The sequence below is a fragment of the Chinchilla lanigera genome, unplaced genomic scaffold, assembly GCF_000276665.1.
Source record: "Chinchilla lanigera isolate Chin_1 unplaced genomic scaffold, ChiLan1.0 scaffold00118, whole genome shotgun sequence".
NCBI classification, from domain to species: domain Eukaryota; kingdom Metazoa; phylum Chordata; class Mammalia; order Rodentia; family Chinchillidae; genus Chinchilla; species Chinchilla lanigera.
Window position 1 is genome coordinate 4,096,770 of NW_004955519.1, and position 72,089 is coordinate 4,168,858.

Consider the following 72,089-nt stretch of genomic DNA (forward strand, 5'->3'; position numbering starts at 1 on the left):
AGTACCTAAGGCAGATACTAAACAAGCAGCCCCAAGCACCCTCAAGAAAGACAAGAGAAGGACTCCTTCAACACTTACATTCATACCACTAGCACCAAGTGCACATACTGAACCTGGAGGCCCAAGCACCCTTGTGAGGAAAGAGACAAGGGCCCCTTCACCACCTAAATTCAAGTGCAAAGTGAATAGATTATCCAAGCTCCTCCCCGTTTCCCCTTGACACTCCCCGAGACTCCTACCTTCTCCTCAGAGTATACCCCTTCTGCTGAAAGCCCTGTTCCCATCCCTCATCTACCTTCTCCAAATCAATTCACTCCTGTGATTTTCATGTCCTTCCAGATGCCCAAGAAAACAAGGAAGGCACAAAGACCCCTTCAAGGGAATTCAAAGAGAAAAAGATCCTCCAGAATGCCAACCAACTCTGATTCCACCACCTCTGGCAATGATCTGGGAAGCCACTGACCAGAGGCCAGAAACCTCAAGACTACTCACGGTCTCCAGCAATATCCGCTGGGGTAATTGGGAAAAATTACATCAACCATTTTAAGTGATGGTGGAAATAAAATCAACCTCTTGGGAAGTGTGTGTGTGTGTGTGTGTCTCTATGTGCTCCCTGATGGGGGGAAGAATTGAGGAAGGAAGGGAACAGGAAGGTGTGTGAGAAGGGAGGAGGTGTCTCAGAGACAGGAGAGCTGCCTAATACACACCATAAGACCAGAGCCCACAGCAACTAACACAGCCTGTGGGAGGCCCAAGGCCCACACAGCTAAGGGCTGCCCAGTGCTGCCGTGGACTTGTGGGCCAGGGCTGCTGCATCCAGCCACGGGGGATGCTGGCTAGAATAGTTTGACAGAGTGGGGTAGCACCACTTCTCCTGACACCAGTGTTATGCCAGAGCTGTGTCTGCAGGTGCTGGCCTAAAGATAGAGGCCACTAGGATCTGCCTTGCATTAAGTTTTGCCAGCCTGGCACTGAGTTCTAAGGCAAAGTCCTGTGCTAAGTACCCTTGCTCAGCCTCAGCGGAAGGAGTCTTGTTCCATGCTGTGCTTCCTGAGTTGGAGGTAGTGTTGGAGAGAGCAGTTCCTTGGTCACCAAGTCTGACACTAAGCTGGGTCATTCTTGAGTCTCACAGGTACAAGTTACACTGACCAACACCACAGTTGACGCTGATACAGGCCACAGCACAGGGCCATTTCCCAGCGGGCAAGCATCTGTGCCTGGTGCTGGAACAGGTCCAGAGGTTGCACCTGTGAGCACTAGCCCAGGGACAGCTATGCTAGCTGAGGTAGGTGCACATGTCCTTCACCACCAAGGCTGATGCTAACCACAGTCCCACCTGAAACTCACCGCTGCAGGGACCTGTGCAGTCTGCAACTGTGAGGGATACCACAGGTCCATGCCAAGACTGGCAAGAATTCAGGCAGAAACTCAACTCTCCCCACTGGTGTGCAGTTCTCCACTCAGTGCCAGGAAAGGTTTAGGGGCTCAGTCTCTCAGGTCTGGTCTACACACAGGGCCTTTGGTCTCTGCCTGGCATTGACTCTTGCTGCAGTAGGACCTGAACTGAGCTCCTAGACAAATTCGTGTGCTGGCCTCAGTGTCCTGCTAACCAGCGGGTGGAGTTCAGCTCCCCCAGTGCTACCTCAGCCTGGGGGAGGTAGGGTGGAGGCAGTGAGCTCTTGGCTAATGTTCACCCAGCAGTTCAGTCTGTGGATGTTGGTGTGGGGCTGGGAGTGGTAGGGCTACACTTGGGACAGGAGTTCATCTTGGCAGGACCTCCACTGGGTTTGATGTGTAAGGCCTGAACTTAATTTCCTCTCTCTTCTCCAGGTAGGAAGCCTCTCTCTTTGCACTGCTTGAAGTTGGGGGAGAAGTAACAGCAGCAACTCTTTCCTTCCTGCCTTCTTCAATTCACCTTTTTGTGATCATTATTATACTAAAATTTGACATTATACTCTGTTACCTGGCTTCCTTAACTCCCGCGTAGGTAGTTTGGTTGATCTGTAGGAAGTCTAGGATCATTAGAGGCTCTTACCTTGCTCATCTTACCATCTTGCTCTATCTCCTCTACAGATGAGTTTCTTTACTTCTTGAAATTATTCCCTAATCAGTGGAATAGAAAGGTCATTGCTATCCATGAAGTAGTCATTAAGAATAATTGAGTTGTATGAATATGATATAAATTATTATGAAAAGGTAATGTTTTATTAGTGTTATTGTTGTTGTTACTTATCCTGGAATTATGATGATGTTAAGTTTCATGAAAATAATATGATTTCACCATTGCTTATCTGGCTACTAAAAATGATGAAAGGACCTAATACAAGTTTCAGAAGAAAGCAAATAAAACTTAGGGCCAAAAAGGAGGAACTGGATTTGTGGAGTGGCATTTAATATATACTGCCTTATAGAGATGAGTTAGAGCACTCAATAAAGGCTTGATGAGTGGTTGATTTGATTTAGAAGAGCAAAATCTGTGAAAATAAACATGACCCCTCTATTCTGGACAGGCTCTAAGGCTCAAACAGCTCTCAGTCAATAGGCTTCATAACAATATGAAAAAGACAACCACTCCACGTGTATTTTTGTATATTAGGTTAGACTATTGTGACTTTTGTGGCAATCTGTGGCAGAAATCACGTGGCTTAGCTCTAAGTTGAAAGTATATGGCAGTTTAATTTGCAAGGAAATATAAGAGGTATCACTGTTTATAAATATGATTAAGGATAAAAGAGTACATATGGATGAGTAATAATGAAACCAAAACACATTTATTCTGATAAAATTATCTGAAAACTATCTGTGAGTCTCTTTTTAAAATGTGGCAACTTCTAGAACTCCTATAGTACAATTTTAAAAAGTGGTCAATAATCATTGGGCAGAAAACCTGAACAGATACTTCACTGAAAATCCTACAGGAGTGGTCAGTACACATATAAAACAATTTTCAATATCATAACTCATCAGGAAAATGGAAATTAAAATTACAATATAGTACCATTACAAACCCACCAGAATGATTAAAAGTTAGGCACTGAGAAGCCAGGCCTAGTGGTAGGTACGTGCCTATAATTCCAGCTCTCAGAGAGGCTGCATTTCAAGTTTGAGCCCAGCTTGGGCAACTTAGAAAATTAGCAAGACCCTTTCTCCAAATAAAAAATAAAAAGCCTAAGTATAATTGAGCTATATCCCCATTATAGCTCAGAGAGAAGGCCCCAGATTCAATCCTCAGTATTGGTGGAAAAAAGCAATGAGCAGACCGTGTGTTGAGATGGAGAGGAACTGAATCGTACACACATGTAGCAGTGGAAATATGAAATGGTACAACCACTGCTGAAAAGTTTGTCTTTCTTATGAAGTTAATGATACATCTACATTGGACCCACAAGTTCCACTTCTTGGTATTTATTACAAAGACTGAAAATGTATATTCAATCAAGTGGAGCTGAACACGTTCTAGCTCAGAGGTGCTATGTTCACACCTTAACTCTAGGAGGGTTTTCAGTGGGTTCTGTGATATCTCTGAGATCCACTCTGTCATTTTACAAGGACTGCTGGAATTAGGTAATTTTCCCACACCTCTACTTGCTAAGATCCTCTGAAAGATTGCCTTGTTTTTGGTTTTTGGTTTTTTTCCGGTATTGGGAATGGAACTCACGACCTTGCACTTGCCTGGCAGGCGCTGTGCCGCTGAGCTAAATCCCCAGCCCAAGATTGCCTTGTGATATGACCTTATTTCAGAAACCCTAAAAGCTGTGCCCACTTGCCACTAGTGGGACTAAGGGCTCAGATTACAAGTAGCACAAAATATTTAGCAGCTCCTCAGGAATCCTCTTTTCAAAAGAAACCTCTTCACTCTGCCATCCCCCTGGGTCTCGAAGGAAGCAAGGACAGAGGTGTGTTAATGGGCAAATTACAAAGCTTCTCTGATTGTGTGTCTGAATGCATTAATAAATCCACTTAGCAACAGGTATTTATTGAACACTTGCTCCACTTTATTGACATTAGATGAACACACAGCTATTGGTGAGACACATTTTCTGCTCTCATAGAGATGACCATCTGTGGTGGATTGACAGCTGGAGGTCAGCTTGTAACAACACCCAGTAGAACTGAACCAGAATGGTGCTGGGTGTGGGAGGACTGTTGCCAGCAGCACAAGAGGCAGAACAGAAGAAGAAGAGAGGCTGTTAGGTGGTAGGAGCTGTTGGGAGCCTGTTGGAAGCTGTTGAGAGGTATAAGGGGCTGTTGGTTTTCCTGGAGGAGTTTGTCATGCTGGCTTTCCTGAGGAACTCAGCTGTTCTCACTGCAAGGGGAGCTTGGGACCTCATTGTCGCTGAGAATGACTTCAGTTCACTTTGGGGGAGCTCTGGTCCTCACTCTGAGCATTGCTTCCTGGCTCTGGAGGGGAAGATGGTGCACTGCCGGTCTCCTGGAGAAGCTTGTCGCATTGGCTTTCCTGATGGGAACTCAGCTTTCCTCATCATGGGAGGAGCTTGGGACCTCGCTGTTGCTGAGGATGGCTGTGGTACCTTTCAGGGGAGCTCTGGTTCTTACTTTCAGCATCACTTCCTGGCTCCATTGTAGTTCCCTCAGCCTACTAGCACAGATCCTTCTTTCTGCTGGCATGGGCATCCTAGCTTCCACCAGTGACCTTTTGGGCCTCCTAGGGCAGATCTGTGAAACAGGCCTGCATGACACAACGTCATGAGCTCTAGGCCTCCATCTCAGCTCATGGAAGGTATTGTTATGGGCTCTAGGTCTTCAGCTGAACTCATGCAGGACATTACCTTGGGATCCAGACTCTCTGCTGGATACTTTGGTCTTTAGTGTGTGGACAGATTTCCTGCACTCTTTGTATATGATTCTTTGAGTGATGATTATACATCTTATAAACTTTGTGTCCTGTATTATATTATTTCTCCTTGCAAACGCCCCAAACCAAAACACCATCTGATAAAAATGTAGATAGAAGTACTAAGGATACATCACATTAATATACATATATGTCACAGGTGAAGTACACTTGGTTGAATTAAATTTGATGACTTTTAAAGTTCCTATACCTGATTATTTCTGTTCTATTCTAGGTTTGAGGAATGTTCTACTGTTTCTTCTTTCTACCTCTTTGACATTCTCAAATCTCTTTTGAACCCTAATAATCTGAATATTTGCTTTATTGGTTCTCTTCAAGATCCTGTGGATTTTCTTCATTCCTCTTCAATCTTTTTCTCTTTTTTCTCCTCCAATTGTGTGTTTTCAAATAGCCTGTCTTCAGGTTCATTAATTCTTTCTTCTGTTTGATTTAGTCTGCTATTGATGGCTTGTATTACATTATTCATTTTTCTTAGGATATTTCTCAGTTCAGAGATTTCTGTTAGATTTTTTAAATTGCTACTATCTCTCTGTTAATTTTCTCTGTTAGAATATTGAATTATTTCTCTGTGTTTTCTTGGAGCTCATTGAGTTTGCTTAAAGCTGCTATTTTAAATTCTCATTTGGGAGCTCAATCATACTGGTTATTATCAGGTCAGTTATGGGGACCTGATTTTGACTTTTAGGTGAGGTCCTAGTTTCCTTGAAGCTACTGATTCTTGATGTGGAATATTATGTGGGCACAGAAGGATCAGTTATTTATTCCAATCTTCACAGTCAGATTTTGTTTGTACCTGTATTTCCAGTAATTCTAAGCAGACTACTTATTTTCTTTGAGCCTGCAGTTACTTCTGCCATTTCAGCACTAGATAGTATCCAAAGTCCAGATTTGCTATGAGTCCAGTGTTGGTGTGTTGTCACCATTTCAGCACTACAGGGTTATCCAAGCCCAAATTTATCCCAAATCTAACTGGTCTGTTGTTCAACATAAACCAGGGGAGTGCACAGAAAAATTATTACAGCCCTTTCAGTATTTCCCTGCAATTGGGGTTTGCCCTGATACATCATCCATAGTCACCAACCTCTGGTGGGACACTGCGTGGTTCTTCCCTGCTATGGGAGAATCACTATGGAGGAAACAGCCCTAAGCTCCTATGTCGCTCCTGTGGCTAGCAACAACATAAAAGTATGTCATATCCTCTGATGGTTAAAGTGAATTAGCATCTTGATTGGCTTCAGACCCACCCAGGGGATTAATAAAGCACACTTCTGGATGTACCTGGGTGGGTTATGGAGGTATCACCCTGGTACTACATGTGGTCCCTGGTTCCTTCCTTTCTGGCATTGTTCCCCTACTGATTCCTGGCTGTCATGAACTGAGCTGATTTCTTCGGCCATGCCTTTCTGTCATGATGTTTCTGCCAATGGAGTCAGCTGATCATGGACTTAATCCTCTGAAATCAGGAGCCATATTAAACTTCTATCTCCTAAGTTGTGGCTGTCAGGTATTTTGTCCAGAAATTTGAATGTGACTAATACCCTATTTTTATACTCATTCTGAGATAGAATTGCACCAAAATGATTGAAATCCATGGTTTCAGGTACACACATTTGAAGGAAATTGCTCAGTATCTATTCCAAGACTCTTAGCATGACCAAGCTTCCTAATCTACTTCTTCCATCCCCAGAGCCATAGTGACATGATGACTTCCATAGTGTCTATGACAGTCCCATATTCATTTAAGTGCCCCAGTTCTCTGTTGCTCAAAGAATCATTGTAGAACAGCAGAATCGGCCTTACTTGGAGTGTGATGAAAAATAAAGAATCTGATCCCCTACTCCACAGCTGCTGAATCAAAATCTGCATTTTTACAAGACGCCCAGGTTATTTGTGAGCATATTAAAGTTTGAGAAGTGCTGGCTTAGAGTATAGACTCTGAAGCCAGGCAGACTAGATGTGTGGCTACGCACGAAAATAAAACCTGACATTTGCTAAGGACTTAGTGGGGCCAGTACTGTGCCAAGTCATCCTCATTAAACAACACTTCTGAGCCTCTGTTCTTTTTTCATAGCACAAAAGAGAAAAGAAAAAAGAATAATAAATACACTTAACTCCTATGGCAAATAGTACCACCAATCTAGTTTATCTTCAAACCGGGGATCATTCTTGAGCCTTCCCTTTCCCCTACCTTTATACAATCTCCTAACTGCTGCGCCAACAAGGTCTCTTTAATCCATTTGCTTTTTTCCAGTATTCAGGTAACAGCACTGTCTAATTCATCATTATCTTTACCACTTACTTCATTCTACCTGGACAGCCAACAACCTAACCATCATTGCCCATGCTTGGGCCATTTTAATAGCATCTTGACTGATCTTTATTAACTACTCCTCTTGACTTCATCTAGTCCTCAAACAATGTTAAAATACATACAAGTTAAAACCTTATACATGAAATGCCATCGGAGCAACCTAACATAAAAACTGATTTGTGAGGTGTAATAATTCTCAAGTATAATCAAAGGAACTTTGGAAAGCCATATTTGATAAAGTTCTCTTGGATTCTAGGAAAGGGAACTCAAGCTGGAAGAATCTGTACATTTGACTCCAGCCTCCCAGGAGGGTGGTAGTTGATAGACTCTCTCTCTCTCCCTCGCTCTATCTCTCTCTCTCTCTCTCTCTCTCTCTCTCTCTCTCTCTCTCTTTCTCTCTCTCTCTTTCTCTCTCTCTGTCTCCCTCTTCTCTCACTCTCCTTCTCTCTCCCTCTCTCCCTCTCTCTCTTCTCCCCTTTCACCATCCCTTCCCCTCTCTCTCTCTCCCTTTCTGCCTCTCTGTGTATGTGTTCTCCCTCTGCCCAAACCTTCTATACTGTGAAAGTGACATAGATACAGCAAGTTAGTGCTAAAACCAAGCAATCACATCCCTCAAAAGCAATACAAAATTTCAAAGCAAGATGATAGGAAATCAACAATGGTGTTGTATTACTTACTGTTATCTTCAAACCTAGGCTGATTTTTGAGTACAATTTAGCTTCCAATAAATATCATCCTAAAGGAGAAAATTCACAGATAATAACCTTTGCTACCTATCAGACTTGCTCTTGAGAGTGTTGATAATTTGTATGCTTTTATTCATCTGTCCTTCACGAGGTCATTCCTACTAACTGTAAAGAATCCTGAATAAACTGACTAAATCATGTTCTTGGCATTTGTATTCATTCAGCTGAATAAGAAACCACTGCAAACGTGGAGTAGCTTAAAGCCACAGATCCTTATAGCATTCATAGCTCTGTGGGTCATCTGTTTAGGTTAAACTAATCTGGCTATTTCTGCTGATTTGATCAAGTTTGCTTTACTTCTGCTGGGGTTCATGCATATACTTGCAGTCTGCTCCCAGGTTGACTGGAGAGAGGGTGATTGTCATGAGGCCATCTCAGTTCTCTACATGGTATCTCATCCTCCAGCATGGTAGCTCAGCTTGTTAACAAGATTTTAGGAACAATAAGAGGGCAAGACACAATCTATAAGCACATGTGAAGTCTCTGTGGAGCATAAGCTATGCTATGGACCCACTGACCAAAACAGTCAGAAGTTCGGACTACGGTTTGGATGCGGTTTGGGTGTGCCCCCTAAAGACTCACGTGTTTGAAGCTTAGTGCTCAGAGTGACAGTACTGAGATGGGGCCTTTAAGAGAGAATGAAATTATAATGGTACCACCTTCAACAGGAATTAATATAGTTCTTACAAGACAAGGTTAATTCCTACAAAAGTGCGTTGCTGTGTAGAAGTGAGCCTGATTCCATCCTCTCTTACTTCCTGCTCTCTCGCCGTTTGATTGCTCATAGCCTGTTTTGCATGCACTCCCGTCATGTGATATCATTCTTCATGTTGTGGGGCCAACCAGCCAGCTGATCTTGCTCTTTCAGGCTCCAAACCTGTGGTGGATTGACAGCTGGTGGTCAACTTATAACCCCCAGCTGAACTGAGTAAGCGTGGTGCTGTGTGTGGGAGGCCCAGCTGGGGACTGTTGCCAGCAGCATAACAGGCAGAACTGGAGAAGAAGAGAGGCTGTTGGGAGCTGAGAAAGGCAGTTGGGAGCCGGTAGAAGCTGTAAGGAGCTGTTGGTTCTTTTGGAGGAGCTTGTCACACTGGCTTTCCTGATGAACTTGGCTGTTTTCATCCTCCGAGGAGCTCAGCACATCGTTAGCACTGAGAATAGCTTTGGTTCACTTTGGGGGAGCTCTGGTCCTCACTGTGAGCATCGCTTCCTGGCTCTGGAGGGGAAGATGGTGCACTGCCAGTCTTCTGGAGAAGCTTACTGCATTGGCTTTCTTGATGGGAACTCAGCTGTCTTCAACATCAGAGGAGCTTCAGACCTCACTATTGCTGAGGACGGCTGTGGTACTTTTGGGGGGAGCTCTGGTTCTTACTTTGGGTATCGCTTCCTGGCTCCAGTGCAGATCCCTCAGGCTGCTAGCACAGATCCTTCATCCTGCTGGCACAGACTTTCTAGATTCCACCACTGATCTTTGGGCCTTCCCAATATAGATCCGTGAAACAGGGCTGCATGAGATGTTGTCATGGGCACTGGACCTCCAGTTGGATTTGTGGGAGTCATTGTTATGGGCTCTAGGTCTTCAGCTGGACTCATGCAGGACATTATCATGGGACCCAGGCCCTCAGCTGGATTCTTGCTCTATAGTGTGTGGACAGATGTCCTGCATTCTCTTGTATATCATTCTGTGGGTGACTATTATAAGTAATCCTATAAAATATGTGTCCCGTGTTATACTGTTCCCCTTGCAAAATAGGCACCAAACACACAATGAAAACTGGGCTAAATAAATTCCTTTTCTTTACCTACTACCCAGAAGTAGGCTTTTTATTATAGCAGTACGAAATGGGCCGGGACACGAGGCTGAACCCAGAGTAAGTGTGGGAGAGTTATACAAAAGGGCATGGACACTGAAAACCATGAAAACCAATCATCCTTGCAATCAATCCACCAAGCATTTAAAGTTGAGATTTGGGGAGATTCGGGACACAATTGATGACACCAAGGGACTACTATTCTGAAAACCAAGCAGCTTTAAGACACACTTGGGTCGTTGTCAATCTTCAGTATACTAAACAACTGCAATATTCTACTCCACTTCTTTAAAGTCAAGTCAGTCTCTGTGTGTAAGATGAACTCAAGTGAAGCATCCCTTAAACGACAGGACGCATGGCCACCTCTGTCTGCCTTATATTTGGGTGTAGCTACTGTGAACACAAAATGTTAATGGCATGGCTCACATCTATGCTGTACTATCAGAAATAGATACAGGCAATAGTATTACACCCCTTGGCATATAAGGAATCACAAGTTTCAGCATCCAGAGGAGATGTCAAAATTTTCTGTCCTTTTGTAAAATTTTATTCATTATATTGTAGTGCCAGAGCAAAAAGATAAAAAAACATGTACATGTTTCCAGAATGCAATTGATAAAGAGAACACTTTGTTCTAGCAAAGCTAAATTAAAAGCTGTCTAAAGAAGTTATATCAGAACTTCATAGCAGATTTCAAAAAATTTAATTCAATAAAACTAGTTTATCTTCTGGAACATTCTTTGAGGGTCAGGAGCACATGGAGACACCTTGTAAGGTTTCTTTCTGGAGTCCCAGGTATGGATAGGATATGAGACCCCTCCTTTGGGCACCACCAATCAAACTACATGGACTTTTTTTACAAATCCATCTTTAGCCCTTAGCATGAGAAGCAAGGACACTGGTGACTAACTTTTTAAAACTCTTTCTCTTTCCTTTGTTCTTTCTCTCAGCATGCAGAGAACTTCCTTTATCAAGGGAGCAAAAGCATTTCTCTATTTCCTCTTTCCTTGTGTATCATCTTTGATTCTTTTCATTCATAAACTTTATAACACACAAGAGGATGAAGGGGAACACCACTTATAGGGAAATAAAAAATATGTGGAGTTATTATTTTAAAATACTACCTCCATCTACTTGTTTTCACAATGATGTCTTTGCTTTAGCAGTAATGGGAACAGTTTCCAAGCCACAACATAAAAGAAATGGTGTCTGCATTATGACATGAATATCACAAAACTTGGCAGGAAGATAAGCCAGGGAAGAATTTTTGTTTGTTACACCCTCAGTCTTACATTTTTTCTCTCTTCATCTGTCCTTCCTCATCATTCCTTCCTAGACATCAAGATAGAAGAGGTATCATGGCAATAGAATGGTTGGAATTTGCTTTTGAATCCTAGAGTCTTCACTTGTTAATTCTATGAGGTGCAGAAAGTGCAGTGCAATACTTATCTGGCAGGGAAGATACCCTGATCATGAAGAAAATGCAGTGCATTTCCTTGAGTTTCACTTCCTGCTTCCATAATATGGGGATTAAAAAGCCTTTCCTCATGGTAATGTGATAAAAATGGGATAAAAAAGGAATAGAAGCAGATGTCTAGTTCACCTGTTATAGGTACTCAGCAAGTGGGAATATTATTATATTGTCTTCTCTCTCACTGCTGAGACAAAATACTCGACACCCAAAGTTAAAGGACCAAAAGTTTATTTGTAGGGGTTGGTAGGGGTTTTAGTCCATTGTCGGCTGGCTCCAAGGCAGGGTGGCATGGCAGAGGGGCATCGCAGAAGATAAATAGTTCATGGCAGAAGGAGGTAGCAAAAAAAAACAAAAAAGCAAAGGATGACCACAGCTTTTTCTGCCCCTTATATCTAACCCAGGTTGCTTATCGTGGGTAGCACTCACACCCTTAATCCTAGTGCCCTTGATCCTAGCATTGCACCATGAGTCAATTCCAGCATCACACACTCTGGATTCAGTCACCTCTGAAAAAGCCCTGTCTATGACTGCATGAGGCTTTGGGAGACATCTAGACATGAGCCATAACATATATCCTCAACTGACTGATTTTTCAACTCAAAGTATAACATCTAAAATCTCAGTCCAGCTCACCCCATCACACTCCCTCCAGGCTGCAGGTATTACCAGTTTATGTTATCAGCTCTACTCTTTTAACAGCTCGGCCTTTCTCTGTAAAGTCTTTCCAGCAGATCTGCACTCAAATTTTTCCCAAGGCTGGAGCAGGTAGCAGGGAACAGGAAATTTCTCACCACCTGCCTGAGATGTGGATGCTATTTTGTTTGCATCATCTCTTTGTGCAGTGTTTCAGATCCAAATAGCTTAGAAGGCACTTTATAAACTTCAGTGACTCTACAAAGCATGTGGAAGAAAGTTCCAGGCCCACCTCTGAGATGGTACCCAACCCCCTAGGGTATGGAGAAGAGGTTGTAAAACCAGGCACAGTAGTTCTGAGCAATTTGAAAGGCAAGTAAGGAAAAATGCTCTGATTTAACCTCAGGGCACCAGGGAGATAGACTCCTAGGAGGAAATGACCCTGGTTGGAAGTGTAATAAGAAAAGAGATGCCCAGCTTTCATAACCACGGTTAGCTGAGAAATAGATTTGTGATGCACCTAGAGATTAAATTTTGTTTCTTCACACCAGCATAATGCCTGGGAAGGAACAGATCAGGGCTTCTCACAATGTGGTTGGAGAGAGCTACAAGAACCATCTGAGGGATTTTTAAATGCAGATTCTTGCAATCTAGGCTGAGGTCTCAGAAGCTGCATTATAAAGCCACTTCAGGTGGCTCTTGTGTCCCATTTTGTCCTATGTTCGGTTTTCATCTTCTCCTACTATTCTCTGGAAAATAGAGAAGGAACAGAGGAGCCAAACAAACTCAAATGCCCCAAGAAACAACACTGAATTGCTAAGCTCAACATGGGCCACAGAAATAAAGAAAATTTCTTCCTCCCTCCACTCTCCTTGCCTTCAGGACAATGAAAATGTTAAAGAATACAACCTACGTCCCTCTCATAAATTAGGAGATTTCCATGGAACTCTGCCATGGTTATCTCTGTTAGCCTTTTTCCATATCTACATTTCCAAATTTCTTGACCCTTACGTTTCTCAAGTCACACATTACTTGAAACAAATGGAAGCTATAAATCAATTTGCTATTTGTTTGTGTCCTCCAAAAGTTCATGTACTGGATTCTCAATGCTTCACTGTAGCAGTCTTGGCAAGTGAGCAGGCTCATGGGAGGTGTTTGGGTCATGGAAGCAGAGCCCTCATGAATGGATCAATGCCTGCTATGCTTTAGATGTAATTTGTCCTCCAATATGCATGTACAGAAGGCTTGGTCCTCAATATAGTAATGTGAGTGCTGGTATGGAGACTTTAAGAGGCACAGTATGGCCTGGTGGGAGATCCTTAAGTCAGTGTGGTTACCACTCTCTAAAGGAATTAAAGAACTTTTCATAGGACCCTGGTTAGTTCTCCCAAGAGCAGGCTGTTATGAAAGTAAGTCTGACTCTTGACTCCGTCTCTCTGGCCTTTAAGCTGGCTAAGTGATCTCTTCCTCACTCATGTGTTCCCACCTTTACGATGCACATATGTCAATCCAGCACTGCACGTTGGAACATTAGAATGTGAGGGTACCTAACACTTTTTTATTAACATACTTTGAGACATCAGCAAAAAAAAAATTAAAATAAGATTGATAGAATACCATCTCAAGCACTGGAAGTCAATATGCTTTGGTTTCCAGTTACCTTGGAAACTGCCTTGTAATTTCTAGTCATGAGAAATTTAAGAGAAACCATCATTTGCTAAGCAGCTAAGGTTCTCTTGTTAATTGCCTAAGTCAAATGGAAATGAAATGTTGTCCAGAAAACATCAGAACTCACGCTCCCATGAGTCTCTGTGAAAATGACTGCATCCACTGAACTCATAACTGTGTACTAGTTAAAAAGCAGCCTTTATTTTTAATTCCAAGGAATAAAGAAGAAAAAAGAATTTCCCAAAATGTGCACAGGTAATTTACAGATTTTGGATATGTTGTGCTTTGAGACATTATTTGTAAGGATTTTAAAATTTAGAACATATTTTCTAAAAACATTATGTCCAAAAAGTGGTTATTTTTAAGATTAACATGCAAAACAATGCAATTCGGTTGCATTTATTTTGGTGCGAGAAATGTATCTTGTGCCACAACTTTGTACCAGGAACCAAGCTAACATTAGGGTTGCAGCAGTTGCCATTAAGGCCCCACCAGCGTTAAGTTCAGCCCACCGCTGTGTCCGCTGCTGCCGCTTCCCACACAAAGCACCTAAATCCCCCACTCTTCTGCCTGAAAATTCACTCCAGAGCATCAAAGCTCCCTTATCCACTGTGTAGTGCATGAAGCTACCAGGGTTTTCTTTTTCATAATTTTTATTTTTATTACTATGTTTACAGTACACAACTACGTTCATCACAGGGAGTTGGTACGTGTACATAGTACATCTTAATTCTTTTTGCATCCCCTTCTCCTCCCATCCCCCCTCCCTCCATCGCTTGGTCCCCTTTCCATTTACAAAAGACCTAGATCCCAGTATCACACGTTACTGTATCTTAGATTTTGGTCTTTAACTTACTTATTTTGGGTTTCTCATATAAGAGAAACTGTGCAATATTTCAGCTTATGTGTCTGATTTATTATGACCTCAAGGTGCATCCATTTTCCTACAAATGACTCGAGTTTATCCTTCTTTATGGCACAGTAGCGCTCCATTGTGTGTAATACTACATTTTTTTATCCATTCATCTGTTGATGGGCATACAGGCTGCTTCCAAGATTTTAGCTACTATGAGTTGTGCTGCTCTAAACATGGTAAGGATCCCTGGGATGTCCTTCATCGAGTGAGAGAAGGGAGTTGGTAGGTAAATGTTTCAGCTTCCCATTCCTTGACAGGGCCAATTCTGAGGTGTGTTACATACATTATTAAGACAACACCCAGCTGAAAAGGGCTCCAGTAGCAGTGGCTACTTATGGGACACAGAAAATTTCCTTATTATCACAGAAAGTTTTCTTAGGTAATGCTGCACTAGACAGGCGGCTTTTCAAGGCATGACCAAGGTACGGCCATTTTTGCACCACTAGCACCAAATGCAATGCCTGACACCCACCAAATGCTCAATCAGTGCCTCACACATAGAAATATTAATGAGTAAATAAATTAATTAATCTTGGTGGAAGAGGCAAGGATTTTCAGCCTGATAGACCCAGATTTGAACGGCGGGTCCATCTTTTCACTGTTTTCCTATACGGGAAAAGGCACTTAATCTCCATGAACCTCGTTTTGCTTATGTGTGAGTGAAAGTAATAAAATAATCTGAGGACCAAATGAGACACAGCATGTACAGCACCAGATAAAATGCCTTGCACATGGATATCCAATAATGTTAGTATCATGGTACTCCTCTTCCAGATCAGAATGTCATTTAATCACAAAATAGCTCTCTTTGTTCTCTAAACCAGTGTTTCTCGGCTGTGGGGATTTTGCAATATCTGAAAACAAAATTTTGAGTTGTTACAGTTGGTGGGGAGGTGTTACCACTGCATCTGATAGTAGAAGTTAGAGATGCTGCTCAGCTTCATGGAGTATACAGAAAAGCCCCATAGGGGCTGGGGATTTAGCTCAGCGGCAAAAGCGCCTGCCTGGCAAGCGCAAGGTCGTGAGTTCGGTTCCCGGTACCGGAGAAAAACAAAAAAAAAAAAAAACAAAAAAAGAAAAGAAAAACCCCACAATTTAAAAAAAATCATTCAGTCCCAAATTCAATAGTATCACTGTTGACAAAACTTGCTGTGCAAGTACAGGACAAACAACGTGGTGCACACCCGTTCCTTCTGTCTGACTCCAGCCACTTCCTTGCTCCTCTCCACTTCGAGCATCCTTAGAATCATGGATTCTTAGCATTGAGACTACTCAGTTGAGCTCCACCCCTAGAAGCCAGTGAGATAAGGTGTGCGTGTCAGTCATTTGGGAAGTAGAGCAAATAACAGAGTTGGGGGGAAAGTGAGCAGGAGGTTAGGGAGCAAGAGGAAGACAATAAAAGAAGGTGAAAAGCTAGCTGGTGTGGCAGCCCCACTGGAGGCAGGAGGCAGGAAGGATGTGCCTCACACTTACCTCACCTGGGGACAAGGGAGTGGAGGTATTGATCCATGGACTTGTAGTGATAATGACTTGAGGGCTGCTCAGGGTATGTGGATTCCACTTAAGCAGTAAAGTAGGATTTAGAGACCAGAGAGAGCCCTCAAGTAACAAAATGCAGGTTCTGGGAGTTGGAAACCTGGCCAATATATCAGGAGGGGGTAAGAGTTGAGTAGTGGGTAGAGCAGCAGCAGCAGCAGCATATGCTACACGGCTTTGTCTCCATGGCTTTACTCATGAGCATGGGTTCTGGAGCATAAATGCTTGGATGCAGTTCTGGGTCCATCATTGACCTGCTGTGTGACCTTGAATAATTTATTATTCTCACTTCAGCCTCATCCACCGTAGTACAAAATGAATGGGTGCTGACATCATAGGGTTGCTGTGACAATTAAATAAGAAAACACAAATGAATCGTGTAAAATGTCCGCTTGGACAGCCTTAGCTATTACGTTGATGGGGGTCATAATAATAACTAACCATGGTAGAGAATTTACTTCATGTCAGGCACTCTTTTAAGTATGCAGCATGCTGTTACTTTTAATCTTTCCCAAGACTGGAGTAGAAGTCATGTTATCCCTGTTTTACAGGTAAACACACATGGTACTAGGAGGTCAGCAAGGAAAAGTATTGTATTGTCTGAGATAAGATGTGAAGATTGAGAGGCATCCGTTACAAAGGAGAAAAGGACATTCCAGAAGTAGGAAGTGTGCGTGTTCATGCATGCTAAATCAGCGTCCTCTTTAAAGGTTTTCTTTCTTTCTGTTGTGACAAAGTCAAACACTGTGAAATATGACCAAATATTTCCTGATGATCCAAGTGCCAGGTACAATCATTCACTCGAATTGCATGGTGACATTTTCCCCAAACCCTGCGCTCTCCAAAGCAAGCATTGGGTGGCAGCTTGATGCTAAGGAATGTGGTCTTTTTTTTTTTTTCACCATAGCCTGCAATTACAATGAAACCTGACCTTTGCAGTTTCAGTTTCTGCAATGAAGGCTTTTGAAATGAAGATGTCGGGATTGAAAATTGGGCAACGTTGTCAGCAGGGAGACTCCTGGAAGCAGAAGAATATTTATGGTAATAAAAAACTTGAGCTCTCAAAGGACCAGCTAAATTACAGTTGGCACAAGGCATATTAGAGCTTGTCCAGATTTACTGTCAGTCCTCTGAATTCATAGCCTTAAAAGGCAATAAATTGTTGGAGGAATATACTGCTTAAGCAGATCAAAGGTAAAAATGAAAATGGAGGACTTATAAAATGAAAACTATTGAATCCCAAATTTTCTCCTAAATTCTATCAAAAGATGAGACTTCTGGACATGAACTGTGGTGTTAAGAATCAACAATTCTTCTTGCCATCCTATCACTCAACCTGACCTTCAGCACCACTTTATCCTTATGTAGATGGCCGGGGTGGGGCTCAAGCTGCTTGAGGGAGAACAAAGATTGAGCAGGATCCAGAAAATGAGTTAAGATCAGTTTGCTCATTTTTCCTGTTCTATTTTTGCCCTTCAGTGCCATAAAATTTTGAATACTAAATCTAGAAATTGAGAAATCTTTTTTTAAATAAAAGAGGAAGGCTGAACATAAGTATCTCATAAGACGTTATCGTATTAAGCAAAGACCTTACTCCCTCATGACACATCCATCTGTAATATGAATATCCCTAATTTACACGTAAATTTAACACATTCATCAAGTTAAAAAATATTACACCAGTTTTGTAAGCAATATAATGAGATGATAAACATTTATTCACACCATCCTTAATAAGTGAAGTATTTCTCCTAAGAAAACTGTGAAGAAGTAAAGGAACAAAACAGTAATACTAATAATAAGTGAACATAAAAGAATACAGAACAAGGTATCACCAGTGGTGGGAATCTATATCATAATCCTCCTTAGTAGAGTGACAGTTTTATACTGCATCAGCCTACATATCTGCCTATGAAGGTACAAGTCACCCAACTTGACCCCTCTTGTCCCCCCTGACCACACAGCATGCAGGTCTCCGGTAATGGCACAAGGAGAGACACAATGTACAAGGCATTATGAACAGCCTTAAAACATACTCACCTAGAATAGACAAGCCTTACAAAGTCAGAGGTGATGAAATTCTATCCCACCTAAGGAATGTAACAGTAAAAAACCTTCTTTCATATAAGCTCGTAGGAAATGAGACTCCACACTGACCCATTATGAGCCAGTCTAATTAATAAGCAGGATCATGAAAAAAAGATCTCCCTTATGTCTAAATTACATCCTTAATCCTGCACCTTAAACCACATTTCCCTTTGATTGTCTTCACTAGAAATAGGAAGACTTTCATTTACCTAATTGTCTGTTCTCTTACTTCCCCTTTATCTTCCCTGAGCCACTCAATGTCACTAACATTCGTATTTTCCTACCAGCCAGGCATTTTCTGGGCCGCATGTGAACTCTCCAAGGTTCTTAAGTTTCCCGGAGATTGGGGAGTTCAGAATTACATCAGTTATTTAGAAGAGGTATTCAGCAAGACCCTATATAAGTTCTTTTCAGGTAAAAGCTATTTATTACAGATACAAACATATTCTTCTTGTAATAATAAAATCAAACCATATAGAAAGACATGAGTGCCATTTTATCTCAAACTACTCACCTTCCTGGAAGTAACTACGTATAAAATTTAACATGTGTCTTCTTGGACTACTGTCTTTGCAATTACAAACCCATGTGTACACATAAATGCATATATATGTGGAATTTTATATAAGTTATTTGACCTTTTGTATCATTTATACCTGTTTGTATGCTTCCTGGCAATTTTATTGGTACACAGAATGGACCTGTTCAATACTAAAATTGATGCAGCTGCATAAATTAGGAAATTCATTCAGTGCCTGAGAAGAAAGGCTAGAAATAGCGATGTATCAAACACATGAGAAGGTCATTTCTCTCTCACCACGGCAAAGTGTTCGTTCTCCAAACCATATTCTTTTTCCAAACAGTGACACAGTTAAACTGCCTTCCAGATTTCTTTCACACTGGGCACATCCATGTGACCAAGGTTCCCCAATGACCAATGAGTGGAAGGAACATGTGCCAGCCTCAGGACTAGACGATGAAACTCTCCCATGGGGACCCTCCACTCTCTGTCTGAATAGAGGGGGCTTTAGGACCTAGAAGATGAAGGGAAGGGGGTTCTCACAAGATGAAACCACCTTCAGAGAAGCTGCCAGGAGAATCATTCAACCCAAACATCCAATTTGGACATTCCCATGAGTGAAAATAAATTTTTCATAGTGTGAAGCATTAAAATTGAGGTTATTTGTGATAGCAGTTTGCTCACTTTGATGAATGCACTCACTAGAATAAACCCAAGTTGAGTGGTTAGGCTCAGTAAGGGGCTGTAGAATCATCAGAAATCTATCTCACCATGTTTAAGTGGTATGGCAGACCTCAGCACTGTCTGCTGTGCTTAGTCCCTGGATCTTGTGAGAAACTCAATGCAGGGGGTTTGCAGGCTACCATGCCTCCTAGAGATTTAAATGTGGTATGCCTTGTGCCTGCTCATCATCACATAACATGTGAACACGGGGGCTGGGGATTTAGCTCAGTGGCAAAGCGCCTGCCTGGCAAGCGCAAGGTCGTGAGTTCGGTTCCCGGTACCGGAGAAAAACCAAAAAAAAACCCAAACAAACAAACATAACATGTGAACAGTGCAGCAAGGGGATGTTTGTGGCATGGTGCAAAAATGTAATTAAGTCTCATAATCTCAAAAACTATCTGGACATGTGCAGTAACATTATTGGAGAGTAGTAGAAGTTTGGTGGAAAATGTGGCTACCAATATAAGCCCACACATCATGAGACATTGAGGAGACATAAAAAGGCAGGCTTATGAAAATCACTGAATTTTATAATAGTAGTTGATAATATATCTTGTGCAGTAAACTTTAGCTTGTATACAACTTATGTTAATACATTCATTTTTACCAAGCCACCAAATGCATCCTTAACTTCTTCTATGAAGATTGTCTCATGGCCCTAAAAGGCAACTAGAGCTCCAGCCATAATATCTAAGTTCTAGGAGACAGAAGTAAAGATGGGTTCATAATCTGATGAAACAGGTTATGGGACATCTTATTTAAACTCTTAGAAATATTAAGTTCCAAATATATCTCAAAGTCACAACAACACACCTATAAACTTCCCACATAAGTAAAAGGAAAAAAGTTTAATAGAGTAAATACAGAGAGGACTTGACTCCCCCCACTATTCACAGTGGATAATGGTGAAGAATTTCAAAAAATCCACAGAAGAAAGAAATTTCAAGTTATGCTGATGACACGGAAGAGTACTGCACTGGAGAAAATTCCCCATCACCTTCTAGCACGCTAGGAGATAAGCCCTTCCCCAGAGCATTTATGTTCTTCGGTATCACACCTTCAATCAAGAAACAATGATATCTACCTTCCCCACGCTGCCAAGATGCTTTATTGGTGAAACTACCTAAATGTTTTTAACTTTTAAAATCAATATGCTGAATATCAAACTCTGAGGCTTCACTCTTTGTGGGTAAACTTGCACTGCTATCGAAGCAAACACATTTCGAAGTCAGGTACTCGCAACTGTTACTTAGCCTTGGTGATTTTTTTATTGGATTTACTTAATACTACCAAAGCATCAAAATTCTGTCCTAGAATCTCAACAGAGAAATATACTCCCTTTTTTTCTGAGGCAATGTGAAGGATAAATATTTCATCTGTTTGTTCTAGTTACACTCACAAAGAACATAAATACCAAATCATCATTCATCAAACATTCTATCATCTACGCTGTCTTAGTTTAAATAATACCTCATGTATTATAAGGTTATTGTTGCAAGAACTATGACTAAGATTTTACCCTGCTTTCAAGCTATCCTGTTAACTCACCACAGTTTCGTAGTGGCAGACAGAAGACAAGAGACTCCTGAATGAGACAAAGGGGACTTTATTACTCATAACGCAGCAGGCAGCCTGAGTTTCGTGTCTGCATGAAACTTGTCCCTTAGTTCCCACAGGGGCCGTGCAGAGCTGAGCCCAAGCAAATGTTACACGTACAGTGAGTCTGTGCCACAGACGAACAAATTCCAATCTTTCTAAAGGGCCTCCAAGCAAACCTTCCCAACATCTATGGGTATGATTTTCTCCAATATTTTGTCACTGCAATGAAAAGCTGAATAACACAATGATGCTATAAATACTAATCCCTGAGACACTTAACTAAACGTTTGTTCCAAAGGGAAACATTCTGTTTGTTATTCTGGACAGCAAGCAAATCCCCCCTCCGTTTCAGAGGGAGCTGCTGTTCTACCTTTCAAGGCTATTTTCAATACATGTACCCTTGAAAAGATAGGCTGAAACAAAGACAAATCAGTGCTTCTGCCTATACATGCAAAAATGCTAAAAGCCATGGGAACTGTCTCCCAGCAGTTGTGAAAATGAAGAAATTCAGCATAGGTGAAGCATTCAGCACAGTTTATAAGGCACAGTAAGCACAAATAAATGTTAGCTATTATTATTATCCCAGAAATAGAAAATTCTTTCAGTGGTTTGAGGTTCCTATTGGTAGTACATTATCATGGAATCTTTCAGGGCCTAGGAACTCTTGCACTTCTGAAGCTTCCCTCTGAACCTTTCCAGTGAACACTACTGAGATCTTAAAGCTCCAGAATAATTCACATATCCATTTCCTTATACTTTTGGAGCCTCATACTCTTGCCATCTCTTCCCAGAGCGCTGGCAGCTTAACAACAGGGAAGTGTGGTTTTTGTGCTTTGAGGGTTTAGTGTTCTCTACTCTAAAACCATGTCCCATATGGGGCTGACTTGCGTTAGTATGGCTCTTCGAGACCTTAGTGTCTAGTTCTGATTGCTTGATTTCTATCAGCAGCATAAACTGAGCCTTCTATGAAGTTGGTCTCTTTCTGTTCTTAGTGATTGTAGCAAAAATTGGTAAGGTGTTCACCGAACCCAAAATGCTTCTTCTTTCTTGGCTAAGCTCCCTTGCAAGCAAGTGTGGTGAAATCCTTAGTGCAGGTGCACAGATTGTGCAGAAGTAATGAACATTTTCACTACTTTCAGCAGTGCACGCTTTCTCCTCTCTTTCCTCATGTTCTAGCTGGATGCAGAGGTTTTGGTCAGAGACTGTGAGACCCTAGGGAATAGTGGGGCCACTAGAAGGTGGAAGCTGGAGTTCCTGACTGACTGTGTGAAGCAGACTCTTCCCTGTAAGCCATCCCCACTGGTGCTTTATTATGTCATGTTGCTGAGACACTGAGATTTAAGAGGTTGCTTAATGTAATTGCTATAGTGCCCGGGATATTAGACAACTTACCCTGAGCCTGTGGCTCTCTATACCCAAGCTAGATCCCAGGTGGTTACCACAAATACTCTTAGCAGAGAAAAGCAGCTCATATCCCTCAGAAATACATTATTTTTCTAATAGGGGATTCATCCAGAACCTAAATGTGACCCAGCAGAATATTCTTCTGCTTCTTCCTTCCAAGATCTGACCACTTTCTACCTACTTCATCCACAAAACCATATTCCTTGGATGTCAAAACTTTGAGCCACATCTTATTTGAAAAAAATTCTCTTACTGTGTCAGACCATATTTTTTTACAACCTACTCCTATGTTAAACCTATTCTTGGAATAGCCACTTTAGGTAAAAGGTCTGGGCATGATCTTCATTTAGCTTTCAATATCAAACTTCTCCACTCAGCCAAACTGTCCTTCCTATAGGGCACCTTTGAGTCTAATTCAGAGCTTAGACAATGAGGTATGCAGGATAAGTCCTGCGATACAGTGCAAAATGTGAGTCAACCACCACTGCTGCTATCACTCACTCTCTCCTCTGTTCCTCGCCCACAGGCCTACATTCCCTCTGTCATTTCCTGTTTGGACATGGCCCCACTTGACTGTAACAAATGCAGACAGACTGTCAATACCCAGATAAGTATAAAGTTGTGAATTAAGAGTGAGAGAAGCAAAGAAGATATTTCAGAGGGGGGAGAGGAAATAATATGAGAGGATAACATTTTTAAATAAAGAAAGAAGACAGAACAAATGTTCATACAAAGACTGTTCAAAAACTACAGTGTGTGATTAAATAAAAGAAATTATTACATTAAAGGATACATTGCCATTAACCCCCCTCAAAATACTCTCTTTAGCTTCAAATGCATTTACCCCATCATTTTTGCCACTATCTGAAGCAGTCCTGGAAGTTCCCTTTCATGAGTGTCTTTATGAGGTTTGATCAAGAATACAGTGAATGCTACTGCCAAGTGCCATCGAACAGAAGGTCAGGCTTGCGACAACATTCTGCATCTACCTGTTCACCAGATCTGGTGATGTGTGGCTTCTAGCTCTTCCTTGAAGACAAAATGACAATAAAAAGTAATTGTTTTGAATAGATTCAGGACATCAGGGAAGCCATGGCAGCCCAATGAAAAATACTCATAAAAGAGGATTTCCAGAACTGCTTCAGAAAGTAGCAAGATTGATGGGAAAAGTGCGTTCAAAGTGACTGGAAGTGTTTTGAGGGGGATTAATGGCAATGTTATTTTACTGTAATAATTTTTAAAAATTTAAACATTCACTGTACTTTTTCATCATACCACGTTATATATCCAAAAGAGATACCTGAAAAAAGCTCTCTTAGGACTAGACAGGTTGCTGAAATCATATACAAAGTCACATCCTAGCTACTGTATTTTGGATGTGGTTTGTCTGCCGAAGGTTCCAGTGAGGGATTCTTGGTCCCCAGTGTAATGGTGAGACCTTGAAGACGTGGGGCCTAGTAGGAGGTGCTTAGATCACTGGGGGCAGTGCTCTTAGAAGGGGTTAAGGGAACACTTTGATAGTTCTCTTGAGAGAAAACTATTATAAAAGCCAGCCCAACCTTAGAGTCACTCTCTGGTTTTGTGTCTCATAATGAGATAGTTCACTCCTAAGTGTACTTCTGCCATGATGCCATCTGTCATTGGGCCTTCACCAGAGGCAAAATTGATAGGGCCGCCTAATCCTGGATTTTCAACCTCTAAAACTGTGAGCAAAATAAACCTCCTTTCCTTATAAATTAGCCTGTCTCCAGTATTTTGCCATAGTAATAAAAAAGATTAATACACTTAAGGTAAACCACGATATCTTATGAAATTCTAAGCTGAACAAACAGGTATAAAGTCTTATGAGAAGTCCATAGTGTGATTCAACAGTACATACCTTGATTAGTGCCTTTGGAGATAGATAAACATGGGTTTTGCATTCCTATTCTGCCAGTTATTAATTGAGTGACTTTGGATTAATCTTTAGCTACTCCAACCCTCAGTTTCATCCATTAAATGAAGATTAAAGTATTATTTATCACTTCATTATACATATAATGAAATGATGCATATAAAGTGCTTAGAACAATGACATGCACCTAATTACTCCTTATTAAATAAACAATTTGTGGCAGAGACATTTGTCACCCTCTGAATACATGTGTTTCTCAGCCCCTTTGAAGTTGGAGATACCTTGTACCTTTTCTGCCCAACAGACTGTGAATATGTTATGTGTGTCACTTCTGCATAAAAGAATCGAAAAACCATTGTATGACCTTTCAGCTCTCTCTGCCTCTAGAGAATTGATCACACAGGCTACAAGCTAAGACAGCAAAGGCACAGATGGAAACAGTCTGTATTGCTGAGTTTCCACTTAGAGCGCGACTGCCTTGAGGATTCACTATCACCCATCTGATCACTTGTGAGTGGAAAACGTGCCTTTGTTAGGTTAAGTCAATAAGGTGGCTACATTACGGGGACTTCAAGATCAGCTTGCTCTATAGCATCCTCTAGCTTACCCTAAATAATGCACCATAATAATGCAGTCACATCACATGTGCAACTAAACAAATTCAATTATATGATCTCAGCAAAAAGAAGGAATGAAATATTATTCTGCTCCTTTTTTACTCAGTAAGTGCACGACAGGGAATGAGTGCACGATAATCAGCATCAGTGTGGAGCTGCATCCTCATTTGGCCCCTGATGTGGTTTGGATTTTAAATGTTCCCCAAAGGCCCAGGGGTTGAAGGCTTGCGTCCCAGCCCATGGTACTGTAGGGAGGCGGCAGAACCTTTAGCAGATGGGGTATAGTGAAAAGAAGTTAGGACATTGGGTGCATGGCCTTGAAGGAGATACTGGACCCTGTCCCCTTTCTCTCTTTCTCTGCTTCCCAGCTGGCACTACATCTCCCCATCAAAGTATTCTGCCTCATTGAATGCCCACAGCAAGAGTGCCCAGTAACTATGGATGGAAGCCTCTGAAATTATCAACCAATATAAGTCTTTCTTCCTTATAAATTGATTATCTCAGTTATTTTGTCACAGTGATGCAAAGCTGATTAGCACAACCCACATTTTTCCTACTTCTTATAGTGCAAGTGTCTCATTAAGCTAAAAATAGCACTAGTTTTTAAATAAAAAATATAAGGATAGGAAAGGAAGAAGTAAACCTATCACTATTTGCAGATGACATGATACTTTACATGGAAGATCCCAAAAACTCCACAAGAAGACTCTTTGAATTAATCAACTAATTCAGCAGTGTAGCTGGATACAAAATCAACACCCAAAAATCGATAGCATCCCTACACACAAACAACAAACTGACTGAGAGAGAAATGAAGGAAACCACACCTTTCACAATAACATCCAAGAAATTGAAATATTTAGGAATCCATCTAACAAAAGAAGTAAAGGATCTATTTAATGAAAACTACGGTACTCTGAAAAAAGAGATCGAAGAAGATTTCAGTAAATGGAAAAAATATTCTTTGCTCATGGCTACGAAGAAACAACGTTGTGAAAATGGCCATACTCCCAAAACTGCTGTACAGATTCAATGCAATTCCCATTAAACTACCGTTACCATACCTCACAGATCTCGAGAAAACATGCCTTAAATTCATCTGGAACCAGAAGAGACCCAAAATAGCAAAAGCAATCCTGGGCAACAAGGATAATTCAGGTGGAATCACAATCGCTGACCTGAAATTATACTATAAAGCTACTGTCATAAAATCAACCTGGTACTGGCTAAAAAACAGACCTGAGGATCAAATGAACACACTGGAACAAACAGCCACAACCCAAAACACAGTCAACCACTAATCTTTGATAAAGGGGCCAATCAAACTCACTGGAAGAACGATAGCCTCTTTAATAAATGGTGCTGCAAAAATTGGCTTGCTACCTGCCAAAGACTGAAAATAGACCTAAGCCTATCACCATGCACCAAACTCAAGTCAAAATGGTTCACAGATCTCAATATTAAAACAGAAACACTAAATCTATTGGAAGAGAAAGTAAGTAAAAACCTTGAAGACATAGGAGTAGGCAGAGCATTCACGAACAAAAACCAAATTGCACGTGAAACACTGGAAAGAATCAACAACTGGGATCTCATCCTACTGAAAAGTTTCTGTACATCTAAAGAAATCACCAGCAGAGTAAAAAGAAAACACACAAACTTGGAAAAAATTTTGGCTGAGTGTCCCTCAGACAAAGGGCTTCTATCTAGAACACATAAAGAATTAAAAAATATTAGCCTCCCCAAATTCAAAGACCCAATCCAAAAATGGGCAGCTGAGATGAATACACACTTCTCAGATAAGGAAATACAAATGGCAAATAAATACATGAGAAAATGTTCAACATCATTAGTCATTCAAGAAATGCAAATTAAAACAACACTAAGATTCCACCTTACCCCAGTAAGAATGGCTAGCATTAAGAAATCAACCAATAACAAATGCTGGTGAGGTCGTGGAGAAATAGGAACCCTTCTCCACTACTGCTGGGAATGCAGACTGGTGAAACCACTGTGGAAATCAGTTTGGAGACTCCTCAGAAAACTAGGTCTAGAGGTGCCATTCAACCCAGCTATCCCCCTGCTGGGTATTTTCCCAGAAGATCTAAAAACATCATATCACAGCAATATATGTGCACCTATGTTCATAGCAGCACAATTTGTAATTGCTAAAATGTGGAAGCAACTCAAATGTCCATCCACTGAGGATTGGATAAGAAAATTGTGGTACTTTTATATAATGGAATATTACTCAGCTCTAAAGATAGATAAACTCGAGACCTTTATAGGTAAATGGTCACAACTAGAGACCATACTCATAAGTGAAATAAATCAGAGCTGCATGTGCAAGCACCGCATTGTCTCACTAGTGTAAAACCTGAAAGAGTTAATTTAAACTCGGAGGTATGATAGACATTGTGAAATGATATGAAAGTACTCAAGGGTAAAGGGCAACTGGGATGTGGGAAAAGAGAAGGGAAAGAAGGAAAAATTTTGTATGTATGTATATACAGGATAGTTAACATAGTTGTTCTACTGTCTTCTATTTCTTTGCTGAAAGAAACTGTTAATGAGTCCTTGATTGATCAATATTGCATGTCTCTATCTGTTTTCATGAGAAACCACTTTGAAGATATCAATATGTAATATAAGGAGCACTGTTAATTTCCTACCACTTTGTAACTCTGTATTGTCTGTACTGTTCTTTTGCTACTTTGTAAAAGGTTGTCTGTTAATGTTTTCCTACTCTTATTTTTAAAATAAAAAAAATAACTCTAGTTTTTAAAGACAACTATTTTTATATACAACATATTCTCTAAACAGAAAACTATTTTATCTCACATTCAACTGGAAAGCAAAAATCAGAATTCTGTTCCAAAGATGAAGGAAAATATAGCTGTGTTGAGCTAACTAAAATCTCTTGCCAGTGTAACACTTCTCCTAATGGATTCTCGGGATAATTTTGACCATAAAGTCTTCCTCACTTTAGAATGGAATCTCTGCATTGGATGTAACTACCTCAATTACTATAGCCATTAAATTATAATAGTGATATTGGGCAATTGTATAGAATTATTGGAATGTAGTAGACACTTGTTAAATGTTAACTTCTCTCTTCTGCTGCCATATGCAATGAGCAGCATATTTCAGAGGCTCCAACCCAATGGATGCCTTTCTAGTTGGGGTTCTGAATTCAAGTTGAGTTGGAAGAGGAATATTTACATTCCTCCTCCGTATCATCTTCCCTTCTGTTTGCATATAAGAAGGGACTTCCAGCCTCTCCATCTGATGGCCAAGCACTAACAAGAACATCTTCAGTCTCCCTCCTTCCAATGGCTCCTTTTATGAGAAGGCATGAAAACCCCAACTGGTTAAAGTCTATAATATTGACTGGAGGTGCATTTTTTTAGTCAATAGACTTTGGTAGCCGCAGAGGATAGAATCCAGTCAGGCATTTTCTGTCTTTGCCTTTCATGAACTTAGGTAACATTTCAGAAAACAATTCTCCACTTTTCACTTCCTGAAGGTGGATCCATAAGATAAGTCCTTCTGGACAGGGCTTCCCTGTGAAGAGGAACCCCCCCATTCCTTACCTCTCATGAAACCACTCTGTGAATGAGGCAGGCCTACATTCCCTGAAGTAGCCTGAATGCATGGACATAAAGACTGTCTTGTAGGCCCTCCTCTTTCCACAGGCAAATACAAAGCTCTGGGTTCAAGAGGAAAGCAGCAGATTCCACACAGGGTTTCTCTCTAAAGCATAAGTTCCCTTCCAAAGAACTCTGCTTTTGAAGGATAATAGGTTTTTGTCCTGCAGTTAACAAATCTGAGTCCACTTGCCTTTTGGTGATGTATGTTCTATATCACCCAGAAGTTTGGAGAGGAAAAAGAGTGGGTGCAAACTTCATCCTAATCCCTAGCACAAAGAAAGGCACACATAACCTTGGGATAGTACCTATTAAATGTTTTCACTATAAACTGCCTTATTTCCTTTTCTTATCTTTTGTATAATTATAGGAGCTATGACTAAAGACTCATCTGGAAATAAGTTATCATAGCTACATGTAGTCAAACTGTTTCTTTCCTAAGAATGACTATAACCATTCATTCAGGAATTGTTTGGTAAACGGAGACTCTTATGTAGTTACATATTAAAATACTATATCACTTATGAAAGAAATTATGTTGTCATGCTATGATGTATTTCCTTACTATACAATAGAACAAAATATGGGAAATCTAATATACACAGTGTAAATAAAACAACATGCTTTTTTCCTCCAGGTCCTATTATGAAGATAAATGGTACAATAGTTGATATTTATATCTTTCTATTTATATTATGAACACTTAAATATATGTAAGTATAATATACATGCATATATTTGTGTGTATATAATGTAATTAAGTTACATATATTTATATGTATATATATATATATATATATATATATTTGGTGAGTTAAAGCCTAAAATACCTAATATAACAAAGAAGCTCAAATTTTGGGTTTTTATGAATTACATGAAGCTTATCTTCAGACTAAGTCATGATACAAAGTTATGAGGTAAAATCAACTCAAGCCATGGGGATCACAGAGGCAGCCAACATATTGCAAATGAATTCACTTTAAACCACTGTTATAGAGAAAAATACTCAACTGTGCAACTCTGAAATGTTCATTTAAGGGTCACATCACATATGTACATTTAGTCTTGTGTTATAAAGGAAGAATAAAACATACAAATGTGTATTTCATGAAAGCTACTCCATGAGCCTAATTAAGAAATTGCAGCCTCTAGGGTGTGCTCCGAACCTGTGGGATTTACTTTATTATGATATAAACTGCTATCTTCTACAAGCATATTAAGATGATGAGTGCCGCCCTATTCCTGCTCCTCCCCAAACGCCCAGTTGACACACATCTGTTGATTTATTTGGGGAAAACAGCAGTTCCCATTTGTGATGTACTGTCTTACATTACTGAAATTTGTGCCATATTCTACCAAATTTCTAAGTAATTCTCGATTATATTTTGTCACATTACAGTCCATTAAATTTATTTTCTTTCAAAAGAGTTCTTCAATGTAAATTCAGAGGAAATTTTCAAGTGGAAGGAAGCTAATAAAAACCAGCATACATTATGAACAAAGCATAGGGCCTGCAGCCAGCCCTACCTTCTGCAGTCTCTAACCATGCACCAACCACCCATGTAGCCATCACTGGAAGCCCCCTGTGCAACCTTTCCCTATTTCATTTCTTCCTCTCCCCTGTCCCTGCAAAGTTACTACTGTCTTGATTTTGGTCTTAACCATTTCCATGCATTTCTTTATATCTTTGCCACATTTGTATGCCTCCACAAGCAATGTGTTATTTATTGCTTTGTATGCTTCTGCATAAGTAGTATCATACCTCATGCATTTTTCTACATCATACAATCTGAGTTGGACGCTATTGCCCCAAAGGGGGTGAAAATTGGTCCTCAGAAGGCCAATCTTACTCTTCTGATGTATAAAGCAAAGGTATACATAGAGTACATAAATAGCTAGTTACTATATCAGAGGTATTAAAATTCCATGGGAAGGATTAGGAAATATGTCTCTGAAAAAAGGCCCTTTGGGAAGACAGTAATGAAAAAAGATTGAGTAAAGCTGTTCTACATGCTGCTATTTGCCCTTCATTTCATGTCTGTAACACATATATGTGTTCGTACATATAATCCTAGCTCATTCCTTTTTCACCATGGAGAGCATCCCACTGCGTGAATATACAAGTGTGTTTTTCCATTCTGATGTGGATGTCACTATGGTAAGTTCTGTAATTACAAACATCCTTGAGCAGGTCTCCTTAAACATACATGTGAGTTTCCCTGGGATGGATGCAATCCAAGACTGGCATTGCTGGGCCTTGAGTAGCTGCATGATTAGCCTTACTTAATGTCATTCAGGCAGTCGTAGAACCTGTCCTGACCCAATGGAAGAGACACAAACCCAATCTCTTGAAAGGAGTTTTAAAGAATTTTTGGCCATCTTTCATTTGCCCCGAAGATCAGAGATCAAAGATCTCCCACCCCTCCACTGGCGCAGCCCAGAAGAAAAGACAACTGCTTCCATCAACAATCCTCTACTTTCATCTAGTCACCTATTTTGCGGACATTGTGTGTGTGTGTGTGTGTGTGTGTGTGTGTGTGTGTGTGTTGAAAATCACCATTCAATTTATTAACATGACAAATTCAATAACCTAATACCTTATGTTTGGCGGGGGAGGGCGGTGGGTTAGTACTGGGAAACAAACTCAGGACCTTGCACTTGGTCGGCAGGTGCTGTGCCCCTGAGCTATATCTCCAGCCTCCTTATATTTTTAAAAACACTATTTTCTCTATGTATTAGGGTAATGATATTTAACAACGCTTAAAAGCTCTTTGAATAATGTTGATTCCATTTAAAAGTCAAGCAAATGCAATAAGCATTTTAACTACATTTATAAATTTAATAGATTCAACTTCCTCTCCTTTTTAATAATTACAGTTGCCTGATTTTTCAAACAAACCTTTCTTGTACTTAATTGCTTATAAATCAAATGAATTAAACTTATAAACAGGACAATCCTTAGGTATGTTAAACAATCTAATTTAATTTATAAATCCAGTAAGATTTCAATTTAACAACACAAATCTAAATTAATTACTTAACTATGTACTTTAACATTAGAATTCAAGGGTTGGCCCAACACTCTAAAGAGGTTATAGTCTTCTGAACATTATAAATATTTAAAATTCTATACATGTATCAATGCTTTAAAACAAAAGCATAATATTAGTCTTCTGAATATTTAAAGCACTTCTGTCCTGAATCTTAAATTTTCCTTCAGTTAGAGGCTGCTAATCCACTAAGGAAGTTTATATCATTCCATACAATTTAGAGATTATCTTCCCTTGTAATTTGAGGGATTAGCCGAGACATGGCTGGATTTCCTCACTGTGACACTGATGTTACTAACCTAACTCCATTTACTCTTTGTAACAGCAACTATGAAACTCTCAAATAGAATGGAAGCTTTTATAGGAAAATGGATGCAACTAGAGACCATACGCACAAGTGAAATAAATCAGACCCGCATGTGTAAACATCATATTGTCTCCCTAGTGTAAGAACCTGGAAGAGTTGTTTTTATCTATGTTGTTGGTATTTTGCTACTGTTCTTTTTTATTACTCTCTTTAAAATTTAAAAAATCTGAAAAAAAGTAAACAAAACCCAAAAGAGGTAATAGATATTGTGAAAGGGAAAGAAATTGCTCAAAGGGAAGGAATAACTGGGATGAGAGAAAGCAGAAAAGAAAGAAGGGGGAAATAGATAGATAGATAGATAGATAGATAGATAGATAGATAGATAGATACATAGATAGGATAACTGTACTGCTGATGTTTACTGGTTTATTGAAAGAACAGTTAATACTGAAACTTTTTTTCTTGACCAATTTTGCATGCTAATATCTGGTAATTGGAACAACTATCTTGAAAACAACAATATGCAGTATAACAACCGTTGCTGAATTTCTACCATCTTGTTTAGTGAAGCTCTGTATCGTTTCTAATGTTCTGTTATTACTTTTTATTCTCTTCAATTGTTTGATCAATCTTGCATTCTTACATGTGGTAATCCTAGCAACTTCTTTGAAGATAACAATATGTAATACAACAATCATTGTTAATTCCTATCATCTTGTTTTGAAATCTTGTATCATTTTTATTGTTGTTGTATTGGTTTGTTTTTGTCTTTGTTGTTGTTGTTTCTCTTTAAAACAAAATAAATAAATTAAATTTAAAAAAGAATGGAACATAGTATTATTTTGATGTGAGTCATATTTTCAGGCAAGATTAGATGCTGTCACCCCTACTGAGGTGATTAATACATTTGATTTAATTTTATATTTCTTTGGTTTGTGCATGCATTTCCCCTCTAATTCAAAAAAACTTTGAACTTGATCCTTCTCATGTAATTCTTATCTCCTAGGACTGTACAACTTTTGCAAAAATTAAAAGCCCAGCCAAATGAACTGTAGATCTCTCCTGAGGTTTTCTGGTCCTTTGGCCATAGCCCTCAAGGTCTATCTGCAGAGCAGAGCCTCTCATACTTGAGGGGCACACAGGCAGTTCCTCTGGCCCACGTATGCTCTGCTCGCTACCAGTCCTGAGGATGGAGTGAGCCTATAGTGTAGTTCACCACCCCTCTGCCTTCTTCAACAAAAGCATGGAGAAAGGTTATGCTAACTGTCCAAAGTACCCCAGAAGATTGCAGCTTTTCCTGAAATTCCTGCAACTGCTTTCTTTGAAAGTCAATTTCTCAAATGGTTTGACATTCTCTCTGGCTAAGCAAAGAACAGAACACTGACATGTAGGAGTGGGAGGAGCAATTTATTGAATATGCATCATGTACCCTGCTTTGTGCTAGTTGTACTTCACGTGTATCACACAACTTTATACTTCCAGTAGCCCATACTGCCATGCTTATACAGATAAGGAGGACTGGAGCCTAGAGAGGTATAGCATGTGAAAATGGTCCCATTGTCTCAGAACTGATGCCTAAAATAAAACAGATCTTATCTAGGTAGTGCAGCGTTCATCAACTTGGGTAATTTTTCAATGTTTCTCCCTTTTTGGTTTCACCTTAAAGTAGGGGTTGACAAGCTTTTCCTGTAAAGAACCAATTAGGAAGTATTTTAGATTTTGTGGGCCACAAGGTCTCTGCTGTATCTACTCAACTATGTTTAGTAAAAGAGAAAGAAATCAGCCCTGGACAATATACAAATGAACATACGATGCTGTACTGCAATAAGAGTTTGCTTATAAAAACAGGCTATAGTTTGCTGGTGATGAGGATGTTCTGACACTGGATTGCAATGATCAGCGCATGACTCTTTAAATTTATAAAGATCACTGAACTTCATAGCATGAAAGTTATCCCCTAATAAAGCTGTTAAAACCAAAACTAGTTGGCTTTTGGGTTTAGGCAAGATAACCATGTTTACTGACCACAGACAATTTTCATCTACTGTCTTTTAAAAAAATTCCTCCTCATATTTTGTTCATAATATTTTATTCTAAAGGTCATTTTTGAAAGAACTCAAAACTTACAAATGTACTAGGTAATTCTGCATGTAAAAGTGTGATCCTGTGTTTTCTTACTTATAATTACATTTTTCTTAAACATCCTGTTTGGGCTGAACACAGGCAGCCATAGCTACAGTGTGAGAATCCGAACAGTTCTGGAGGGTTCTTTATCAGCTCATTTACAGCAGGAAAATTCCTGCATGTGATTTTCTGTCTATAACCTCAGCATGAATTATGTCACCTAAGAACATGAACACATTTGGTTTTTAAGCAATTAAATGAGGCATTGCCTGTTTTCATTTATAAATCCCGAGACATGATAACTGACTAAAAGTCATGACATGGAACAGCTCTTCTTTTATTCTAACATCTTCTTAACTGTGTAACACATTTCAAAAAAAAAAATTCAGTACAGAGAGTATTTCTTTTATCCTTGTAGAACTCTAAAGGCTACATAGAAAGGTTTTGGTCTCCTCAGGGTGTAGCTCAATTGGTAGCTATTAATGAGGACAGAACATTCAGCTACTTCCTTCAAGGGTATTACTAGCTGGTTCAAGGAAACCGTGTAGCTTTTCCTTGCTTGTCCAGGATGGAGCTGTGTGAAAGTTTCTCACAGACTGAGCGTGGTTGCTCAGTGGAAAATGCCACAAGGTGGCATATGCTTGTAACCCCAGAACCCAGGGGTGTAAGGCAGGAGGATGGCTAGAAGTTCAAGGCCAGCCTAGACTACATAGCCAGCCTCTGTCTGAAAAAAATAAAAGCAACAACAAAATGCCAGAAGAGAAGCCTTAGGCAACCTCAGGAGCATTGTTAGTCTCAGGCCCATCCTACAATCTCACTCAGCATGAAGGTGGGGAAAACTTGGTGGAGGGGGGTTGCAGAAAGGCTCCAAAATCACTGCTCCTGGGCAGAAAGCAATGGTTTCCTGTTGTACCAGATGCTGATTACTTCCCAGTGAGCCTTTATCAGGCTGTCAAAATAAAATGAAATAAAAGTCTCATCTTTGTAATCAATTTGTTTGTTTCCTTTCTTAATCTTCACTGCCCAGGCAGCCAGTCTTTTCTCAGTATGACTTTTTCCTTCTTACATAATTAAAATCCCCCTCCCAAGAAGGCACAGAGTACAGCCTGCTGACTGGGACAGTGAGCTTCAAGGCAGCAGGGTTTGAAAGGCTTTGGCATGAGGGAAAGACAAAGAGGGAGAGAGAGAGAGAAAGCAAAGAGAAAGATGCTGACACTGAGGAGCTAAACAAGGAAAGGACAGGAGGAATATTGGACTTTGAGAAAAGATAAACCATGTTCTCCCACATCAACCATGTGTTGGAAGCCAACCCAGAAATGTTTCCTAAAAAAAAGCTCCACCCTGGCCTATGGGTGACCACTAGGTAATTCTCTCTACCACCAGATAAGACAAATGGATTTCTTTTCAAGAAAATATTTGAGTTCTACGATAGAAACTCAACCTCTGCTTATTTCAAAACATCTGAATCCAGCTGTATTGATCACACGGAATGTGCTTGCTGAATGTTTCCAAAAAAGCATAACACCTTAAGCACTGCTGTTTTAAAAGGGTTCCTTCTAAAATTCATATGATCAGAGGTGTGGCTTTTGAGAGGTGATTAGGCTTCAAAGGCTCCTTCTTAGTGAAAGAGTTTAACACCCTTATGAAAGAGGCCTTTACAGTGTTTGTGTGGCTGAATTGCCCTTCCTTCCACTAGTGAGGACAAAGAACGCCACCCTTTGGGAAATACTACAGCAACAATGTCCCATCTTAGAAGTGGCTGGCAGCCCTCACTAAACAGCCAAGCCTCCCACTCCCTTGATCTTGAAATTTTCAGCCTCTTGAACTATGAGGGAGTTTCTGTTCTTATCAATTACCCAGGCTCAGATATTTTGTTACAGCAGCACAAGTGGACTAAGATAACTATTCACTTAGCAAAGGCTAATGTTTCCCTTCTTTTATTACTAGCTCATATTCACTGTACAGAAGAATGGGACTCACTATGAAATTTTAGGAATCAGTATTTATAGGTAACTTCCAGCATGTTCTGCTATCTACTCTGTTCTACTTTGTGACATTATATTTTGTCCTTGGAGAAACCACATCATCAGATAGTTGTGCTCTTTACCCAGTTTATTTTGACTCTTCCTAGTATTGCCTTTCCTGAACTGAGCTTTGGAATTAAGCCATCAGATAATGTCAAGGGAATTGATGAAAGGTGGCTCAAATTGGTTTTTTATTTGGTTGGTTTTGGATTTTTTGGCATATAACACATCCTCCTCTTTAGCATAAGCTGAAGGAGAAAATTCTTTCAAGACCAGGAGGTGAGTCTATTGCATACACTTTCTTAGGCTGAAGTGTTTTCAAACAACAAACACACTGAGAGAGAAATTAGGGAAACCATACCTTTCCAAAAAGCACCCAAAAAGTAGAAATACTTAGGAATCAATCTAACAAAGTAAAAGATGTATACAGTGAAAATTACAGTACTCTGAAGAAAGCAATCAAAGAGGATTTCAGAAAATGGAAAGATATTCCTTGCTCATGGATAAGAAGAATGAACATTGTGAAAATGGCTATACTCCCAAAACTGTTATACAGATTCAATGCAATACCAATCAAAATACCATTAGTATACCTCACAGATCTAGAGAAAACATTCCTAAAATTCCTTTAGAACCAGAAGAGACCCAGAATAGAAAAAGCAATCCTGGGCAAAAAAGGAAAGGCAGAAGTTATCAAAATCCCTGACTTGAAATTATACTACAAAGCTACTGTGATAAAATCAGCACGGTATTGGCAAAAAACAGACCTGAAGATCCATGGAACAGACTAGAAGATGCAGCCACAATCACAAGCACACTCAGCCACCTTATCTTTGACAAAGGGGCCAAACATGTTCACTAGAAGATAGTCTCTTTAATAAATGGTGCTGGAAAAGCTTGTTTTCTCCACATGTCAAAGACTAAAACTAGACCCACATCTATCTCCATGCAGTAAACTAAAGTAAAAATGGATCAAAGATCTAAATATTAAAACAGAAACACTAAATCTACTGGAAGAGAAAGTAGGTAGAAATCTTGAAGATATAGGGGTAGGCAGAGAGTTCATGAACAGAAACCAAACTGCATGGGAAATACTTCAAAGAATCAATAACTGGGATCTCATCATATTAAAAAGTTTTTGCACAACAAAAGAAATCACCAATAGAGTAAAAAGGAAACCTACAAATTGGGAAAATATTTTAGCCAACTGTCCCTCAGACAAAGAACTTTTATCTAGAATATATAAATAATTTTTCAAAATCAGGCCCCCAAAATTCAAAGACCCAATCCAAAAGTGGGCATCTGAGATAAATACACGCTTTTCAGATGAAGAAACACAAATTGCAAATAAATATATGAGAAAATATTCAACATCATTAGTCATTCAAGGAATGTAAATTAAAACAACACTGAGATTTCACCTTACCCCAGAAAGAATGGCTGTCATCAAGAAATCAACCAGTAACAAATGCTCGAGGGGCTGCAGGGAAAAAGGAACCTGTCACTGTTGGTGGAAGTGTAGAAGGGTGCAACCATAGTGTAAATCAGTCTGGAGATTCCTCAGTAAATTAGCAGTAGAGGTTCCATTCAACTCAGCTATTCCCCTCCTGGGTATTTTTCTAGAAGAACAGAAAACATCATACCACAGCTATATATGTGCACCCATGTTTGTAGTACTGCAATTTGTCATACCTAAATCTTGGAAACAATCCAAATATCCATCAACTGAGAAATGGATAAAAAAGATGTGGTATTTTTATATAATGGAGTAATTACATGGCTATAAAGAAAGATTATCTAGAGGCTTTTATAGGTAAATGGATGCAACTAGAGATCATACTCATAAGTGAAATAAATCAGACTACACATGTAAACATCATATTGCCTCCCTAGTATAAGAACCTGAAAGAGTAAATAAAATCTGAAAAGTACAATAGATGTTGTGAAAGGGAAAGAAACTGCTCAAATAGGAAAGAACAGCTGGAATGAGGGAAAAGAGAAAAAAAAAGAGAGAAGGAAGGGAAATATACATATATGTACATAAGATAGCTAAGATAAATGTACTACTAATTTCTATTGGTTTGTTGAAAGAAACAGTTGATGTTAATGGTTTGATTAATATTATATGCCTGTATCCAATTATCTGAGTAACCACTTTGAAGATAATAATATGCAATATAACAATCATTGTTAATTTCTTATCACCTTGTTTGGAAATTCTGTACCATTTTTATTGTTTTTATGTTGTTTTGTTTTTACCTTTGTTTTTGTTACTTTATCCTTAAAATTAAAAACTAAAAATACATATATATGCATATACAAGGATAGCTGGGATGTGTATTGCTGACGTCTATTGGTTTACTGAAAGGAACAGTTAATGCTTAAACATTTTTTTCTTGATCAGTTTTGTATGCTTATATCTGGTAAGTGGAACAGCTAATTTGAAAACAACAATATGCAATATAACAACCATTGTTGAATTCCTACCATCTTGTTTAGTGAAGCCCCATATCATTTCTAATTTTTTATTATTTGGTATTGTCTTTAATTGTTTGATCAATCTTGCATTCTTACATCTGGTAATCTGAGCAATGTTGTTAAAGATAACAATATGTGATATAATAACCATTGTTAACTCCTATCATCTTGTTTTGAAATCCTGCATCATTTTTTTGTTTTTGTATTGTTTTGTTTTTGTCTTCATTGTTATTCTGTTATTTATTTTTCTCTCTTTGAAATAAAATTTTAAAAAAATAAATTGAAGTGCCTTTACTTTGCTTCAAGTTGAGATATAGGTCCATTTCTCTTACTGAGCTGGACGCCATGGCATACGTGTGTAATAAACTCATCACTAGTCTCACAATCACTTTTTCTACTTTCAATTCCTTTTATAATCCTTACTGAATTTTTGATACAAATGAAGTACAGAAACATCACCAAAAGCACAGAAAGTATAAAAACAAAGGAAAACATTACGGTTTTCTCTCCCTTCACTTCCCACTTCTCGATACTTCAGTTAACATTTTGAAATAAATTGTTTCCTTTTTTCTTTTCTTTTTTTATCTTTTTGAGGCAGGTTCTCACTGTGCAATTTAGGCTGGGCTTGAGCTCACTTTGTAGCTCAGACTGGTCTCAAACTCTCAACAGTCCTCCTACCTCAGCCTCCCGAGTGCTGGGACTACAGGTATGCACCACCACGCCCAGCTCCTTTTTTCTTTTTTTTTTTTTTTTTTTTTTTTACACAAAAATCTCGATTTATTACTAGATAGTCTTCTGAGATGTTTTTCGTTGTTCAGGACAAGTAACATTTCTGAACATTTCCTCTCACCTGCAAAACAAATTTATCAATCTCTTCCTGACCAACAGGATCAAAATTGACAATCATATAAACTCAGAATCACCCTAAATTATTATAATATAAGAAAACATAAATGGAGAAAGAAATCACCCTATGTTTGTAAGCTAAAACACAATCATCCAACAAATCTTACTATAACCTCACCCACGATTTGAGGTAGTGGACAAACAACCCTTATCCTCACCCCAATCATCATTTGCACAAATGAGTAGAACTTCCTGTGTATAAGTTACTTTGAAAATTGCACTTCTTTTCATGTCTGTATAATTCATTCCTATGAAAAAGGAATGGTGTTTTTTTTATTTGTTGTTGTTTTTTTTAAAACTGGAGAGAAAACAAGTTGGAAAGGACAGAAAATTTTCATTTATTTGATTGTTTCAAAAAAATGGCAACTGGTTTGACTAATATTTAAAATTTACACTAATTATGTCTTTTTGAAATTATGATCAGAATACATATATCAAAATGTTATATGAAAAAAGTGAGCTCCTTTGTTATGTTCTTGTGATATCCTTCAAGTCCCTAGTTGCTCTTGTACTGAGGTAAGGTGAGGTTCAATGAGCTGAACTTACCAGGGGAGAGCGTCGGCACTGGGACCAACAAGAGAGGAAGCAGGTGCATTTGGCTGGGTCCAGGTGATGGGGACAAAGGGGCTTCACATGGTGAATTACGAGGAAGCCTGTATTTGAGATGGAGAGTTGTGTGCCATAATAAATTCAGCACAATTTCTACTTTTGATTTTGCATTTTATCTGAAAAATGTGTATAAATTTCCTTCTGAGTGTTTTATGGTAAAACTTGGACTCCTTCAAGCAATGCAGTTTCTGTCATTGCAGGAGACTCTATTATTTAGATAAATTTTAGGCTTTCACTATTCCTAAATGGTGGTTTGCGAGATTATTTGTATTCTTTTATTCTTTTTTTTTGGGGGGGGGGAGTCAAAAAGTAAAACTTTATTTAAAATGTGTCAAATGCAGGGAAAGCAGAAGAAAAGCTATCTTGGTAGCAGATTGGTGCAGCAAGATGAGGGGCATCCCGGTTGGCATGCCCCAGGGAGTTTGGGGTGTACATCATACTGAGATGGTTAAGCTGGTTTCTAATAATAACTGTTTCACTGGTTGGTGTAGTCTAGGCCAGTCAAGGTCTTAGCCTTTGTTTCTGGGAAGGGGACTGTAAGGCTCCAATCGGACCTCACTCCCAGTCCCCACCCTACTTGACAGCAGAAGCACTACTTTCAGCAGAGAACTCAACTCAGTACTAAAGCTGTCATGGGCAAGCACAGGCTGTCATAAAGAAGATAAGATAGTATAGAAATTTTACAGGTCCTAGGGACATCTGGAGACACCTGAAACTTTACACCAGACCTTCAAGGACTTTGGCCACTGAGGTGCAATCAAGCCAGAGAACTTTGACCACAATGTTTATTAAGATCTTCCCACTTAATGTCCCCTGCCTTCTCTCCGTCCCTATAAAAGGGACACACTTCTCTTTGTTCCCTGCAGAAGGTCTTTTTGCTTTCTGTCTGCCTGCACCCAGGCACAATAAATTCCACGCCATGTTGCCTTTACACAGTCTGGTGATCTCTGCTGGTCTCTCACCCCATGTGTTACAGGGACAAGATCAGCATATAGTAAAAGTGAGTAACACTTTCATAAAAGATACAGTAGGGTACATTTTCCTCAAGCACATGGTACATAATAAGCATGTGATGTTCTTACATTCATGAGCCACAGATAAGCTTTCTACCTATTTTCCAGCCCAGCTCCTTTTTTCAATGTCTACACTCATATAAATTTTGGCCAAAGAAACAGCAAAACCAAGAGAAAAAACAACTGAGACCATTTAGGCAGAGATGGTTTTCTCTTTTTCCGTCTTCATTGTTGTAAGAGCCCATTCGCTGCTAAAATCCTGTCGGACCATGGGGAAGGGAAAGAACACATCCCTAGTGGAAACAACATTTTTTAATGTTATTCTCCATGCTCCATATTAACATCACTCAAAATAAGTGGTGTCTGTTATCTGGAAGGCAGGGTGTTATTGATGGGCCAACTCATTGCAAAGGTTTAATATCTAGTTAATTGATATATCATGACACATTTTCTTGAAGAAAGGGAAGACTCTGAGGAAATGGATACAAGCCAGGTGTTGTGATGAGGAAAAGATATCCAACTAAGTCTGACGGTTTTCCAAGAATGGTAGGCAGGGGAGCCCTAAGACAAATGTGCCCTGCCTCCCAATTCTGACTACTGCCAACCTTGGTAAAAATGGCTCTCTACAGGATGCAAAAGTCAGGTTTGACTTTATGGGTTGTGAGACTGGGCACCTGGTATTTATTGACTGAGAAAAGGAATTTATTTTATTCCTTTATTTATTCAAGGAATTCACTTTAAAGGTAACCCACAGTGCACCTGCAATTGCCTCAGGTCTCTGTGTTGAGCTGGCTGACAATGCATAACCCATGTTAGAAGGCAGAAGATGTTGTTCCTCAAATGAAACAGCATTTTAACAGAAAATTGTAAACAAAGAAGGACAACAGAAGTGTTGGCTCTGGTCACTTCCTGAGAAGGGAAAACAGAGTGTGTTGCCTCCAAAATATACAGTGATATGGACACTTGTGCCCCAAGTGCAAACCAACTTCATTCTGCCCCTTTCTGTAGCATCATAAAAGAGATCTTCCCCCTATCATTGTAGTGTGTTATGGACAGTAATGTATCCCCTGATCCCCAAGAAATCATCATAGTGTTCACCTTATAAGCTTGTTGGAAGGGTTCAATAGAATAAGGCATTATTCTATAGCACTTCATATATAATACATGCTTAGTAAATGTACTTTTATGGTATCACTAGCTCTGCTCCTATTCAGAATGATGTCCCACTGGTATGAACTAGAAAAATAAATGAGTCTTCAATACTTTAAAAGTAATGTCCAGGCTCGTTAGGAAAGCACACTGTGATCTACTTCCAACCATGCACTTTCTTGTACCTAGTGTATGTTTTATCACTTCCCACTTCAGGTCCTACTTCTATCCAGGTTGAACAACTTGGATTTGATTGAGTGAGCCGTGCTTCTGAGTATCAACAGGTGTTTATATATTCTACTTCCTCTGCTTGCCATACCCTATGGAATCCTTCTCTTTGCAAATTCCTGTTTACTTGCAGTCTCCTGACATCACAGCCCTTACCCAATGACTTTGGCAGATGGGGGTCAAAAATATGGTGGTCCATTGAGTTTACATCCATGCCAACAATTCTCCACATATTTCCTCAGCTTTTTCCTTGCCTGTATCTGATAGCCAGGTGCTCCCTAAATTTTAGTAGATATACAGATCCCCTGGCAGCTGATTGAAAATCCTCGCTCAGTACCTGTAGACAGGACCTAGGATTCTACATTTCTAAGAAACGCTCAGGTAATGTTGATGCTCTTGTTTCATGGACCACAATTTAAGAGGAGAGGTGCTATAGTGAGATCCTCTGTCAGGAATCCTACCTCCTTAAATCTTTATAACCTCAACACCTAGCCCATTCACTGCTAAAATCCACTGGTGAACGTTATTTAAATGAATCTATGATTGAATAAACATACCAGGACACTCTGCCCTGACCACCTCACTTCTGGAACAAGTCAGAAGCAAGTTTCCTGGCCTGGAAGGCATTTGCTTCACCTTTCCATACCTTCCCCAGGACAGTTAGAAAACATTTGCTTCTATTGCACAGCTCACTTCTCTTCTCATTTTCTCATTCCAGTGTGTGATTCCCCTTTTCCAATTACCATCACTGAGAAGATGAGAGTTAGGCTAAAGCGGGATAGACAAGCAAAAGAAAGAGACATGCAAGGAAAAGGGAGAAAAGGAAAAGGGCAGCATATAGATCAGCAGTAAGGAGATAATTAGGTTGGAGGGAGGGCAATTGCCTAATTCCTCCCCTCATGTAATTCTAGCTCACAATTTATTACCCTTACACACCTGGACTTCTTCACACGTACCTTCCCTACACACCGGCTTCAGCTTTCTCCTTCGTTGCATTAGTTCATTCAACACAACTGCCTTGCAGCAGCCACTGAGCCAGGGATACATTCATAGGCAAAAGCTAACACAGATTTGGTGTCTACAACACAGAGTGAGTAGTAGAGCAAGACATTAATTAAGAAAGTACCTAATGTAAAGTCATCACAATATTAAGAGCAAAGAAGTGTGGAGAGAGGGTCAGAGAAGGCTTCTCTGAGAAACAGATGATTAATCCGAGAGCTGATCACAAAGAGAAGCCACTCTGAAGATATCAATATGTAATGCCACAAGCATTGTTAATTCCCTGCCACTTTGTTTGTAACTCCGTATTGTCTGTACTGTTCTTTTGCTATGTTGTAAAATGTTGTCTGTCTGTTAATGTTTTCCTCCTTTTATTTTTAAGATTAAAAAAAAAAATCAAACAAAGGCACAGTTAACCAGGTAAGGAAGGGCACAAACTTCCACAGGCAGAAGGCACCGCATCTGCGAAGGCACTATGGCAAGTGTGAGCATGCCACATTCAAGGGACAAAAACGATGAGCTGGCCTGAAACACTGGAAAGGAGGGCTGGCCAAAGAAGAAAGCATGTGTAGCGAGCAGCCTCTAAGATGGCCCCAGTGATCCCTGCTTCTTGGTATTCATGCTCTGTGCAGTCCCACTTCATGCCAGGATCAGTCTGTGTGACCAATAGCACACAACAGAAATGATGGATCGGCACTCGAGTTTAGGCTACAAATGACTGGGACTTTTCTCTTGCTCTGCTCTGTCATAGGCCACTCACTGGAGGAAGCAGCCTGCTGTTTTTGAGCAGCCCTGTGTAAAGGCCTACATGGATGACAGCAAGGGACTGCAGCTGCCTGTGACTATTCAAAGAAGCACAGAAGCAGATTCTAGAGCCCCACCCAGACCTGGAGATGGAGGGAGCCCTGGCCAATTGCTTCACTCCAATCTTGTGAGACATTCTCAGCCATGTCCACCCAGCTAAACCAACATGGGTTCCTAATCTTCAAAATCTGTGGGAAATAATCAAAGTTCATTGTTTCATGCTACTAAATTTCAGGGTAATTTGTTACACAGCAATAGGTAATGAGTGCATCAGATAATAAAGTCAGACCTTATAAGCATATCAAGGACTGGGAGGCCTTATAATCTCTTGCTAGCACCCTGAGGAAAAAGGATAAAATACAGCCGTCAGCCATGCCCCAGGAGACAGGAAAGCTCCTGCAAAATGTAGGGGAAAGGTCAAGCCTGTTGCAAATACACAGACAGTAGTCACCCCCTTCCTTTGTTCTGAGCAGCTCATCATAATCCATCAAGCTAGGTACTGGGCAGGAAGAGCCCAAATGAGTCACAACAAAATATGTCTTATAAAAGTGCAACATTTTATGGGCTTTTAAAACTTGCTTTATTATTTAATCATAAGACCCTAGGTTAAAGCCATTTAAGTCGAGCAAAGGATAGATTCGCAGGTGTTTCTGACAAATGTGGGAAAGGACTGCCGGCTGAGGACCATGCCTGCGGGTCCCTCAAGGCAAAAAGCACATCTGTAGCACCTGAAAGGAAGGGCTCCAAGGAACACAGTAGAACTGCGCCTTCTCAGTTCACTAAGAGTTGTCATTTGGAAAGCCGGAAGCTGAATGTCTGGATTCTAAGGAAGTCTTTAATGGCTTGATGTGATAGGGCTGTGGCTCCTTGAGGAATCTCCCATGTATTGGAGAGAAAGAGAGACCTTCAGGAGATAGTTAACTTCCAAACAGAACCCAAGGCAGAAAGACAAGCCCAAGGCTCCTGTGAGAAGATGTGGGCTGCTGGGCAATACTCTAGCATCTGAGTTAATAAGATGGGGGAATAAAAGCAGGAGAAGAAGAAGAGGAAGCAAATTAAAACTAAACCTACGAGTAAAGTTAAAGCAAGCTGCGTTCTGCAGAAAATAAATATGCTTAGCCGTGGCTAACCATAAAAATCATTAATCACCAGTGGACTTTAATGATATCCTTGGAAATTTCTTAAGAGATTAAAGTATTGCACATTTTCCTATCAGTCTCTTTCTTTAGGAAAAAAAAAATTCATTAAGGTGATAACCAGTGAACTCAATTCCTTTCTTTTGTTGTAGAATCAAAGACATCAAAAATAAGTCTTCTTGTGAAAAAATTATTTGAAGTTCTTTTCATGTGGTATAATTTTGGCCTGTGTAGAGAGAAAAAGAATCTCTGGGCTTTTGGAAAGACAGGAATCTAACTTTCCAGGGAATTGTAAGAAGCCATGGTGCCTCCACTAATCTTAAGAGTGGCCAGGCTTCTTTCATCTGGGAGCTGGGTGGTTCTTCTATGAAAGTTTGTAGGTATTTCTCCATAGGATCATTGGCTCAAGATTCATCCACAAGCATGACTCAAATGGATCTTATTTTGCTGCACCAGGATGTCTATAAGATTATCTCTGAGCTCTGTCAGAAGCCAACAACATGCTTCCCATATACTAGCACTTTCCCTTACATAGCGCTTATCCTACAGGAGTGCTCCCTTTACAAATGCCTACAAATATGTCAATCATAGAAATACTTAAAATGTTATAATAGAAATCTTAAAATAGAAATAATTAAAGTAATAGAAATACTTCAACTACAAGTACCTCCTAAATAAAGCTCTTCTCTCCCCATTCACACATGTTCACATTCCTACTCTGTTAGTCAGGACATGAGAGGCTATGCTGCAATAACAAACGGTGAGCTCTTAGTGGCTTAAGGAAGAAAGTTTTATTAATCATTTTCAGTCCAGTCCTCTTCTATTCTGTGGCTCTGTCAGTTCGTCAATGTGGCTTACAAGATCTAGGCAGCATGTAAAGAGAGAAAGATATGACACAGAGACTCTGGATTGCTTTAGCTAAGAGTGATACATGTCACCTACCATCAGTTCATTGGCCAGAACTAATCAGATGCTCAAGCCTAGTTCCAAGGGAAGGGAGATGCAGGGGTGGGCCCAACCATTTAGGAAGCATAACAGTTTTTCCATACCCAAAAATGGGCCTATCTGAATAAGAGTTGCTGTCCAGTAGGGAGAAGAGTGGCATAGGTAAACACATACTCAAGATTCATGCTGCCTACCTTCCCCAGAGCTTTATGCCTAGGGCTAGAACTCATGTGGCCAGATAAATTACAAAGAAAATAGACTAGTGATTAGTGACGTTTCAACAACAGTCCAGTCCCAGAGCAGAACTATAGGATCCTGAGCAAAAGAAAGCATCTGTTTGACAGTCATGGCTTTGAGATGGCAGGTAGTTCATAGCAGAACAGATATATAAAGAGACACAGGTCAAACTCCTGAAAATACTTGTTTTCACTGAAGGCTCAAGATGTTTAGTTTTCAATAATGAGGCTCAATTCTCTGCTCCTCGAAGACAGAAAATACATATTGGAAATATACTTGAAAGGGGGACTCTGTAATGGATATGTATTTTACAGCTGGATGAGTGGAAAGCAAGATGTAAGAGGTACTGTTCCCTCCACACTACAAGGAAGACAGACATGTAGCACATGAAGTGCCCCAAGACATGCAGGGATGGCTCTGCATGGTTTTCTGACTTCTGAGCCTAATGTTATGGCCCAGCAGCTAAAGAGTCACCCAGGTAATGTGCTGGCTTTCTTGAAGGCAGACACAGTAAGGAATCAACTGCATTCTACAGTGATCTCTGGCGGGCATCTGCAGTGACTGCACCTGCATTACTTCTATATACACTAAGGTTTGCCAAGGGAAGATGCATTCTGTGAAGACCAGAACTGGATGACACCTAAGAGACGGTCAGGCAGGAGCCCCTTATGTTACAGAAGGGGAAAATTAACCTCTGGCAGGGTTGGGTGTTTCAGGGTCGTTTTTGAACCTTCAATTACTGGTACTTAGAGTGCTACCTGAAGAGCTCGAGAGATCTATCAAGTAACAATAGGTGGGCAGGTTCCATCTCAGTGATATCCATTTCCTTTAAACCTCAGAACAGCCCTGCCAGGTGGGTGTTATTTGCCCTCAAAACCTCACCTTAGCTCTCAGAGCAAATAGATTACTTTTCTCTACCTTTTCTTTCTCTGGCCCTTTTTTAAAATTTTTCTCCTCTGTGCTTCTCAGGCATGGTTCACACAAGAGCCTTGTTCGCCTATCCCTTCAGTGTTAGGGATACAGTAGAGAAGACAGTCACTAGTCTTCCAGGCCCAGACTCCACACATTAACCTAAACGTGGAAGGCACAAGGTAAATTCTAGTGAGCAACACAAACAAGGCCACCTGGACTTACAATACAGAGAGACGCAGGGTCATGAGAGCCCAGAAGAGGTCGGGAAACATTTTCAGTGAATGGCTAGATGGGTTATGTTTAGGGATGGGCAGACTCGTGGTTTGTTACAACTGCTCAACTCCGCCACTGTAGTGCAGAGCAGCCAAAGACAAAATGTGAAAAGAAGAGCACAGCTGTTCTCCAATAAAATTTCATTTACAAAAAGAAGTGATGAGCCAAGTTTGCCGATCTTAGTCTGGTACACCGGGCTAAGGGTCAGCTTATTCTAAATCTATGTTGCAGATAAGAAAGAAAGGTTTTTATCTCCTACGACTCTTCATTTAAGCTGTTCCATGATAATTTTGTGAAGTAGCGTTCTATTATTTTCTGCAATGTTCAAAAGAGTCCCTCTTCTGTCATAGCTTCCTTTGTAGTGTGACTTTGAGGTGCTGCGTTTATATGTCCCTGCCTAGTTTGTGCTCTGCTTGAAAGAAGAGTCTATGTCTTCTCTTACATTGCCTTCCACGGTGTCTAAATTACTGCTTCAAACATGCATCATGAAGTGGATGGATAAATGACTAAATCCTACACAGGCCTCATGAGATCACAAGATGGGGTCATCTCTTACAACCTGACAAAATTTTCTTCAGTGCCAAACTGAAAAATATGGTCACTTTTAGGAAAATGTGTATTCCCCTATGGAACAAAGGCTATAAACTTGCAGATGCAGTGTATTTTACCAAGAAAAGATGAAATGTAAGAACAATTATCTTAGCCTTTGGAGATAGAGGGTATTTTAGTATCACAAAGTTTCCAAAGAGCTTTAATCACCAATTGGAAAATGCTCACTGGCTTCATTCAGGATTGAATGTTCTCTTAGGTAGAGTACTGCAACCTGCCCTTTATCTCTCCCCACTCCAATCCATCCTTCCTAGGAAAGAATGTCTCTCATCTGCTTAAAGAGCTCTTCCTAGGAAAGAATGTCTCTCATCTGCTTAAAGAGCTTCAGGCTGACAGGGAACAAAGGACATAGCCACATGAGGTTCTTCACAATCTTGACTCCAACATTTTCTTCCATTCTATTGACTGTAATTTATATCCACACAGCAAGGACATGCCTCTATCAGAGTACTGAGCTTTTCACCATTTCCCTGATATAATCTGAAGTTCTGAGACTCCACATTCTAGATTTGAAATACCTTAGCAAAACCTGTGATTCTTCAGGGGCTGGGGATTTAGCTCAGTGGCACAACGCCTGCCTGGCAAGCGCAAGGTCATGAGTTCGATTCCTGGTACCAGAAAAAAAAAAAAACTGTGATTCCTCTATTCAATATCCTTTTCCTCCTTTTTTTTTTTTTTATTTTTATGGGAAGCCTGATTATGTTTTGAGTAAGAAGGAGCGTAAGCGTACCCACAGCAAGGAGAAGGGGCTAACTGTTGCTAATAAATAAATTCTGAGTGATGCATAAGAGACAGAAGGAACTCTTTTTTGCCCCCTGACTCAGACAATTCATATTCCTCCTATTATATGCTGTTCAGATGAGAAGTGATGTAGCAACGTTCTTAGCTGAGAAAAAGAATATTTTCTGCACTTTGTATTGTCAGAAAGAATCTGTAACATAGCTGTGAAACTATTTTTCTCTATCAATGTCTCCCGTATTCTACTTCAAATGATAACACACTGCAGAGACTTCAGTAAAATCCTCTTATCAAGAAAGCTGTCTTGGGGCTGGGGATTTAGCTCAGCGGCAAAGCGCCTGCCTGGCAAGCGCAAGGTCGTGAGTTCGGTTCCCGGTACCGGAGAAAAACCAAAAAAAAAAAAAAAAAAAAAAAAAAAAAAAAAAAAAAAAGAAAGCTGTCTTGGCTCTATAACAACAAGAAGAATCACTGCTATCTAATTCTTGCATATTCCCTGCTGTTTGATTACACCAAGTTACCCATTGCTTCTAAAATTACATTTTAAAAAAGATTGATGCTTGTATTTTTATCTGTCATAAGACTGAGTTTTATGTTTGAAACCCTAAAATAGATAGAGCAAGAATTTGGAGAACAAAAGTCTAAAATCAGTTTAGTCAATAACGTAAAGGAAATAAGCAGCTATCTCAAGGAAGCTGTTTGTTCACCTGAAAAGCAGGTGTATCCAGGCTCTCTGAAGCCAGATGAGCAAATTATCAAATATCTTCACTTCATTGTAGAATAAGTGATAAATTGTATGATCGTCCAAAGGTCCTAGGAAAAGTCAACTTTTAAGGATGATAAATCATCCAATGATAATGGTTCAATTTGAACCCTTACTTCACGGGTCAGCAAGGAAAGCACAGCCTCCATGAAGCGTCCACGGGAGGACTTTTACAGTACATTACCCATGCTATGGATTATACTGCCTTCCTTCCCAATTTCCTCTGCTTCTTTGGAAAAATTAGATTCTACCACTTCAAGTAAATGGGAAAGTAAGTAAACAAATGTGGAAATTTTTAGGAAATCGGAGGTACTATTGGAAGCTTTTGAGACATTCACTGAAACCACATTCAATTTTAGGTCACATTACTTTTTTCACTATTTGTCACTTTTTCAGTAAAAGTGATTGGATTGAAAATGTGGCTTTACAAAATTTGATTTAAGTAAACCTCTAGTTTGCCAAAGGACAATGGAGTCTCCTTAATCACATGCTTATCCCTGCCATCACCACCGCATAGTCTAGTTAGCACTGGCTTTAGACACGCCTGGAGTCAGAAGTTCCGCAGTACACTGGCAAGTTCCAGGTTACCGGACATCTTGCTGAACTTTGAGCTCTCCATATTGCGTTTTTTCACTGCTGAAGTATTTCATTTCCATTATAATTAATTATTTATATTCATATTCATACCTTTCAGATCATCCTGACTGGATTTTAAAACATCAGAAATACATGTTCCAAACATAGATTTGCAGTTTGTGAGAGTATTAACTACATCCGGAGGGAAAATATATTAGAAAATATGTTAGAGGAGAAAATCCTCTTCAGTGAAAACTTTTACTCCTCGTGTCTGTGAGACCCAGAATTCCAGATGTTATGACCCACGCTCTTTGTCCAGCAGCAGCTAAAACAGTGAGTGGAAGAATTTAAAAGGTAAAATGATGCAAATTATATATCACCTCAAGAAAATTCTACACAGTGAGTTTATTGGGCCATTACATTTGTCCCTAAGATAACCAGCTTATAAAAGCTGCTTTTATAAGACCTATGGGCTACTTTGCTAGTTCAATTACATTTAGTTCCATGGCCGGATTAATAATGAGGATGTTTATGGTTTGAGAAAGACCATAAATACTGGAGGTGATATTTGCAGGAGGTCACCATATTTTAATTGCTATATGTAGTTATTCTCATGTTCCCAGATGAAGCATATGACCCACAGAATAGTAACCCTAAGTGAAAATAATGTACAGAGAAAATATTTTTTATCTTGAAAATGTGACCACCATTTCTTAATATATTTAGAAGTTGATATTCCATGGGGAATATCTTGATCTCTACCCAAAGAAACTTATTTCCATACTGACATTCAAAAATGATCTTTAAAAGAATGTCTCACCTATAAATAAGTCCCACAGAACTTGTAACATCAATGTATTACAGAAGTTGAACAGATTTTTTTACAAATATTGCTAACAATGAAACTTTCAGAGAGGTAAAGCTAAGAAAAAATAAGAGGGCCTATCATTATACTATTTTCATTGGTCTGGAAAATTTTTTCATCCCTCTCAATGAATCTCCTAGGAACCAAATGCTATCTAATACTTCATCATAAACCTTTGCCTTGGAAGCTATATTCATCTTCCGTCCATTCCCTAAGGTTTATATGCTAATCATCTCTCTCTCTGCCTTTTAGCTACCATTACCTAACCTTCCTGATTTATACACATATTCCTTCTCTCTTGTTATCCTCCCAAAATCACCTCTAACACTCAAATGTCTATTTCAGAAATTAGTTCCCCCAAAGCTTTCCACTTTAACCCCACTTAGTGTGATCAGTATCTCACTTTGGGACCCCCTGAGAATTTCTGCCTTCAATTTGCAGGGTCGCATTTTACACTGGGTAAAATACTCCTTCCTCACAAAGGCCTTTCCTGACGCCTAAGTAATTTTCTCTATCACTGCATTCTGGTCATTTCCTTCATTGCATATATCACAAGTCATAACTGAATTTTTGCACTTACTTGCTTGATTATTATATGTTCAACACTTCACACAGTGCCATATATATATATATATATATATATAGAGAGAGAGAGAGAGAGAGAGAGAGAGAGAGAGAGAGAGAGAGAGGCACAAGAAAATGAATAAATACATCTATTGTCCAAATATCATCCCCTTTGTATTTTATTGTACCTAAATTATTCATTGGCCGAAGTGTCCTCATGAGTATTATGTAAACCCCTCTCAATAGTGGGCATGAGTAGACATACATGAATGGTTTTTAGATGCCTTTCTTCAAACTATAGCATTATTAATAGATACACACTTGATACTGAGCACAAAATGAAGTGCTTTAAAAACATTGTGTCTGAGGTTGTCTAACTGGCATCTCAGGCCACCCTTTGACACGTTAAGGGTCTGAGAAGTCTGGGGGAAAATATCTTTTCAATGCTGGGGATCAAGCCCAAGGCTTCCCACATGCTAAGCAGCATTCTATCTCCCAGCCTTTGGGGAAACTTTTTAATTTTACATTTTCATTTAAATTACAATCTAAAATGCTTTAAAATGCCACACTGCAGATCATCAGAGTGTCCTCCTTAGACTAGAACTTGTCTTTTACTTTCAGATCTGTCTCTCTGTTTTGGCTTTTTTACAGTCACTTTAGCCTCCGAGCAATTTCCCAGATTGACAATGTTTAACTCACAGGGTATTGATAAGCATGTCTGGCATCCTCCTCGTTGGCATGTCCTAATGTTCAAATGACAGCAGTCAGCCCACATCTGCCTTTGAAGTCATCCTGAATTCTTGTACTAGGTATGAAGACAAAACTTAATATCACAGTAATAATTCATGCTTGAAAGACTTCTGCATAGAATAAGATTTTTGCTTCTAAAGTATTTATTTTTCAGACACTGAAACTATTTAGCATAATAAAACTTCATTATGTAATGGAATAATGTAGGAGATTAATTGTCAAGGGTTAATATGGAAACAGAAAGCTGCACTGGATCTTCACAACAAATGAAAGATACATAAGGACACAGGGCACCTTAGAAACAGTTTGAAATAATTTAAGGAGAGAAATAGCGGAAGAGTTGAAACATCACTGACTCCGTCACTTTCTCATTGTTAGGAAACAATAGCAGACACCAAGAAATTAAAGGAGGAGAAATTTATTTTGGCTCACTTTTTAGTTCATAAATGGTCTGCTCCAAGGCAGGAAGATATGGTGGAAGGGTATGGACGAAGAAAGCTGTTTTGCTATAGGAAGCAGAGAGTGAAGAAGGGAGCCCAAAGAAAGATATTTCCTTCCAGGCCTCGCCCAATGCCCCCTCTCTTCTCACCAGGCCCCACTTCCTAACAACAAGTCTGCTCTAGTCCGGCCTAATTCAATCACCCTCTGAAAGCCTGGACCCTGAGCACATGAGGCCCTTGGGGACATTCTTGACCTAAACCATAACAATCACATGACAGCAATACACTCAAAGCCATCTGTATCCACAGACCACACAATCATGCCAACTTGCGGTATTTTACATTAAGTGAAACTGAAAAATAGATAATAAAAATTTTTGCGAAATGGTTTTTTCACAAAACCATTGTGAAAATGGTCTCAACTCCCCAACTGACTACTCCGTCAAAATAATGGATTAATAATTATGTTTTTATTAACTATGAAAAATGATAATTATAATGACTCAAATATGGTCCAGTTTTTTAAAAATATGAACAATCAAATCAAGTGAACCATGTCATTCCTATGTCCTTCAACTATTAAATATAACATTGTTAAATTCACTTCAGCAAATCTTCATCCTTCTAGTTAGTTTAAATTATTTTTATATTGGTCTATATCTACTTGTGTTGGTCAGCATCTACTTTGATTTGCATATGTTAAGCGTAACCCTATAAAAGCTATATCCCATTTGATTTAGTGTCAGAGTGGTATACAGTAAGAGAATCTCAAAGCAAATATTAATTCAAGCCTTCACCCAAGGATCTTAAAATCTTAAAAGATAGCCACAGCAAACTTCTCTGTACTTACTTAAAAATTCCTAAGTCTTTCTAACACTAGCATCTCTATCACTAGTATTTCTATCACTAGTACCTCTTCCTTCTGTTCCATCTCCAAAATCTCCCCTGATCATCTCTCCTTCCATATCTTCTGCACTTAGCCCTTTTCACCAAAGATTTTTCATGTGTACTTATCCACCACTGTGATTCTAGACCTCTGAAAGGACTGCTGAAGTTTTTCCCATTCTGAGAGCATTTTTCTCCATCACTTACTACTGTAAGGGTTGCTCCCAAGACAGTGTGCATCTCTTGATCCTTCCCTATTCATCTCATTTTGTATGCAAATGGGCAACCTGGGTTGCAGAGAATCAGAACTGTTTTCTAAGGATGGAGACCACAGCTGACAATTTCTTCATTGGGCAAGGAAAGAAAAAGGCTGAGACTTATGGATCTTATCACATATATACCATTGTAATAGATAAGGGCTTATGAGAATTTTTTCTTTCAGAGAAGGTCCATGTAATCTCCAGGATGTATGGTTAACTTTTAATACTGTAAAGTGCTGAACAATATGAAGGTGTGCCACTTGTGAGCTTTTAAAATGGAATGTATATCAATATATACTTCCAATAGAACATTTTTGCATACATAACAAAAGATGGTAGCAATTGTTGCCTCTGGGGGAGAGAACTTGGTGAATTCAGGTGTGCCTTTTAATTTTTAAAATATCTTAGAATATTTAAAGAAAATTTCAAAATACATTATTTGTATTATCTGCCCCACATTGTTTTAAAAGTTTTTAAAGGAACAGGGTTATCCACACAGTGCTACTTAAGTTTGAGAAATGTTGCATTCTGTTATATAAAACTCACACAACTAGACAAGACAAATATTGCTATCCCCAACCTACTGACAAAGAATCTCAGGCCTATAGAGCTCAAGTGCTCATAGAATTTAAATGACTTGACTAGTTTACAAAGCTAATACGTGACATCACAGGAATTCAAACTCAGAACCAAAAGTTTCCAAAGTCTGTTATACCTCTAAGTACATCACACTACTTCAGTATCAACTGAAACAGCCAGAGGACCATAGTATTGGAAACTAAACACTTGTATCTGCCTGATCTAATAGTCATGTCTCATAAATCATGAAAAATTCTAAACTCACCTCAGGAAAAGGAACTATGTTCTAAAAAGTATTAAAAACTTAAAGTGCCTATGAATTAATTTAATGAAAAAAGCAGGGCATGGTGGCACATGACTGTAATCCCAGCACTCTGGGAGGCTGAGGCAGAAGGACTGCAAGTTCCAGCCCAGTCTGAGAAACTTAGTGACATAGTGAGACCCTGTCTCAAAATAAAAAGTAAAAAGGGAGCAGGGGATGAAACTCAGTGCAAAGGCCCTGGGTTCAATCTATAGTACCTTTACAAAGTTAATAGAAAGTGGACAGCATCTACAGTATGAAAATGATTAACTGTTACTAAGAAAAATAGAAGAACACGTGAAAAAATGGAATGAAACACCACACTCATTAACTGAAACATTCAATATTAAGTGACCAGTTGTTCCTGAGTTAATCTATAGATTCAAAGAAATCACAACTTAAAAATCCAGCAGTTTCATTATAGGAAATGAAAGCTAATTTTAAACTTTACAAGGGACAATCAAAATATAAACAGTATGTAAATTTTTAAAATTTATTACACTAAAAGATACATGCCATGAATCCCCTTCAAAATATTCCCTCTTGCCTCAAACACACTGATCTCATTGCACTTTCCACCTTCTGAGGACGTTCTGAAAGTTCTCTTTGTGTCCTTACAAGGTATGATAAAAAATGTGATGAAGGCTGCCTTGGAGTGCAGGCTCATAAACAGGCAGGCTCACGTACTTTCAAAATTATTATACAGATTCAATATATTCCCAATGAAAATACCTACAGTATACCTTATACATTTGGAAAAAAGAATCCTAAAAGTCATATGGAACCAGAAGAAAACCCAAATAGCAAAGGTAATTTTGGGTAGTAAGAGCAAAGCAGGTGGCATAGCAACACCAGACATCAAGCTATACCACAAAGCAATAGTGATAAAAACAGAATGGTGCTGGAACAAAAACATACACTGGATCAGTGGAACAGAATTGAGGCTACAGAAACCTCTCCAGACACATTCAACTATTTCATTTTTACAAAGGGTCCAAAATCATATGTTGGAGGAAAGACAGCCTATTCAACAAGTGATGCTGGGAAAACAGGTTATGTTCGTAGAAGAATGAGACTGGACCCTTATTGGTCACTGTGCACTAAATTAAAATCAAAATGGATCAAAGATCTAAACACCAAAACCAAACATTATACCTTCTGGAAGACAATATGTGTAAAACTTTTGAAGACATAAGAATAGGAAAGGATTTTCTAAACAGAACCTCAATTGCACAGGAAATAGTATCAAGAATCAACAAATAGGATTATATCAGATTAAAGAGTTTTTGTACAGCAAAAGAATCAATCAGTAAAGAGACAACATATAGAATAGGAATAAAAAATTGGCAGCTACTCTTCAGACCAAGGACTAATATCTGAATGGACACAACTAGAGACCATACTTATAAGTGAAATAAATCAGACCTGCATGTGTAAGCAACGCATTGTCTCACTAGTGTAAGAACCTGAAAGAGTGAGTAAAAACTAGGAGGTATGATAAACATTGTGAAATGAACGGAAACTGCTCAAAAGTAAAGGGCAACTGAGGTGTGAGAAAAGAGAAAAGAAAGAAGGGGAAATTATGTAAGTATGTATATACAGGGCAGTTAACATAGTTGTACTACTGTCTTCTATTGCTTCCCTGAAAGGAACAGTTAATGATTACTTGTTTGATCAATCTTGCATGTCTATATTTGTCTTCCTGAGAAACCACTTTGAAGATAACAATATGTAATGCAACAACCATTGTTAATTTCCTACAACCTTGTCTGTAACTCTGTATTATTTGTATTGTTCTTATGCTCTTTTGTAAACGGATGTCTGTTTGTTAATATGTTTTCCTTCTTTTAGTTTTAAAATAAATTTAAAAATTTAAAATATATAAAGAACTCAAAAAAATTAAACCACCTAAAAGTAGACTCAGTCAAAAAATAGGCTACAGAAATTAACAGACATTTCACAAAGGAAGAAATGCAAATGACCAACAAATATTTGAAAAACTGCTCAACACCTCTGCTTATTAGAGAAATACAAATTAAAACATTAAGATTCCATCTTACTTCAGAAAGAATGACATTAGGAAATCAAGCAATAACAAATGCTGGTGTGGTTGTGGCTAAAAAGGAACTCTCCTACACTGTTGGTGGGAATGAAAACTAATACAACCATTATGGAAATCAGTATTGCAATTTCTCAAAGAATTGAACTTAGAAATTCCATACAACACAGCTGTCCCCCTACTAGGTATCTTACCCAAACATCTTAAGTCATACTACAGTGATACTTGCACACCATTGTTTATAGCAGCACAATTCATAATAGCTAAATCTTGGAAGCAACCTGTATATCCATCAACTGATGACTGATTAAACAAAATGTGGTATCTATATATAATGGAATACTACTCAGCTATGAAGAATGACAAATGTGAAGCATTTGTAGGAAAATGGATGCACGTGGAAAACATATTGCTGAGAGGAATAAATCAGACACACAAGCTTGAATACTGCATGGTATTCCTCATTTGAGTGAGGCAAAATACAAAGAAAATGATAAAAGACAGATAGAAAGGGACAAGGGGACAGATTTCATACCATAGAGAAATGATCCAAGGGAACATAGGGAGGTGTAAGGGAGGGGGAACGGGAAATGAGAGGAATAAAGATGTGCCATGTACATGAACCTAATAACCTTAATCAATGAAAATATAAATCATAACATGAGCTAAGACAAATAGTATCAACAGGTATGAAAAAAGGTGATAGGAAAACAAGAGGAGGAGGGAGGGGGAGGGAAGGGGATAAAAAAGAACTGTAATACGTACATGTAACCACTGCCCAAGATGATTGGAACCTGCATGAATTGATTCAGGACATTGAGGTCGTCACAAAAGTGCAACTAAAGAACTCATGAAAGAGGACTTCCAGAAGTGCTTCAGAAAGTGGCAAGAATGATGGGATAAGTGTGGTTCAAAGTCCAGTGGAGGGCATTTTGAGGGGGGTTAAAAGCAATGTGTCATTTTTGTAATTTAAATGTACACTGTGTTTGTCTATCACACTTCATACATGGAAATGCAAAGAACTAGAATTCCTGAAAATGAAAAACTAAGCTACAGAACTTATCCTCCTGCCTTTAAGACTTTTACAAAGTGACAACAATCAACACAGTGTGGAATTGGCTTATGATCTACAACTATATCACTGAAATATCATAAAGACTCACAGACCATGGTCAAATGATTTTAACAAAGGCCCAAAACAATAGAGTGGAGAAAGGAAAGTATTTTCAACAAGTGGATATCTGTTATGGTTTGAATGTTTGTGTCCACGCTCTACCACCAATTTCAGATGTTAAAATCTCAGTCCTGCCAGGTGATAGTATTAGAAAAGGGGCTCTTTGCTGGACAGTTAGGTCAAGAGACAGGATTCAGCCTTCATAAATGTTATTATTTCCCTTATGAAACAGACCCTAGAGAGATCCCTTACTCTTTCTGCTGTGTAAGTTTAGAGTGAGAAGGCCCCAGGCTCTGACTAAATACCAAATCTGCAAGGAATTTGATCTCAGACTGTCAATCTCCACAGCTGTCAAAAAATATTGTTCTTTTTAATTCACCCAGGCCATGCTATTTTGTTCTAGCAGCCCAAACAGTTTAAGACCATATGTATATAAAAAAGATGAACTTTAACCTTGAACCATGCATATATATTATCACAAAATAGAGTATAAATCTGAATATAAAAGCCTAACAATAAAGCTACTAGAAAAAATAGGTAGGATAATGTCTTTTAGAATGCAAAAATCACCATCCTTAAAGGGAAAAAATTGTTAAGTGGAAACTTCCTACAACTTTAAAACTTTTACTCATCAAAAGATACCAATAAAATACCTAGTCAAGCCTTAGATTTGGATAAAAAAATAACAATACATATATCCAACTTGTACCCATAATTTGTAAATTACTCCTATAATCAATTACAAAAAAGACAATCCAATAAAAAATGAGCAAAAGATTTGAACAAATACATCAAAATAATATATAAACATATACAGTCAATAAACATATGTAAAGTTTCCCAACACTGTTAGTCATCAAATAGATGCAAGTGAAAACCACAATAAAGCAGAACTAAATGCTCACTAGAATGGCTACAATTCTAAATTTAATCATAAAATTCCAAATTTATTTAGATATAAATTTAAAATGGTATCAGAAATTGTTGGCAAGGACTCAGAGCAATAAAAATTTTCATTGCTGGTGAGAATCTAAAATTATAGGTCTGCATGGCAGTCTCTTAATAAAAATTAAAGATAAAACTACCCCAAGATCCACCCAAATCATTCCCAGGGATTCAAGAAAGAGAAATAAATGTATGTCCTTAAAAACAGTTAAGGGATGGTCATTGTGATTTTACTCAAAATAGCCAAAAACTACAAATAACACCAAGTCCCCATCAATAAAAGAATGGGAGGAAAAGGGTGGTCTGTCTACACACACAATGAATTGCTATTCAGCAATAGAGGAATAAATTACTAATGCATGCAGCAAAATGAATGATCTCATGTTGAGCATAACAAACCATAGATACCTATGTATATGAAGCGCTAGAACTCACAAAATGAATCTGTGACTGTCTGGCCGAAAGGAGAACTAACTGAAAAGAGATGCAAAGGAATTTTCTGGAGTGAGGGAAGATTTTATACCGTGGGGTGTGGTTACATGGGTGTACATATTGTGGAAACATTATACACACAAAATTAGAGCATTTTACTATATAATTACACTTCACAAAGAAGAAAACAGCGATGGGAGGAACAGCTGGCATAACATTTTTTGAGACATTGTTCCATGTGTTTTTATTCTCCTTCAACAGGGGTAGCTCTGTGGAGTGCTATTTTTAGAATGTAAGTCATAGAGGCAGGAGCTACATCTGTTTAACTTGCTTCACTTAATACCAATCACATTGCCAATTACCAGTAAGATTGTTTGGTGAGGAGGAGGAGGAGAAGATAGCTAATGAGTAAAAAACAAAAACTTGCTCTAAGGGCCAGCAAAGAACTAGCAGAAATTGAAATGATAAGCATCTTAGGACATTTCAATTTAAGGAATATCCTTTATAAAGCAATCTGCATCATCCAAATATATAGAACCTCCATTAAACGATTTCTAACTCTGTAAGTCTGCATTCATTTCTTCTGTGAAGTTCAAATGGTACCATCTGCTTTTCGAGTGTAAAACAGATGTCTTTTTCCACCAGAAGCATTTTATGTTCCCTATCAGGACAGGGGAAGTTAAGGTGACAGGTAATATATGGATGATATTTTGATGTTGTCTGAGAACTAATAAAACACGAAGACTTGTGCTGCTTCATCTTAAAAACAAGGCGTAATTAAATAAAAATGATAGGTTAGAGCTCCTACTTCATGACCAATAACACCTATAAATACAGTGTCTTGATTAGGTCAGCTAAATTTGCTGAGAAAGAGTTGGTAAAAATATTTGCAGTACTATTAGATGTCTGTAGTAGGAATTCTACCTTGAGAGAACAAGGTCAAAACTTATCCAATAAGTCCCAATGGTGATAAAAAAAAAAAAAGAAAGAAAGAAAAAAACATCCAGGCAATACAGACCCATGTCTCATGGGCATAGTTGGTATTTATAACTGACAAACAGATCAGAGTGGCATGTTTGAATTTAGGGTTGTTTATAAAATTTCCCCCTAAACACCATAGAGAACTTACAATAAAGGGCTATATCAGAAATACAGGACACATGATTTGTAGGAACAGAGATGACCAGGGAAACAGGAGCTCCTGTTCTTCTCTCTGATTTCTGCTAATAAGCTGTTGTAACACAGGCAGGTGAGAACAGGTCCTAGATGCACGGAGATGCTGGCAAAGCACCATCCAAAACTATGCATCAATCTATTATCCTGAAAAGGAAAGTAGAGTTATCATGTAGAAGAGTCACTGCTAAATGTAAATCACTGTCATTGTTTTCAGTAATGTTGTCAAACTCATCTTAAAAGATCCTTTCAGGTATTACAGATATTTTGATGTATTCTCATTTTCTAGTTGTCATGAGTAAGTGGTACTGTGTATCCTTAGGGTATGACTACAATGTAAAGAAAAGAAGCTTTTTGCAAGTTATTTTTTGATCTGCCTTTAGAAGGTTTGCCCATAGTGATTAAAGTGAAACTCAATTTGAATATCTGATTTAAAATTGTATAGCTAAGGCAGTCCATATAAAGACCAATAAATATTCCTATATAATTTGAAAAGTAATCAGATGTTAGAGAGTCTTTTTCAATTAATGAGCAGAAGAAAAATAATAAGCATAAAGGTTTCATGCAGTAAAAACCAAGCTAGCAGAAAACTGAAAATAACTTATGCCTAACATTAGAGGAATAGTTACGATAATCATGACACTTCAATTTAAATATCATTCAACCATTAAAAACTATAGCTGAAGATGTAGTTCTATGATGGAGCACGTTCCTAGCATGCATGAGGCGCTAGGTTCTATCCCCAGAACAGCAAACTAACTAAGTAAATAAATATCAAAGAAACATGTACTATATAATGCCAAAGAAATATATAATGTGTACACCAAAGAAATATATAATGCCAAAGATTTCAAAGTATCATGGAAATGCAAAAGTGAATAATGCAAGATTATAAGATATATATATTATACAAATATATAGGGAGTATATGTAGACAAAGACACAGAGAAGTACTCCAAAATTGATATGATCAGGTTTTGCTTTTTTTAAATTTTTAATGCCATTTTATATTGCTTTATAACAAAGGCTTTTAAATGCATAACTAACACAATGACATATTTCATTTATGTTAAAAGTTGACTGTAATAGATACAGTGCTATGTTCTTTCACACATTATTCATCCACTGCTATGGTTACCTCAGTGTCCTGAATCAATTCAAAATGCTTACCTTTCATGCTCATTTCGACTTTGGGGAAGAGGCAGGAGTTGAACAGTCCCTGATGCAGTGAATAAGGTGGACAAGCACACACCACAACGTTGTGTAAGCCTGCCTTTCCATTGGATGTCACTTGGCAGCAGTATTCACTGTAATTTTTAAAATCACACCTTGTAAAGATAGTTCCAAAAGAGAACTATCAGAACTGCTCCTGAAAGTGGCAGGAATGACAGGATAAGCCTGTGAAGCAAGTGTTTTTGGGGGGATTAGTGGCGATGTGTTCTTCAATGTAATACATTTTTAAAATTTAAATATTCATTGTATATGTCAATCATACCTACCTGATGGCATATTTATCCACTTGTTCAAGTATTGTTTAATGTCCTTTGATTAAAGCACATTAAGGTCCTCACTCTTCCTATATGAGATGATCTCAGCTATCCTAGCTTCAATATTGCAAATCAAATTTCGTGACCATGTCTTACAAGTTAGAAACCGATGTTTTATACACATCTTGTGCCCTGTTCCTACTAATTTCTTCTTTCATGCCTAGACAGGATCAGTTCAGCAGGTGAGCCAGTCTAGAGATGTGCCAGGCAGCACCTCATCCCTGCCAGGATCCCCTCATCTATCTTGGAGACATTTCCAACTTAATTACTGGGCACAAAGTAGTATAGAAATCTCAGGCATGAGTACAGACCCTATTTATCATGACCAATGTCCCCAATCTGTCAGATCAGCCTGGTCTAAGTATCACCCTCGACATGGTTCTATGCAACAAGAGGGGGAAAACTGTCCCAGAATCCCCTGGGAGCCTTGTTAACAAGCCCTAGACCAGTTGTGGCAGAGTTTCTCATCATCACTTGTTAAGTATTTATTAAGTGTGTGTGTGGGGGGGTACTTTTAATACAAAGCCATTTCTGGAATCTGTCATAAGGGAGAAAATCAACCATATGGTCAAAACTTGATTTTTGAAATGACTAAAGTCATTTAACCATGTCTGAAAACATAGTCAAGTTATGGTACATCGATCCTGAGGAATTTGACATATTTATACAAACAACATTTACACTCTATATATGACATTTTAAAAACTATTTCATAGCCAGGGTGGTGGCACACACCTGTAATAGCTTTGAGATCAAGGTCAGTTTAGGCTACACAGTGAGATCAAGGCCTGCCTGAACTGCGTGGTGAAACCCTGTCTCAAAAAAAGAGACCATTTCATGTTCACGTAAACATATTGATTCAACAGAAATCTTTCAAAACTCCATATATAATTTGATGTTCTTTTTTGGTGATAGTTTTGGACACAGAATAGGTAGGAAGTATATAGATTTTATATATACAAATATGTGCAAATGAATCAAAGTATATTTTATACATGTATAAATGGATTACATTTCTTTCTGCTTTCCAGATATTTACAACAAACATAAATAGGAAAAAGTAAATACCTTATATAAATTATACACAGTACAGCCTTTTACATTTATACTTATACAAGGTTTATCTTTTTTCTCATTTACAAATATTACTTTCCTAGGGCTACCATAACAATGTATTATGAACTAGATAGCTTAAAACAACAGAATTTTCCTTCTGTTCTGGAAATTAGATATCTGAAATCAGGATTTCAACAGGGCCATGCCTCCTCAAGAGGATCTGGAAGAGACCCTTCCTGCCTCTTCTAGCTTCAGATGGTTGCCCACAGCTCTTGACATTCCTTGGCTTGTAGACGCACCACTCCAATCTCAGATTGTATTTTCACATGGCTGCCTTATGTCTCTGTCTAGATTCCCCTTATCTCATAAGGATACCAGTCCTTGGAATAGGGCCCATTCAACCAATATGACTTCATCTTAACTCAATTACATCTGCAAAGACTCTTTCCAAACACAACCATATTCATAGCTTATGGGCGTTAGGACTTCAACAGATTATTAAGGAGGACCAAATTAAACCCATAACAGCCACACTCTTACCCTCAAATACCACGTCCTTCTCAGAGGCACAATACATTCATCCCATCCAAATATCCCAAGAAGATATTCCCCTCTCTCTCATCTCTCTTCTTTCTCTTCTCCCCCACCGCCATTCTCGTGGTTAAATTTATAAATGCATTGCAAGTGTGCAACTGTGATTGTGTCCAACTCTACTGGACAACCAGTCATCATATAAATTAAATTAAATTATTTATTAAATTTTTTAATAAATTTAAATTTATTAAATTAAAATTTAAGGTAGAATATGTCAATCCAGACCTTTGCTTCAGACAAAATTACTACTTCTGCAGGTGATATAAAACCAAGAATGAAATCCTTGCTTGGCTGAAATTCTTGTCTCTCTAAGAACCATGGAACAATTTTATCAAGTGTTTTCTGAGCCAACAGGAATAATGTGGATCTCTCATCCAGGCCACTGAGCATTACTTTGACTATTTGGCCACCAAGCAGTGCTCTGTGATTTTAAAATCACACTCCTAAGCCAAATGTTTCCATATCTGTAGAAAAATTAATATCTCCCCTTCAGGAAAGGAGTTATAATTCACAGTTCAGCCCTGACAACAGCATGAGCTAATTAACCAACCTTGGAAACAAAATAGAGCAGTTTTATTTTATTCTAAACCTGTTTAATAAATATGCTGTGTGGTGTAGCTGCTGAGGCAATAGCTACCACTAGGAAATGATTATGAACATAAATTAGCAAAGCAGTTTGTCCAAACCACGGGTAAGCAAGTTTTCAGATAGATTCATTTTTAAAACAGAAATCAAAGTTGTCAATGCAAAAATTACATATAAAAATGCTGAGGCATTGATATAGAGCCAGGGAAGTAAATATTTTGAAAATTAAGGAAGGAAACTTCAAGGTTAAATGCAAGTCAATGTTGTAGCATAGTAGAAAGAAGAGTAAACTCCAACTGAGGAAGCACTAAAATCCACTCAAATACATAGACCACTCTTTGCACCCTGTGCAAGTGAGGCAAGTTCTCCAAGCAGGACCAGCTTCATAATTTGTGGGTGTTATGGTTTGAATCTGTGTGTCCCCCCAATGCCTCAGGCGGCCATGGGGCAAGCTTTAAGAGTTTGATGGGTGTGAGAGCTACACCCACCCTGGGGTGGATAGTTTGCATATGTAAGGGAGAGGAAGAAGCTGCTTGAGGCGATTCCTCCCCCATTCTGCCCTGGTGTGTGGTTGTTGCTTTTGCTGTGTTCTGCCACCCTGAGCCGTAGCTCTCTGCCATGTGCCACTCTGCCTTGTAATCTGCCAAATATGGACTGAAACCTCCACAAACTGTAAGCGTAATAAACCTTTCCTTCCTTAATTTTGGGCATCAGGTATTTTGTCCCAGCAACGAGATAAAAGTAGCCAAGACAGTGGGGCTCAGTATAAAATGAGAATACAGGTCCCCATTTTCATATACTACTGAGGGTTGTTAAAAGATTGCAAGAGAGCATTAAACTAAATAGAAGATCATTCTAAGCACAGGACCCTGGGTGACTGCACAGGTTGCACATATCTCTAGGTTTTAGGCTTTCAAACATGAAATGAGAAAAATCAAGAGTATATTTGCTTTGTCACTTTCAGGTAGTGATGAGGGTGTTAGTTTGAGATAGTGCCCATAAAAATGCTTGGTGAACTTTAAAATTCAGCATGCAGAGGGGAGGCAATTGAAAGCCCCAAAATGTAAATAAAGGCATCTCCTGGGAATCCCTAGCCCACTTATAGGAATTAATAATTTAATGAAGAATAGATAAATACATCTTCACCTTTGTGTAGGGCTTTATAAGTCACAAAATTGAGACTGAGGCTATTCCAGAAAGGTTTCACTGAAGTGAAAGAAACCAGTTCACTAAATGGAACGTGGTTTCCTGGACTGAATCCTGGAACAGAAAAAGAACATCAGTGGGAAAACCACTGGAAACCCATGAACACTCTACAGTTTAGTTAATAGTAACCTACAGCTCTTTTTTTATATATGTATTTACTTGTTTTATGGCACTAGGGAATGAACCCAGGGCCTTCACACTGAGCTACATCTCAAGCCCTTTTATAAAAATGTTTTAATTTTGAGACAGGGTCTCACTGAGTCTCTGAATTCTTTAAGCTGAGCTTGAACTTGTAATTACCTTGCCTCAGCCCTCCCACACACACAATGCTGGGAGTATAGGCATGCACCACCACACCCGGCCCATACTGCTGTTAATTTCTTGTGTTGCAGTTAAGTAACATTAGGGAAAGTTGGGTAAAGTTTGTGTAAGAATTCTGTCCATCTTTTCATATTTTCTGTAAATCTAAAATTATTCCAAAATAAAAGTTTACTCAAAAAAGGAAATCAGTCCAGTTTGAGTGTAACTGGGAAAAGATAATTCTTATTACCTTGTTGCAAAACAATAACATTAGCTTCTATATTGAAATATGGAAACTTGCGGTCTAAATTACTTTTCTCATTGCTGAGACAAAATATCAGACACCCAAAGTTAAAGTAGGAAAGATTTACTTCACCTTACAATTTGTAGAGGTTTCAGTCCATAATCACCTACCTCCAAGGCAGAGTGGCATGGCAGAAAAGCATCACAGAGGAGAAACCGTTCATGGCAGGCAGAAGGCAGCAAGCAGTGAAGTAGCAAACAGCAAGCAATGAGAAAAAACACTAGCCCTCTTTCTGTCCCTTGTATTTTATCAAAGCTACCTGCCCTTAGAGTGGGTAGCATTTCTACCCAAGGTGGAGTACCCTTAATCCTACCAAGAACTGTGCCAAACCCAATCATTGGACTAATGTAGTAATCACACACTGAATCCCAGCATCACAACTCTAGATCCAGCCACTTCTGAAAAGCCCCACCTATGACTGCAAGAGGCTTTGGGGGAACATCTCGACACAAGCCATAGCACTTCTCCTAAATTATCTAGATAGCTATTTTAAATTACATATTGCAAATATTTGTGTACATGCTTGTATATACAAATAGAAAAAGAAACAGGGAAAAACAAACTGGAAAAATGGAAATAGCTTAAAATCTTGGTGTGCCTAATTATTCTGTATATTTCTAATTTACTCAAAGGTTCTACTTTAGTTTTGCAATCTTTTTTTAGTGAGCATCACTTTATATTCCTCCCTAATTCACACTTTCCAATAAGATTAATTGACACTTGTTCTAGAAAATGCATAACCATACAACTTCTAAGAGTTACCTATATTCTCAGCACGGAGACATCAATATGGCCAACATTTTGACTCACTTCCTATCACACTATTGTGTATCTGTATGTGTACAAAAGGATTTTTAGAATACTGGAGACCATTTTATATTAACCTTTATTTCCAAAATTATATTTCATGGACCATTGGGTTCCATGGACAAAGAATTTGAGAACCTATTGTTCTTTTTTTTTTTTTTTTTTTTGGTACCAGAAGTCAAACTCAGGACCTCGTGCTTGCCAAGCAGACACCGCACCACTGAGCTATATCCCTGGCTCCTCCATGTCTTCTTTCTCCAAGATTCACTGCAACATAGCAAAGCCATGAGAAGTCCTGAATAACTTTTTAAACTCAAATTTCTCAATACCTGAATTTTATTACTACCCAACTGAATAATCACTAGGAAGCTCTGATATAAATAACTTTTCCAGAGTGTTTCAACTTCATGCAATATTATTAATATTTCCTCACATTACTATATGTTAATTGCAAATATGATTTAAATAAAGTGCAAATATTATATCACATGAGTGTATCGTTCTGATTATTTATTATACCATCAGTCAGTAGAAGCTTTCCAAAAAGAGGTAGAGAGCACATATTTGAGGATTTGTGGGTCTTAGAATCTCCTTCCAACTATGGAGTCTGCTGCTAAAGGATGAAAGCAATTATAGACACTACATAAACAAATGAGTGTGACTATGTTGTAACCAAACTCTCATATTATAATTTTCATGTGTCCTTATATTTCTTCTGAATGTTCTTCAAGCATGTAAAAATATTTCAAATACAATTTTAGCTCACTGGCTGCACAAAAACAGATGACCGATTACATGTGTCTACAGGCCATAGTTAGCCAACCTGCATTCTGTTTTGCCCCCAATTTTTAAAAATAGCATACTAGACACTTGGAGATATAAATGTTTGTCAGAATTTCTGATTGGTTCTGTTAATAAATTCCTAAAACTGAACAAATAAGCCAGGGAATATGAGCATCATGTACTAGCGGCAAATTGCTGGATTGATTTATTGAAAAAAAATATACAGTATTCAAGAAAACTGTCCAGAAGGCTCTACCTCACTAAAATCAGGCCAGTTATGGTTACCTAATTTTTAACAGCTTAATAAGTAAAACTTACTTAAAGTTCTCTTCTATTATACATTTCTTTGGTTGCTGGTGAGGTCAGACAATTTTTCAGGATCATTGACCATTTGCATATTATTTGTGAATTTGTTGTGTAGTCTTTTCCAGCTTGTTATTGAAATATTGCATATTTCCTTGTTAAATTTCATGTGAGTTCTCTCTATACTGAACATATTATTCCTTCTTACTTTTGCTAAATACTTTCCAGTTTTTGGATATTTTATTTTGATATTTTCATTTGTAGAGGCAAGCTTTTAATTTTATATTTTTATTACAGATTGATTATAAATCTAGGCTATATATTGATACAGACTTACAAAATCTTTACATTTGGATTTCTTTTTATGTGGAAAATCATTTCCTACTCAAAACTCATTTGAATAGTCCACCAATTTTTCTTCTATTATACTTCTGTATGTTACATTTAACACTTCCTATCATCTGGTATTCACTGGATGTATGGTGTGAGGTAAAGTACTAAACTGTGTTTTTCCAAATTGTCTACCCAAATTGTCCTTTCAAAATTCTATTTTCCTAACACCATATTACATAATGCATTCCTTTCCCAACTGCCCTTCAATATAAATACTGGCATCTAAATATAGGTAAAAATGACATCTAATATTGAGGAAAGTTTGAGGGGCATATTTAAGCCATCCCATTTACGTTTGTCTTTCCTTGTACTTTCTTCCACTCAACACTGTATCAGAAATTGTCATTTTAGAGTACACTTGATATCTGTTACTCTGGTGGAGTTGACAATTTCAGCAGAGATCAGATGACCTGCAAATCTGGAAATATTTACTATATAGCCCTCTATACAAAGCGTTTGTTGAATGTGTCATGGAACATCTGCCTCCTCACCCCCTACTAGCATAGGCCTTCACAAATATGCCTTGCTGATTATAAAGACAGATTCTTATTTCTCTTTTACTTTCACCTCAATAATTCCTGTCTGCTTTTAATTAGAGTCGAATCCAGACCTCCACCACTCATACAGAAGACCAAAGGGTAATGTAGTCACAACTTTTAATTTCCCTCCACTGTGCTGCAATCAGCTCACAAATTAAATCTGATTGTCAAAGCTTGAGAAATGCTCAAGTTGGAGCCAAGAATAATAAAGGCAAGGCAGTTAAGAAAAGGGCAAGGTGCCCCTTTCATTGAGCTATTTCTGATGCAGAAGAGAAGCCTAGACTAAGGTAGGAATAGCAATGTGGAAATGTCCACATTTCTCGATCTCTAAAATAGACGCATTATTTTTAAGCACATTTCTTCTGTCAGTCTGAAATCTTTCCAGCAGAAGAGCTGAGACATGCACAGGCCTTTGCTATCAGCGAGGTAATTGCTGGCTCTAGCCCAAGAGGTTCAGTCCCTGAGCCATAAATTGAGTGACACTTTGTACCAGCAATCTTGTGTTTCCACAGCAGCAAATGAGAACAGCAACAGACCAAATGATAATGATGTTGTCCATCTTACACTGCATTTCAGACTCCGGACTTTAAGCATGGAAATTGTTTGTCAAATCCTTACCTGAAAGCTCACCTACAACATTTGGTGAATAAAATTATAGGAATGTTTCATGTATTCTACTTTACCAGAAAATGAGGCATTTCGTTGAGGTAAGGCTTACAAAAAATTAATTTGAAGTCCAGAATTCTTTTAGTCATAATCACTTCAGAAACAGCTTTTCCAAAATGTATCATTTTGACTTGTATTAAATGCAAAACAATAGATTTTCCAGTGACTAAGGGCCATCATTTTGAGCACTTAAGAAACTTCTCGGTCCTCAAAGAGTTTATAATCCAGTCAATGTTTACCGTGAAGAGCTAGATAGTAAATATTTTTGTCTCTGTGGGCCACACACAATCATTCTTGCAAGTTCAAAAATGAAATTTTACCTGAGGGACATTAGGCGTTTGGGGGGATACAAGTTGAATCTTCAAAGGAAGTTTACAATTATATTTTCAAAAGTAAATATACATTTAGAATATATAAAAAACACTTTCAACCCAACAACAAAATGTCAAACAATCCAGCTGGAAAATAGGCAAAGGACTTGAATAGACATTTTTACAAAGACAGTATACAAGTGGCCAAAAAGTACGCAAAAAGATGCTGGATGTCATTAGGGAAATGCAGATAAAAAGCACAAGCTATCACTTTACATCCACTAGGACAATTAGAATAAGAAGAGAACAAATGGAAAAGACAAATGTTAAAAAGAATATGGAAATATTGGACCATTTAAACATTCTGGGGGGAATGTAAAATGGTTCCACTGATGTGGGGAACAGTTTGTCAGTTCCTCAAAATGTTAAGCATGAAATTCTTACATGACCCAGAACTTCTAGTCCTACATGTATACCCAAAAGAATTGAAAATAGGCACTCAAATAAACACAAGTACATGTATGTTCAGAAGAGCTCTATTTGAGTTAGGACAAATGTCCAACAAGAGATATATGGCTAAACAAGTAGGTGGTATATACATATAGTGGCATAGTATTCCACCATAAAAGGAAATGAAGTACTGGAGTGTTACTACATGGATAAACCTCAAAAGCATAATGCTAAGTGAAAGAAGCCAGATGCAAAGGACAAATATTGCATTTAGATGAAATATTCAGAAGAGTTTAGTCTACAGATACAAAAAGAAATTTGATAGTTACCAAGGGCAATGAAGAAAAAGAAATGGTGAGCAACTACCTGCCAGGTACGGGCTTCCCTTCCGGGTGAAGAAAATGTTTTGGAACTAAATACAGGTAGTGGTTGTACTACATTGTGAATGTACTAAGAACCACTGAATAGTTCACTTTAAAATAATTAATTTTGTGTATCTTAGTCATTTTTCTCATTGCTGAGACATAATCCCTGACACCCACAACTTGAAGCAGGAAAAAAAGGCTTATTTGGCCTCATAATTTGTAGAGGTTTCAGCCCATGGGCAGCTTGCCTTAAGGCAGAACTGCTCATGCCCTGGTTATGGGGAAGCAGAATGCACCAACAGAGGGCCAGAAAGGGAGACAGACCTTCCCAGTCCATGCCTTCTGCCTCGTCCAGACGGACTCCACCTCCTAACAGCAAGTCAGGTAGAAGTCTCATGATCTAGACACCTTCCCAAAGCCCCACCTATGAGCGCATGCGGCTTGGAGAGGACATCTAGATGTAAACCAGAACATTATGTTACGCAAATCTTATCCCAATTTTTAAAAAATAACTGGGAAAAAGGGAAATATTCAGGGTAGTCATAGGGCCAAAAATCATAAATGCTATTTTATTAAATTGTTATATATATAGTTGATTTTTACTATTTTTTACTATTAAATGAAACAAGTTTGCTGTAATCTAGAACATCATAGTAGTAGCTGAACTATATTAAGCTCTGGCTATTTGCTGACAGTGTGCTGAAATGAAATAATCCATGCATGCACGAATTCTCCCCATGAGCTAGACAGAGTGTCTATGCCTAATTTTAAAAATGAGGAAATAGAAGATGAAAGAGATGAAGAAACAGGCCTTAAGATAGAAACTAGTAAACAGCGAAGCCTAAATTTGAAACTCCACAGTCTGACTCCAGAAACCTGCTTTTTAAACACTGTCATTGCCTTGAAAGAAACAATAGTATCTCTACCTAATTCCCCAATTCCACCTCTCAGAGGGGATCACTACTAACTAAACATTTTCAGATTGATCTTTTAATGAAATGAGAATTTCATTATGAATTTAATAAATGAGGAGCATACTTTCATATCTATGCAATTATTTCATCCAGATTAGATACCACTAAAAGACACCATTTAGTTACCCAGTCCCTCAGT